The sequence below is a fragment of the Choloepus didactylus genome, chromosome 8 (genome assembly GCF_015220235.1).
Source record: "Choloepus didactylus isolate mChoDid1 chromosome 8, mChoDid1.pri, whole genome shotgun sequence".
NCBI lineage: Eukaryota > Metazoa > Chordata > Mammalia > Pilosa > Megalonychidae > Choloepus > Choloepus didactylus.
The window spans coordinates 57953377-58025465 of record NC_051314.1 but is presented as its reverse complement, the minus strand read 5'-3'; the positions used below and the strand labels follow the sequence as shown (position 1 = coordinate 58025465).

General features: G+C 36.6%; 1 pseudogene; it reads right to left on the bottom strand.

Annotated features, from left to right (window-relative positions):
- Window positions 1-40064: 40064 nt before the first annotated feature.
- Window positions 40065-40846, bottom strand: LOC119543081 (annotated as a pseudogene).
- Window positions 40847-72089: the final 31243 nt, after the last annotated feature.

Sequence of the window (72089 nt, the reverse complement as noted above, 5' to 3'; positions counted from 1 at the left end):
ATAATGAACAGATTTTTTAAAATCCTTCTATTCAAAATACACATTTCATTCCAATATCCTTCAAATGAAGCCACAAATGTGTATTCTCAGTTATGCAAAATTTTAAATGTTATAATTTAAAATATTTTCTATTGAGTTCAGAATTTACATCTTAAGAATGCTTATAAACAGAAAAAGAAAGCTATGATACTAGAAAAAATAATCTATGATAATCTATGCTGACTACTAGAATAGAGATATGGGTAAATTTTCCTCCAGATTATTCTCAAGTACAGCCCACTCAACACCTCTAAATCCTACACACAATTCAATTTGATAGGGAACTATTAAGATAAAGATAAATGTTTATAAAAGAATGAACAATGAGGAAGTACACAACCAAGTCAAGACTCTAGGCAGGGTCCCATTGGACCTGATGTCAATCTTAGCCTTCAGTTTCCCAGAAATGGTTAACATCACCATAAAACGTAGCAAATAAGTGAAAGATACCATTTGTCTGCTCAAACAGTGGGTGCTTTGAGTGAGAGGAGGCATAAGCATTAAGCATATCACATCCAGTTTGCCAAAGAACCAAAGGAAGAAAGACACCTTTATGCCATCAGTTGGCACCCTTGAGCCCTATGCCCATGAAACTAACAGAGAGAAAAGTTAGCATAGAGAGAAAAGTTCTGAAACTATGATTTTAGAGAGACAAACACTCTAAATATAACCAAATATTATTTAAATCCTTCAGAATGTGCAGCACATCAGCATGTGTTTGTAAAATGGTTGGCATACAGAGACTAAACCTGGCAAAAATGTTTGTAGCTCCTTTAAAGAAGACTGAGCTCTAGCTATAAAAACGGGAGTGAACTGACTGAGCCTGAACTGACGCTGATTTTACATAAATACTCATCCTTTTCAGAGAACTACATTTTCCTGTGCTGTGTCTGCTTAACTTTCAAATGACCATGGAAATCATTCTTTGTCTCAGTAACTAATCTATTTCTACACGGCTTGATCTACATTCTTCTGATTTCCTAACCTCATGATCTCGACCTTGGACTTTTTCCAGTCATGCCCCACTTAGTTCATCAATTTCTTCCCCCATCTGTCAGTTTAGCTAATCAATTCCCCATTTTATATGTGACTTATAATGAAATTATGACTTTTCCTTTATTCTACTTTTCTTTGATGAAGCCCTTTATTATTCCTTTAAATATTTAAGTCTAATTATTATTAAGTTTTTGAGCCAGAACAAGATACAGGTTCCAGTGTGCTATGAAGGAGGAAACTCTGAGGCACACAAAGGGCCTGATGTTATCAGCAGGAAAAGAAATTGCTGGCTTTTTAAAAGCTGCAATGAATGTCCCAGATGACTAGGAAGTTTTTCCTGCCTGGGAGTGATGATTTACTAAATGCTCCTGTAGTCCCTTGAGACAGATAATGTGTCTCCCAAAGATGATCAATTAGTACCTTTTGATGACCCTAGTATTTCTGGGGATGGGGTTCATTTGGGGGATGGGGGGGGCAGGAAAATTTTGGCTAACATTTTCCATTATAGCAGATTAAGAGGGATACATGATGAGTCTAAGCATAGAACCAGAAGCCAGCTGGTTTGGACGTGGTTGCTTTAGTTATCTACTGAGAGTTTTGTGTCAATTTGTAAATTGCCAGGAGGGAAAGAACAATTTATGGGCAAATGTTATTAGGAGGGCCTCAAATGGTTATGGAATTTCTCACATTATCCTAAAATTATAATCTGGGATTCAGCATGGTTCTCTTTTGACTATGTCTAATTAGGCCAATTTCCCCAAAGTCAATGAAGATTTTTGAGGATAAAATAGAACTTGAATAGAGTCAAGTAAAGGCCTGGTTTGTGACAGGCATATTCTAAACAGTGGGAATATAGAAGTGAACAAAAGGCAAAAACAGGCTGCCCTTTTGGAGGTTACAAACTTGTGGATTGAATAAATAGATATTGGTTAAATACATAAATTAATAATATGGTTGAAGTCCCCATACAATTCTGAATTGAGTGGAGATTGGCTACACTTGGGCTTCTCTATGTCTCTTGATTCCCTATGGAGTAAAGCAACTTCTAAATAATCTTGTAAAACTATGTTAGGTCATTTATTATATACCGTTCTAGCACATGGGATTTTTCCATTAAATTAAAAAAAATTAAAGCTGTGTAATACTCAATAAAATGTTATAGTACTAAGAGAGTACTATTATGTTCTCACTGAATTTATATGGTATCGGTGGAGTGATGGATTTACTAATCACAACCTAATAAGTAAATAAAGTTATATATATGTTTCCATAAGAGGATGAAGAAAAGGCATAGCAAAGTGGCAAGGGTAAAATAAGAGCTGAAGAGACAGATGTAAGGGAGTTTTCATAAGATATTAGAGAGCAAGTAAAGTGGCATAAAGTGGAAATCATGTGATACAGGAAAGAACAGTATGAGGCAGGAAAGTGGCAATTGAGAGATAACATCTTAGGAAGAAACCTAGGGATAATTAAAAGTACTTAGACATTACAGTTTAAACAATTGACAGTTCCAGTTGACAGTGACTTTTGAGTGCATGGAGAGAGAGGCAGAGGTCAGAAGAAGGTGAAGATGGAATAGAAGAATTGCATGCCATTGTGTTTTAATGGAACATTTTTAAAAATTAAAAATCAATTTAGTAAATGTGGAGCAATTGCCAGTACATGGGCTATAAAAGATCTTCCTGGGTTAGCAAAAACTATGTACATGAGCCTACTGAGCTAACAGATTAGTACACAATAGGTCCACAATGCAAAGAGTAAAGAAGTAAACAGTCACATGCCAAAATCAGGTTGTGTTTCATTGTAAAAGTAATCTAAATCATAATTCGGGGAGGAACATATATTTGAAGAAATGCATTATTATTATTTACTCAGTTTCTTTAGTGAAACAGTGAGAAGTTTCATTGTATGATAGATTAATAGTACCTACTACATCTTAGATTTTACAAGTCACTCTGCTAGTGCTCAGATGTACCTATGGCAGACAAATTAATAATACTTAGAATTAAAGAAAGAAAAGGAAAGAAAAAAAATTCTTTATTAAAGGTGAAATAAGACATAAGAAGTTTAATTCATCTTTTAAATAAGCAAATATTTGTTGTTTATTAAGCAAATATTTATAGATTATTTACTCTGTGCCAAACTTTGTGCTAGGAATAGAAAGACAAATGGTAAGTTCTCTGACTGACTGTCAGGAGCTCACAACCTGGTGGAAGAAACAGAGAAACAAATCTATAGTTAAATGTATAGGGTGAAAGTGCTAAGGTAGAGATATGCAAGAGGAAACTAGAGAAAGCAAGATAGTAGCAGAGAATCTAAGTGAGAGGGATTGGGGAAGGCTTTCAAGAAGGGGAGGACCAAAATGTAAAGGAAATGAAGAAAGCAGAAATGGCATTCTAGGAAAAGCAAAACAAAAAACAAAAACAAAAACAAAAACAAAACAAAGAAAGAAAAAAAGTGACTTCAAGGAGGCAAACGACATAATGTGATTAGGGAATTAGATCAAATTCACTATTAAAGTTAAGATTCCAAAGATTGGTGAAAGGCAGATTTTAAGAGTCTTGGGTGTGTAACTGAGTGTGGATTTATCCCTCAGCTCCTTCACTGAAACAATAACAAGACCATGTTTTGGGTTTGGAAACTCAGACAATACTACAGAAATTACTTTGGAGAAGAATCTGAACTAGGCAGACCAGTTAAGAAGGTACTGCTGTGATTCAGGTGGAGAATTATGAAGATTTGAATTAGGGAAGGGAGGAGAAAATAGATTAAAAAGATATTATGGAGGGGGGTGGGGCAAGATGGTGGATTGGTGAGGTGTATGTTTTAGTTACTCCCCCAGGGAAGTAGGTAGAAAGCCAGGAACTGCATGGATTGGACACTGCAGAGCAATCTGACTTTGGGCATACTTCATACAACACTCATGAAAATGTGGGACTGCTGAGATCAGCGAAATCTGTAAGTTTTTGCGGCCAGGGGACCCACACCCCTCCCTGCCAGGCTCAGTCCCGTGGGAGGAGGGGCCGTCAGCTCCGGGAAGGAGAAGGGAGAACTGCAGTGGCAGCTCTTATCGGAAACTCATTCTACTGATCCAAACTCCAACCGTAGATAGACTGAGACCAGACACCAGAGAATCTGAGAGCAGCCAGCCCAGCAGAGAGGAGATAGGCATAGCAAAAAACAGCAAGAAAAACTCCAAAATAAAAGCGGATGCTTTTAGGAGTTCTGGTGAACATAGAAAGGGGAAGGGCAGAGCTCAGACCCACAGGCTCATTTGCAAATCTCGAAGAAAAACTGATCTCTCTGCCCTCTGGATCTTTCCTTAATAGCCCTAATTGTTTTGTCTATTAGCATTTCAGTAACGCATTAGATCTGCCGGGGAGGGCCCTTTTATTTTTTCCTTTTTTTAAATCTTTTTTTCATTTTCTAAAACAATTACTCCAGGAAGCCCAATACAGAAAGCCTCAAAGACTTGCAATTTGGGCAGGTCAAGACAAGAGCAGAACTAAGACCTCTGAGACAAAAGGCAATAATCCAGTGGCTGAGAAAATTCACTAAACACCACAACTTCCCAAGAAAAGGGGGGCGTCCTCTCACAACCATCATCCTGGTGGACAGGAAACACTCCTGACCATCACCAGCCCCATAGCCCAGAGCTGCCCCAGACAACTGAATGTGATGGAAGTGCTTACAATAACATGCATACACCACAAAATTGGGCGTGGACATTAGCCTTCCCTGCACCCTCAGCTGATTGTCTCAGACTTGGGAAGGTGGAGCAGTGGGAATTAACAAGTCCCATTCAGACATCATTTCAGCAGACTGGGAGCCTTCCTACACAGATCGGCAGCCCGGAACCACCCTAGGGGGACGGCACTCATCTGAGACATAGCACAGTCATCCCTCAACAGAGGACCAGGGGGTGCAAGGCCTGGAAGAGGGACCCACTCACAAGTCTCAGGGGCCACACACCAATACCAAGGACTTGTGGGTCAGTGGCAGAGACAAACTGTGGCAGGACTGAACTGAAGGAGTAGACTATTGCAGCAGCTTTAAAACACCAGGAACACCGGGGAGATTTGGTTGTTAGAGCTGCCCCCCTCCCTGACCGCCCAGACACATGCCCCTTATACAGGGCGGGCAACACCAGCTACACACGCAAGCTTGGTACACCAACTGGACCCCACAAGACTTACTCCCCCACTCACCACAGAGGCAAAGCAGGGGAGAACTGGCTTGAGGGGAACAGGTGGCTCATGGACGCCACCTGCTGGTTAGTCACAGAAAGTGTACTCCATGAAGCTGTAGACCTGACAAATTAGAGATAAGGGTTTCAATTGGTCTGCAAATCCTAAAAGAACCCTACCAAGTTAAGCAAATGCCAAGAGGCCAAAAACAACAGAAAATTTTAAAACATATGAAAAAACCACACGATATGGATAACCCAAGCCCAAGCACCCAAATCAAAAGATCAGAAGAAATACAGTACTTAGAGCAACTAATTAAAGAACTAAAGATGAACGATGAGACCATGGTATGGGATACAAAGGACATCAAGAAGAGCATGGAACAGGATATAAAGGACATCAAGAAGACCCTAGAAGAGCATAAAGAAGACATTGCAAGACTAAATAAAAAAATAGATGATCTTATGGAAATTAAAGAAACTGTTGACCAAATTAAAAAGATTCTGGATACTCATAGTACAAGACTAGAGGAAGTTGAACAACGAATCAGTGACCTGGAAGATGACAGAACGGAAAATGAAAGCACAAAAGAAAGAATGGGGAAAAAAATTGAAAAAATTGGAATGGACCTCAGGGATATGATAGATAATATAAAACATCCAAATATAAGACTCATTGGTGTTCCAGAAGGAGAAGAAAAGGGTAAAGGTCTAGGAAGAGTATTCAAAGAAATTGTTGGGGAAGACTTCCCAAATCTTCTAAACACCATTAATACACAACTCATAAATGCCCAGCAACCTCCAAATAGAATAAATCCAAATAAACCCACTCTGAGACATATTCTGATCACACTGTCAAATAAGGAAGAGAAGGAGCAAGTTCTGAAAGCAGCAAGAGAAAACCAATTCACCACATACAAAGGAAACAGCATAAGACGGAGTAGTAACTACTCAGCAGCCACCATGGAGGCAAGAAGGCAGTGGCATGGCATATTTAAAATTCTCAGTGAGAAAAATTTCCAACCAAGAATACTTTATCCAGCAAAGCTCTCCTTCAAATTTGAGGGAGAGCTTAAATTTTTCACAGACAAACAAATGCTGAGAGAATTTGCTAACAAGAGACCTGCCCTACTGGAGATACTAGAGGGAGCCCTACATACAGAGAAACAAAGAAAGGAGAGAGAGACATGGAGAAAGGTTCAGTACTAAAGAGATTCAGTATGGGTACATTAAAGGATATTAATAGAGAGAGGGAAAAATATATACGACAAACATAAACCAAAGGATAAGATGGCTGATTCAAGAAATGCCTTCACAGTTATGATGTTGAATGTAAATGGATTAAACTCACCAATTAAAAGGTATAGATTTGCAGAATGGATCAAAAAAATGAACCATCAATATGCTGCATACAAGAGACTCATCTTAGACACCGGGACACAAAGAAATTGAAAGTGAAAGGATGGAAAAAAATATTTCATGCCAGCTACAGCCAAAAGAAAGCAAGTTTAGCAATATTAATCTCAGATAAAATAGATTTCAAATGCAGGGATGCTTTCAGAGACAAAGAATGCCACTACATACTAATAAAAGGGGTAATTCAACAAGAATAAATAATCATAAATGTTTATACACCCAATCAAGGTGCCATAAAATACATGAGAGAAACACTGGCAAAACTAAAGGAAGCAATTGATGTTTCCACAATAATTCTGGGAGACTACAACACATCACTTTCTCCTATAGATAGATCAACCAGACAGAAGACCAATGAGGAAATTGAAAACCTAAACAATCTGATAAATGAATTGGATTTAACAGACATATATAGAACATTACATCCCAAATCACCAGGATACACACACTTCTCTAGTGCTCACGGGACTTTCTGCAGAATAGATCATATGCTGGGACATAAAACAAGGCTCAATAAATTTAAAAAGATTGAAATTATTCAAAGCACATTCTCTGACCACAATGGAATACAATTAGAAGTCAATAACCCTAAGAGACTTAGAAAATTTACAAATACCTGGAGGTTAAACAACACACTCCTAAACAATCAGCGGGTTAAAGAAGAAAAAGCAAGAGAAATTGCTAAATATATAGAGACGAATGAAAATGAGAACACAACATACCAAAACCTATGGGATGCAGCAAAAGCGGTACTGAAGGGGAAATTTATAGCACTAAACACATATATTAAAAAGGAAGAAAGACCCAAAATCAGAGAACTAATGGATCAACTGAAAAAGCTAGAAAATTAACAGCAAACCAATCCTAAACCAAGTAGAAGAAAAGAAATAATAAGGATTAAAGCCAAAATAAATGACATAGAGAACAAAAAAAAAAAAAAAAAATAGAGAGGATAAATAACACCAAAAGTTGGTTCTTTGAGAAGATCAACAAGATTGACAAGCCCCTAGCTAGACTGACAAAATCAAAAAGAGAGAAGACCCATATAAACAAAATAATGAATGAGAAAGGTGACATTACTGCAGATCCTGAGGAAATTAAAAAAATTATAAGAGGGTACTATGAACAACTGTATGGCAACAAACTGGATAATGTAGAGGAAATGGACAATTTCCTGGAAATATATGAACAACCTAGACTGACCAGAGAAGAAACAGAAGACTTCAACCAACCAATCACAATCAAAGAGATCCAGTCATCAAAAATCTTCCCACAAATATATGCCCAGGGCCAGATGGCTTCACAGGAGAATTCTACCAAACTTTCCAGAAAGAACTGACACCAATCTTACTTAAACTCTTTCAAAACATTTAAGAAAATGGAACACTGCCTAACTCATTTTATGAAGCTATCATCAATCTCATACCAAAACCAGGCAAAGATGCTAAAAAAAGGAAAACTACTGGCCCATCTCCCTAATGAATATAGATGCAAAAATCCTCAACAAAATACTTGCAAATTGAATCCAAAGGCACATTAAAAAAATCATACACCATGACCAAGTGGGGTTCATTTCAGGCATGCAAGGATGGTTCAACATAAGAACATCAATCAATGTATTAAACACATTAACAAATCAAAAGGGAAAAATCAAATGATCAACTTAATAGATGCTGAAAAAGCATTCAACAAAATCCAACATCCCCTTTTGATAAAAACACTTCAAAAGGTAGGAATTGAAGGAAACTTCCTCAACATGATAAAGAGCATATATGAAAAACCCACAGCCAGCATAGTACTCAATGGTGAGAGACTGAAAGCCTTCCCCCTAAGATCAGGAACAAGACAAGGATGCCCGCTATCATCACTGTTATTCCACATTGTGCTAGAAGTGCTAGCCAGGGCAATCTGGCAAGACAAAGAAATAAAAGGCATCCAAATTGGAAAGGAAGAGGTAAAACTGTCATTGTTTGCAGATGATATGATCTTATATCTGGAAAACCCTGAGAAATCGATACAGCTGCTAGAGCTAATAACCAAATTTAGCAAAGTAGCAGGATACAAGATTAATGCACATAAGTCAGTAATGTTTCTATATGCTAGAAATGAACAAACTGAAGAGACACTCAAGAAAAAGATACCATTTTCAATAGCAACTAAAAATATCAAGTACCTAGGAATAAACTTAACCAAAGATGTAAAAGACCTATACAAAGAAAACTACATAAATCTATTAAAAGAAATTGAAGGGGACCTTAAAATATGGAAAAATATTCCATGTTCATGGATAGGAAGGGTAAATGTCATTAAGATGTCAATTCTACCCAAACTCATCTACAGATTCAATGCAATCCCAATCAACATTACATCAACCTACTTTGCAGACTTGGAAAAGCTATTTATCAAATTTATTTGGAAAGGGAAGATGCCTCAAATTGCTAAAGACACTCTAAAAAAGAAAAACGAAGTGGGAGGACTTACACTCCCTGACTTTGAAGCTTATTATAAAGCCACAGTTGTCAAAATAGCATGGCACTGGCACAAAGATAGACATATAGATCAATGGAATCAAATTGAGAATTCGGAGATAGACCCCCAGATCTATGGCCGACTGACCTTTGATAAGGCCCCCAAAGTCACTGAACTGAGTCATAATGGTCTTTTCAATAAATGGGGCTGGGAGAGTTGGATATCAATATCCAAAAGAATGAAAGAGGACCCCTACCTCACACCCTACACAAAAATTAACTCAAAATGGACCAGAGATCTCAATACAAAAGAAACTACCATAAAACTCCTAGAAGATAATGTAGGAAAACATCTTCAAGACCTTGTATTAGGCGGCCACTTCCTAGACTTTACACCCAAAGCACAAGCAACAAAAGAGAAAATAGATAAATGGGAACTCCTCAAGCTTAGAAGTTTCTGCACCTCAAAGGAATTTCTCAAAAAGGTAAAGAGGCAGCCAACTCAATGGGAAAAAATTTTTGGAAACCATGTATCTGACAAAAGACTGATATCTTGCATATATAAAGAAATCCTACAACTCAATGACGATAGTACAGACAGGCCAATTATAAAATGGGCAAAAGATATGAAAAGACAGTTCTCTGAAGAGGAAATACAAATGGCCAAGAAACACATGAAAAAATGTTCAGCTTCACTAGCTATTAGAGAGATGCAAATTAAGACTGCAAGGAGATACCATCTCACACCAATTAGAATGGCTGCCATTAAACAAACAGGAAACTACAAATGCTGGAGGGGATGTGGAGAAATTGGAACTCTTATTCATTGTTGGTGGGACTGTATAATGGTTCGGCCATTCTGGAAGTCAGTCTGGCAGTTCCTTAGAAAACTAGACATAGAGATACCCTTCGATCCAGCAATTGCTCTTCTCAGTATATGCCTGGAATATCAGAGAGCAGTGACACGAACAGATATCTGTACGCCAATGTTCATAGCAGCATTATTCACAATTGCCAAGAGATGGAAACAACCCAAATGTCCTTCAACAGATGAGTGGATAAATAAAATGTGGTATATACACACGATGGAATACTACACGGCAGTAAGAAGGAACGATGTTGTGAAACAAATGACAACATGGATGAACCTTGAAGACATAATGCTGAGCAAAATAAGCCAGGCACAAAAAGAGAAATATTATGTGCTACCACTAATGTGAACTTTGAAAAATGTAAAACAGATGGTTTATAATGTAGAATGTAGGGGAACTAGCGATAGAGAGCAATTAAGGAAGGGGGAACAATAATCCAAGAAGAACAGATAAGCTATCATGGGTAAATTTAATGTTCTGGGAATGCCCAGGAATGACTATGGTCTGTTAATTTCTGATGGGTATAGTAGGATCAAGTTCACAGAAATGTTGCTATATTAGGTTACTTTCTTGGGGTAGAGTAAGAAAACATTGGAAGTAAAGTAGTTAGCTTAGGTTAGTTGTCTTTTTCTTACTCCCTTGTTATGGTCTCTTTGAAATGTTCTTTTATTGTATGTTTTTTTTGTTTGTTTTGTTTTTAATTTTTTTTATTTTTCATACGGTTGATTTAGAAAAAAAAAAGTTAAAAAAAAAAACAAACAAGGAAAAAATTATGCAGAGCCCCCTTGAGGAACTGGTGGAGAATGCAGGGGTATAGGCCTGCCCTACCTCGATGGTTGCTAACGTGCCCACAGACATAGGGGACTGGTGGTTTGATGGATTGAGCCCTCTACCACGGAATTTGCCCTTGGGAAGACGGTTGCTGCAAAGGAGAGGCTAGACCTCCCTTCAGTTGTGCCTAAGAGCCTCCTCCTGAATGCCTCTTTGTTGCTCAGATGTGGCCCTCTCTCTCTACCTAAGCCAACTTGAAAGGTGAAATCACTGCCCTCCCCACTACGTGGGATCAGACACCCAGGGGAGTGAATCTCCTGGCAACGTGGAATATGTCTCCCGGGGAAGACTGTACACCCGGCATCATGGGATGGAGAACATCTTCTTGACCAAAAGGGGGATGTGAAAGGAAATGAAATAAGCTTCATTGGCAGAGAGATTCCAAAAGGAGCCGAGAGATCACTCTGGTGGGCACTCTCATGCACAATATAGACAACCCTTTTTAGGTTCTAATGAATTGGGGTAGCTGGTGGTGGATACCTGAAACTATCAAACTACAACCCAGAACCCATGAATCTTGAAGACAATTGTTTAAAAATGTGGCTTATGAGGGGGGACAGTGGGATTGGGGGGGCCATAGGGATCACACTCATGTTTGTCTAGTTTGTGGATGGATGAGTGGAAAGGTGGGGGAAGGAAAGAAACAAACAAACAGACAAGGGCACCCAGTGTTCTTTTTTACTTTAGTTGCTCCTTTTCACCTTAATTATTATTCTGGTTATTTGTGTGTGTGGTAATGAGGGTGACGGGGATTGATTTTGGCAATGAATGTACAACTATGTAATGGTACTGTGAACAATCAAATGTATGATTTGTTTTGTATGACTGCATGGTATGTGAATATATCTCAATAAAATGAATTAAAAAAAAAAGATATTATGGAGAATCTGCTGAATTTGGTGCCTGGTTTAACATGCCACCCTCTAAAGTTCTGTCTTGTGTGACTGGATTAATGTTAATATTTCACTGAGACTAGGGAATAAAGAAGCAAATGAAGGTTTGAAGAGAAATCAAATTGGTTCAGTTTTAGAATGACTGAATTTTATATGTTTGTGCACATTCAAGTACAGATGCCCAGCAATTATTGAAATACTGAAAATATTTTTAAAAGCATTAAAAACACAGATTTGGGAGTCATTGTGTACAGTGGCATGAAACTTAGAGTAAGAATGAAGTTATCCATGGATAACATATAACACAAAAAGAGCTAAGATCCAAAGAGAGAGCTGTGTGAAGCATTCATAATTAGGAGAATTGTGGAAGAAGTTTAACTAGTGATGGATAGTAAAGTAGGGTGGCCAGAGAAAAAAGAAAAAAGAGAATGCAAACCACAGACAACAATGTCATGGAAGTTGGAAAAGGAGTTTTAAAAGTGGATGTGGTCAGAATTGTTAAATGTTATAGAGAGTTTAAGAATATTTCCATGGTTTTTTGCAATATGGATGCTATTGGTAACATGAACAGTTTTATTGTGAGGGTGGGTGCAGAAGTTAAAATTCAGTTGGTTGGGACATAAATGAACAGCAAAGAAGTACAGACAGTGAATGTAGACTCCCTTTTTAAGCAGCTTGAGCATGATTGGGAGAAGTCAGTGAGATGTTAGCTGGACCTGGAAATAGAATTAAGGAAGTGTGTTTTTCGAATAGAATACATTGATATGCATATCTGTTAAGGAAAATGAAAGCAAGAGAAGAGGGATGATGGATGAGAGGCTGTGGATTCCAGAATGAATAGGATTCCAAACATAGATGGAAGGATGAGCATTTTGTAAATGATGGGCACCCTTACTTCTAAGACAAAAGAAAATGTAAACAAACAAAAAGGCAGATGAGTGAGGAAGGGTGTAACCTTAAAGATATATCAGTGGCAACTGTGGATAAAGCTCCTAAGAAGTGGCCTCTTTTATCTTAATGATAGGAAGCAAGTTTATCTGCTAAGAGTGAAGAGTTGGGTTGCAGGTCGTGAGATTTGAGGACAGAGGTAAAATTTGGGCATCAATGAGAGAATTAAAAGATGGCTAAAGGATAAGATAAAGGTTTGCTAACCAGCATTAGGGGGAGCAGTCCTGAGATTCAAAATATTTTAAGTCATAGTAGCTTTTTATATGAAATATTGAGAAGCTCCAATGTAAAAACAGAGAAATTGAACAAATTTATCAAAAAAAAAAACATATTTTGCAGGATAATGGAGAAGAAATTATTAAAAGTAATGGTTTATGCTCCCATTTTGTCAATTCAATTATCATTGTGACAATGTTAAGATTTACCTGAGTCTTGTGCTCCCAGAAGACAGTGACAGTTAAGAAATTTGCCCAGCATTTTGTTTTTCAAAATCCTCCCACCCTTTTGAGTTCCAGGAAATGACTTACTGCAAAGAACCACTTTCCCATATGACTTAGATAATACTCATCCACTTTCTCATGATTCCCATGACTTGTGGCTGATTCCATTGCTTATCTTTGACTAAGCTAAAAACAGACTTTTCCCCTTTTGCCTGAACTTGCTGAAAAGGCCAGATACAGAGCCTCCAACATCAAATGAGTTTTGCTTAGTGAAAGAAGCGAGATCCATTAGGCTACATACTGTGTGATTCCATTTGACAAAAATATAGGTATACAGAACATATCAGATCAATACAGAACAGATCAACCTCTGGTTGTCAGTTGGTATGGTAGGGGTAGAGGTACAAACATGAGGGAATTTTGGAAGATAGGGAACCATTCTGTAACTTAACTGCGGTGGTGAATAAATTCTGTTTATTTTTCAAATCTCACAGAATTGTATATCACAAAGAGTGAATTTTATTCTGTGTAAATTAAAAATTAAATATTAAAATGCATGTATCTATAAAGAGTAATGTATTTACATTATTTTCATGATAAAATATGTATAACTGATTCATTTCCAGTGAGTATAATGCACCAAACAATAAAATGTTTAGTAGTATCATTCAGTGTGGCAAATAAACATTGCAATATGATCCTTAGCTATCATTTCCATTATGCCTTAAAGATTTTCAGAGACTTTTCTTATACCATTAGTCTTTTGGGATTTTAATCAACTGCATACATAATATAGTAGGTTTTATAATTGGTTCTGAAAAGGCACAAATTTGTCAGCAATTTAAATTAATTAATATAAATTAAAAACAGCGAGTTCTGCTTTTATCTTAGTGGTAATTGCAAGAGATTTTATTACTAAACTGTGTGAATAATTAAATTATTTGAACTTATTCCATATCTTTCTCCAGTCAGAAATCTGTATTCCTCTAGAAATGGCTATCCTTAATGGCAACGGTGAGAACAGTTTTTTTTTTTTAATCAAATGATGCTGCTGTAGCTACATTTCCTACAGATAACATGTCTCCTATTCACCAAATCTTAATAAAATTTACATAACAAGTCACCATCTTTCTAGTGCACCTGCTTCTACAGAAAATTTCCATCCTAGGTATTATTCCTATGTCCTAGAACCACTATCATCCCTGCACCTCAGCCAGCAGTAACTAAAGGAATATGAAAATGAGCATGCCAAGGTCTAGATATCTGCTCAAGGTATGCAACTATACTAACAGTGTTGAGTACTCCAGGGAGAAGATATGCAACTGAATCCTCCTTCTAATGAACAGGCAATGAAGAGGCACAGAGGCCAAAAACTGAAGAAGTGCAACTTTGGGGCCTGCACTATAAATCTCCCCACACACCCAGCCCTAGTGTACACACCAAGCCCTTCAAATGAACCCAGCTCACCCACATCTGTAGGGGTGACTGAGAAAAGTTCAACCCTTCATGACTTCTAATTCAAAGTAGTATAATATGCTTGTAGAGTTTTGTTTCTTTTTGTCTTCTTTTGCTAGAAAAGAATTATTTCTAAGTTGCAACTTGTAAATAAAAACTCATAGTACTGCTATTTCCTCACATAACTCCTTAGACTCCAAACTAACTACAGTTCCCTAAAGGGTAATATTGTCCCAGGCATCCATGTTTTTTGCAAATGTTACTGCCTTTGTGTGGACTGGTCTGTATGTATAAATGATCACCATCCTCTCTTTTCTTTGCTAACTTACTCTTCAAGCTTAATGTAGGACATCGTAAAGATTCGAGCCCCAGGAAAAGCATGAGTATGTCTTATTTACTGTTAATCTCTAACGTCTAACAAATTATAGGGTCTCAGTATATATTGCTAAATGTACTATAAAGAAGTGTTAATCAGTTTTAATATGATCAAATGAAAAGCTGTATATTTCAGAAATATACTTGACACTTCTTTTTAAAATCAATAGATAGCTCTTTGTGGCATAAATCAGCAATGTGAAATTTCAGTAGGAATATGACTATTAGCTTACAAGTAATACTCCAGGGTGCATAACTAGATGCTTATAATTCTTTAGTTTTGTGCAACCTGAAGAGTTAATTTAGACTCAAGACTACAGATCTTCCTGCTGATAGGTGCCTTAAGAGAGTCAGAGTACTTAAAGTGAACTTTATCAAACTGAGTGGCAGATTGGTTTATCTAAATTGAAGGGTATTTTTTCCTCTACCTTTTAATTGTGGATCACTCTTAAGGTGTTTTGTTATAATTGTTCACAGCTTGTGTTGCTTTATTGATTAAACTGCTGTGAAGCACTTGGTGAAAGTACAGCATAAACCATGTGATATAAACCTTTAAGGTTATTGTTATGCTTGTAGTCAGATGACTGCAGTTGTGATGGCTGTGATTGAAAAACAAGTGAAATGTTTTTAGGAAACTGTAATCACCTTAGTCTTGACATTTTCGCTACCTCCTGGGTAACTAATAGATCCTTTCCATTTCTAAAAGGAAACTTCTAATTAAATATTATTTTCCTTCTACTTTTTAAAAGTAAGGATTCTGATTTCTCAGAGTTCCCATGAAGTTTTACCTCTTTATTCATATTTGAGTTCCTACTATGTGTGACACTCAGCATATATAGCTGTATCTGTATCATGCTTTTTTCCAGGATATTTAGGTATATTTATTTACTATGAGACAAAGAATATGTGCTTATAAATAACTAGATATTCTTAGAAAATACATAAAGAACTAAAAAATCTGATTCAGGTTGGATTTGTTTTTGGCGATATAAAATTACCAACTTCATTAAATATGCATAAATCAACAAAAGAGGTGGTCTGTGAGTTCCTTAGACTTTAGGACACTTTGTTCTATTGTACACCTGCTGTGTCGGTATAGCAAAGCCTTAAGCAAGTTCTAGTGTCAGATTGCTAGAGTTTGAATCTAAGCTTTACCACTTACAACCTCTGTGATCTTGGACAAATTAAACCTCCTATGTTTTACAGATCTTCGTTTATAAGAGGAGGATAATAATACCTAACCAATGATTGTTGTGAGGACCTAGTGAATTAAATCAAATAAAGAATTTAGAGCATTTTAATCATTGTTAATGTTAGCTTTTAGATTTATTTTGTTCATCCATATTTCTCCTCTTCTTTCAACTATACTCATCACTCATGAACTGAACACCTACAAGGAGCAAGGCACTATGAGGCATCAGAGAAAAAACAGAATTTCTGTCCATAGGGTATTCAGGTACCCATTGGATGCATGTCAATGTTCTGAATGCAAATTTGGAACAATTAAAAATATTGGCATTGTTTCTCTTGGGCAGAAAAAAAATGGCACTGAAAGAGTTACTAACTCAACGGATGGTAACTGTGTTGCATATAAATAGTGTTATTGTTTAAAAGAAACATTCATACTGAGTAACTAATGCTGAGGAATAAATTAAGGATGTAGCTGGTCAGTATTTCTTGAGAATTGGTGTTGCCATTTGCTTTGTATTCATGGATTATATGTAATTATCATTGCACTATACTCTGTAGCTCATTACATGTGCAAGTACATACACATAGTCAACTAAAAAAGAAATATATAATTTTCTCAGGTGAGGAAAGTCTCAAGACATAAGCATTATGGATGAATCTGACCAGCATTAATTATTTGGGCATTGTAACATCAATATCCAATTTGCCAATGTTAAGACCCTTCTCGGGAGTAAAATAGCCATGATTTATCTCTCTAAATTAAAAAGGTTGAATGGTATTAACTCATATACATAATTCATTTTAATTAAATGCATATTCTTGAATAGCTTCTTAATGGCTCACCAATGCCTCATTAATCTTAAATCTAACAACCTGAATTCCTTTGGGAGGTCATGTGATAACTCAAAATTCACAAGCATAATGTGTAATGCCCAAGTAGAGTGACTATTAAGCAATCTATATAGGTTGAGTATATGCCAGGCATGGTATTCTTTTCAGACGTTGGTCAATTAATAAGATAAATATAAAAGAGATAAGAGATGGATTCAAAGACCTGGTTTTGCTGTCATCACCATTTTCAAAATTATGTTACAAACAACTTTGGGATACCCATGATATTTTAATTTATTGTCTTTAAGGAGAGTTTATAGAATTTGGGGATATACTAGATTAACCCAAATCAAATTAGATTTCTTTTGTGCAATAGGAGTTTCTGAATCCATTAGGCTATAAGCTATCCCAAAGCAGAAATTTCTGTTTCATTTACTTCTGTGCCATGAAAATTTAGAAAATTATCTGACATATAGGCATTCAACAAAAATTCCATGAGTAAATGAATGAATTTTGAATATACTAAAGTACATTGTAGCTGTCCAAGTAGGGGATAGATCAGTTTTGACCTGTTAGAGCTTAGCATCCTTTATTACAACTTTTGAGAAAGTAGTGTTCCAAAGGAAGTAATTTGGGAAACATTGCACTGGTCCATAGTCATGTCTCTCCCCACAATTCCTGATATAATCTGTGCCAATTGTGCGACATTGAGCTAAAGAATCTGATGGATAATTCTGTACAAAACCACCACAATTAATAGGGAAGAATAGATTTGTCCCCCTCAAGACAAAGCAAAATAAAACAAAACAGAATTCCTATACATATAGCCTCTGAAATGGATGAATTAATCATTAGACATGTGAGAAAGATACTTTGCATGCTCCCTTACTTTAATTCTTTTTTTTTTTTTTTAAACAGTGCCATCAGGTATAAAAATCACAAAATACTCTCTCTCATTATCTTGGCATAGTTTATTTTTATTTTCAAGCTTCTTCATAAAGAAGCTACTCCTGAAAGAAGAAAAACAAGTCTCTGAAGTTTCTCTGATACAACAATTAATTTGAGGAAAAGAATGAGAGTAAAATAGAATGCGCATACGCACACATTTCCAGGAAAGGCTGCTGAGGCTCTGGAGACAGTGACAAAAATGCTGCTTTTTACTGACTATAAAACTGCCTTCTTGTGAAATTTGAGAAATGCATGAGGCACTCTGCTTTTTTAAGCACTTTTACTTCATTAACTAGGCAATACTCAAAAACAACTTAGCTGAATCAGAAGCATGATCCCCATTTTACAGATAATGAAATTGTGACACCGTGAAGTAGGAACAATTTGTTCAAGGTCATGTGTGTAGGAAATTGCAGAGACAAGATGAAAAATTTTGGTTTCTACATATGTACCTTGGAACAGGCTATGGATAAAACAAGGCATAGTTTATTTCATAGGAAATAAAACTGAGGTTGACAAGGGACAGAATCAGCCAGGGAAGTAGAGATTGATAAAGAAACATGGTGATATGTCAGTCATTGAAAATCTTGAGCATAGTTCCACAGAGAAATTTGTGTTGAAAGTAGACTCTTGTAGCTAATCATACACAAAGAATATAACAGTGAGATTCAGATATTATGTTTAAATGAAGTTACTGAAATGGCTATTCTTTTAATCAAATTGTCTTTCAGTTTATCCAAATATAATGAAAATAATATTTATATCGTCCTTACATTGTGGTAGGAACGATTCTTATCTCTTTGCATGTATTATCTCATTTAATCCTCTTAACAATCCCATGATATTCTTATCCCCATTTTGTAGATTAGAAGATTGAGGCAGAAAGAAATTTACTTACTTCTTCAGGGTCATGGTATTGAGACTTGAATCCAGGCAGTCTGACTCCAAAGACCATGCTTTTATTTCTGCACCACTCTTCCTCCAAACAACTGAGTTGAATCCCTCCTGGATTAAGAATTTAGTTGGACTGGGATAGTAGCACAGTGGTTAAGTACAAGAAGTTGGAAGGCAACTCTCCTGAGTTCCAGGGCTACCCTAAAACTTTTAATTGTGTGATTTGGGATAAGTTATTTAACCCCTCTAAAGCAGTTTTCTCCTCTAATAAATATTAATAGTATGTATAGGCTATTAGAAAGAATTAAATGAAAGGATTAATACAAAAATGTATAGCAAAGTGTGGAACATGTAGGAAAGACTCATTTAATGTTAAAATTATTATTATTGTAGACTGAATCAAGCAAATTGTTTTAAGATCACAGAATTGTAGAATAACTGATAGATTCCATTGAATCATCACCCCAGCCCATTACCAGCCCCACTGACAACCACTTTCTGGTTTCTGTCTTGGATTTCATGAAAACATGTTTTAGTCATGCTTCTATTATTGCATATAATACTCTTTGAGATTCATTTAATTTGTTGCATTATCATTGGTTTCTTACTTCTTATTGCTGAGTAGTATTGCACTGTATAAATACATCCAATTTGTATTTCTATTTGGTTGATGGGATTTGTTTTCTGGTTTCTGGCTATTATACATAAGGCTACTATGAACATACTTGAACAATTCTTGTGGATATGTATTTTTATTTCTCTTGAGTAAATACCCAGAACTGAAATTGATGATTCATAGAGTGAATGAATGTTTAAATTTATAAGAAATTGGCAGGCTTTCCAAAATAGTTGTATCATTTTATGTTCTTACCAGCAAAATAGGAGGGTTCCAGTTGCTCCACATCCAAATAATTAGTGTTTTTTGACACGAAATGGCATCTCACTCTGGTTGTAATTTGCTGTTCCCCAATAACTAATGATTTGAAGCACATTTTCATATTCTTATTGGATCTTTATATTCTTCTTTTGTAATATGTCTATTCAAGGTGTTTTTATCTCACCAGTTTTATTTGGATTGTAGTTTTTTGATCTTTCCACTTTCCTGTATACTGTTGATAATTGTGTTGTGCAAGGAATTTGTCTATTTCATCCAAATTGTCAAATTTCTTATAATTTATTTATTCAAAATAACCCCATTATTCTTTTTTTGAGGTCTATAGAATCTTTGGTAATAACCCCTCTTTCAATCTTGATAGTGAAAATTGGTATTTTTATCTCTCTCTCTCCCCCTCCTGCCCTCCCTCTTTTGCCCTATCTCTACCTCCTCTATCTCCTTCCTTTTTCAAAAAAAAATTGATCAGTCACTGTAACTGTTTATCAATTTTCTTAATTTTTTTCAAGAAACCAACTTTTGACATTGCTTACTTTCCATTTCTATTTAATAAATTTTTGCTTTTATTTTTATCATTTCCTTTTTTTAAAATTATTTTAATCTAATTGCCACTTTATTAATTTTTTAAGGTGAGAGAGTAGAACATTGATTTAGACCATTTTATTTTCTACACTAGCTATTTTAGCTATATACTTTCCTTTAAGTAGTTTTCTGATGACTTAAAGAGTGAGATTGACCTCTCCACTTGAAATTGCTTCAGATGTTGAGAATGATAACATTACACTCACCAAGAGACTGTGACAAGATTTGTCATTCACATAGTGGGATTTTCTGGGGCAAGCAAGACAGGCTCAAGCCAGTCAACATGGCTTGAGCAAAGCAGAGAGACTGGGTTTGATGTTCATGGTGGAGAAAAGGTGAGGTTAGGGAAGATTTTGGGTCCATGCAAGTGGGCTTATGTGATTTAAACTTTCTTGTCAGCACCAAGGAAGGGTACACAGGGGCTTTCTTACTGGCTTTCCAAGATGTGGGATAAAGAGAAAAGGTGAAGAGGGGCTTGAAAACTGTCAGTAGTCAACATCAAAAATGGTCTCTTTTGATTTACAGCAGTACATATCTGCAACCCACTAATTTTGCCATTTTTCATTATTCTAGTAAAAATATTTTCCAATTTCCTGTGTGATTTCTTCTTTGAGCTATGAGCTAATCAGAGATGACTTGCTTAATTTCCAAAAATTTAAGGATTTTCTTGATATCTGATTCTACAAAGCTTTGTATGTTTCAATCTTTTGAAATTTGTTCGATCTGTTTTATGGCCCAACATATGATATATTTGCCCTTGAAATGAATGTGATTTCTGATGTTGAAGGGTATGGTTTCCTAGAAATATTAATTAGGCCCATAATGTTGATAGTGTTGTCCAAATATTCCTTATCTGTAATAGCGTTTGTCTCATTTTTCCATCAGTTACTAAAAGGAGCAAGATGATTATGGATATGTCTATTATCTGTTTAGTTCTTTGACTTTTTGCTTAACGAATTTGAATCTCTGTTATTATGTGAATACACTATTAAGGTTCAGATGACTTTCTAATGGTTTGATCTTTTTGTCACTATGAAATCTTCCTCTTTATCTCTGACCTTCCTGGATCTGTGTTTTGGTGTCTGTCACTAATTTAGGAAAATCCTGAGTCATTATTACTTTAAATATTTCTTCTGCTCTGTTCCCTCTTCCTTCTCTTTCAAGCATTCCAATTATGTGTATATTATACTTTATGATATTGTCCCACAGTTCTTAGATGTTCTGTTTTGTTTCTCCTTGCATTTCAGTTTGGAATCTTTCTATTGTCTTATCTTTAAACTCACTGGTACTTTCTTTGGCCATGTCTAGTCTTCTGATGAGTGAGTCCATCAGTGGTGTTCTTAATTCCTGTTCCAGTGATTTTTATTTCTAGAATTTTCTTTTGATTCTTTCTTAGAGTTTCCATTTCTCTCCTTGTATTACCCATGTGTTTTTGTGTATTATCGTCTTGTGTCAGTAAGAGCCCTTAACACATTTATCATAGTAATTTAAACTCCCTGTTTGGTAATTCTGATATCTGTTTATCTGAATGTGGTTCTGATCATTGTTTTGTTTCTTCAGACTGTGTTTAGTCTTGCCTTTTGGTAGGCCCTGTAACTTTTTGTTGAAAGCTAGATTTGTTGCATCAGTTAATGGAATCTGAGGTACATAGGACTTTAGTATGAAGAACTGGCTAGGAATTAGGTTGTGTTTAATGTTTCTTGTAGCTATTAGTACCAGAGACTTTTAATTTCCCATGTGTTGTTTTTTTTTTTTTCCTATTGTCTTTGGGTTTCCCCAGCTGCTTCTCCCCAGAGAGAATCTTTGTCTTGCAATTCATTCAGCTGTAGTGCACTACTATACTGAGTCCTGTTAGTGGTAAGGTGTAGGGAGGAGGGAACAGTCTATAAACTTCCAATTAGATCTTGACTTTAGTGGGCCTGTGTCTCAGGACTATAACATTCACAGGTGTGTCTCAAGTGGTATAGCTTTTCTTCCCCTTATTTCCATCTTCCTTGGCTGCAGGGTTCCTAGTCTATTTCCGTGAAATGCTGGTCCCTGTTGACTATGTTTTGCTTGGTTAGTATCTTTTCCTCTTAGGTGAGGCAGGAATTCTAGGTACTGGACTAGAGGGAGTTCTCTTCCTCTGACTGGGATAAGGTTTCAGAATTGCACTTTGATGAAGTCTTTTCCCTGGAGAGAAGACTTTTTTTATGGCATCAGACTTGCGTGTATTTCACAAGGGTAACTTATACTCTCTCTTGCCAGCAACCAGGGGACTCTTCCTTGGACCACCCTGTGAGAATCTGGTGGGTTTCTTAGAGGACAAACCCAAGAACAGTTGAGCCACCCACAAGACTGTGGTCCCTAGGGCTTTCTCACTTTCTAGCTAGTCCACCTCAGCCTCTAGCAATTTGTCAAAATTGCCGTCTAAAGTTTCTTACCAATTTTTGGCTCCAATGGCTTCTGTTCCAGATTAGAACCTATCTCTCCAGATTTAGGAATGGTGGTTTGCTCTGCAATCTCAGTTCTTTCATGGGTCCAAGAAAAATCATTGATATTCAGTTGGACTAGTTTTTTATTGTTTTTAGGACAGGAGTGGACATTTTCAAGATTTTTACCTGTTGGAACCAAAACCTGAGTGCATGTAACGTAGTTGGATCTTTCCTTTCACCCAGTGTGATAATCTGTGCCATTAAAGTGTAGTCTATTTGCATTTAATGTCACAATTAATATGTTTCTAATTTTCTACTATACTCAAGAGCATTTATGAACCACCCCCCACCCCAGCTTACATCATCATCAGTGGTGAAAGAATTAAATATTTCCCCCTGAAATCAGGAATGAAACAAGGATGCCCACTTTTACAACTACTATTCAGTATTGTACTAGAAGTTCTGGCCAAAGCAATGAAGCAAAATAAATAGATAAATAAATAAATAACTAAATAATAATAAAAAGGAAATAAAGGTTTCCAAGTAGGAAAGGAAGAAGTAAAACTATCTTTATTTACAGATAGCATGATCTTGTATATAGAAAATCCAAAGGCACCTGCAAGAAAACTGTTAGAGCTAATAAATGAACTTAGCAAAGTGGCAGGGTACAAGATCAACACACAAAAACAATTGCAGTCTTATACACCAGGAATGAACAATCCAAAGGGGAAACTAAGAAAAATATTCCATTTATAACAGCATCTAAAAGAATAAAATACCTAGGAATAAGTTTAACTAAGTATACAAAAGCCTTATATTTTGAAAACTACAACACACTTCTGAAAGAAATTAAAGAAGACCTAAATAAATGGCAAGATATTACACGTTCATGGATTGGAAGAGTTAACATAATTAATATGTCAATATTACCTAAACTAATTTACAAATTCAATGCAATTTCTATTAAAATTGCAGAAGCCTTTTGTAGAAATGGGAAAACCAGTTCTTAAATATATATTGAACATAAATGGACCCCAGAGAGCCAAAACACTCTTGAAAAACAAGAACAAGGTTGGAGGACTTGCACTTCCCAATTTCAAATTGCATTATGAAGTAACAGTATTCAAAACAGTGTGGTACTGGCACAAAGATAGACAAATAAATCAGTGGAACAGAATTCAAAGTCCAGAGCAGACCCACAGTTCTATGGCAAACTGATTTTTGGCAAGGTGCTAAGTACATGCAGTAGGGAAAGAATAGTCTTGTCAGCACATGGTATTGGGAGAACTGGATATCCACATGCAGAAGTGTTACATTCCCTGCCTCACACCATATACAAAAATAAACTCAAAATGGACCAAGGACCTAAGTAAAACCTCAAAAATCTTAGAAGATAATATAGCAGAAAATAATTGTGAAGTGGGATTTAGCAATGAATCTCAGATAAGACACCCAAAACACAAGCAATAAAAGAAACAATAGACAAATTTGATTTCATTAAAATTCAAAACTTTTGTGTATCGAAGTAAATTATCAAGAAAGTGAAAAACAACCCACAGAATATAGTTTCAATTCTGAAAGAAAGTAGTTTCAAACCATGTATCAGATAAGAGTTTAATATTCAGGATATATAAAGAATTTATAAGGCAACAATAAAAAGACAACTCAATTTAAAAATGGGCAATGGACTTGAATAGACATTTCTCCAAAGAAGATATACAAATGGCCAATAAAGATGAAACTGTTCAACATCAGCCATTTAGGTAAATACCAATTAAAACCACAATGAATACCACTTCACACTCACAAGGATGGCTATTGTTCAAAAAAATGGGAAATAACAAGGTTTGGAAAAGATAGAGAGAAATTTGAACTCTAATGCATTTTTGTTGGGAAAATAAAATGGTGCAGCCTCTGTGGAAAGCAATATGGTGGTTCTTCAAAAAGTTAAATATAGAATTACCATTTTACCCAGAAATCCCACTTCTGGGTATATACCCAAAAAGAGTGAAAACAAGGACATAAATGGATACTCGTAGGCCAGTGTTTATAGAAGCTTTATTCACAATAGCCAAAAGCTGGAAACAATCTAAGAGTCCATCAACAAATGGATGGATAAACAAAACCTGGTATATACACACAAAATCAATATTCATCCATAAGACACAATGAGGTTGTGATACATGCTGCAACATGGAAATACCTTGAAACGTTATGCCTTGTGAAATAATCAAGAGACATAAGGACAAAAATTGTATGATAGCACATAAGTGATGACTAGAAATAGTAAATTCACAGAGATAGAAAGCAGATTAGGGTTTACAAATAGAGAAAGGAGGGAGGGGAGAAGGGGAGTGTTTTCATTTGTAAAAAACAAATTTTAAGTCTACTGTCTCCATATTTGTTTTTTATTTGTTCCATTCATTCTTTGGTTATCTGTTTGTCCTTTCCTGGTTTCTATTTTTTTTTTTAATTCAGTTTTATTGAGGTATATTCACATACCATACAATCATCCATGGCATACAGTCAACTGTTCACAGTACAATCATATAGTTGTGCATTCATCACCCCAATCTATCTTCTAACATCCTCCTTACACCAGAAAGAATCAGAATAAGGATAAAAATAAAAGTAAAAAGAACACCCCAATCACCCCCCATCCCACCCCATTTTTCATCTAGTTTTTGTCCCCATTTTTCTACTCATCCATCCATACACTGGATAAAGGGAGTGCAATCCACAAGGTTTTCACAATCACACTGTTACCCCTTGTTATCTACATTGCTATACAATCATCTTCAAGAGTCAAGGCCACTGGGTTGGAGTTTGGTAGCTCCAGGCATCCACTCCTAGCTATTCCAATACATTAAAGCCTAAAAAGTGTTATCTCTATATAGTGCACAGGAACATCTACCAAAGTGACCTCTCAACTCCACCTGAAACCTCTCAGCCACTGAAGCTCTACTTTGGTTCATTTTGCATCCCCCTTTTGGTCAAGAAGATGCTCTCAATCCCATTATGCAGGTCCAGATTCATCCCTGGGAGTCACATCCTGTGTTGCCAGGGAGATTTACACCCCTGGGAGTCATGTCCGTCCCATGTAGAGGGGAGGGCATTGAGATCACCTGCCAAGGTGGCTTAGTTAGAAAGAGAGGGCCACATCTGAGCAACAAAGAGGTACTCAGCGGGAGACTCTTAGGCACAATTATAAGCAGGTTTAGCCTCTCCTTTGCAGTAATGAGCTTCATGTAGCAAGCCCCATGACAGAGGGCTCAGCATGTCAAGTCATCAGTCCCCAAGGTTTGTGAAAATATCAGCAACAGTCCAGGTGAGGAAGTCTAACACCTCTGCATCCTCCCCCAGCTCCTCGGGGGACCCCGAATATATATTTTTATTCTCCACCCAAATTACTTTGGGATGTGTTTCTATTTCACTCTAATCTATACAGACCTACGATGTCTCACTTCCTATTCAAACTTCCATGTAATTTTGGTGTTTGAACAACTGTCTGTAGAAGTTATATTGTTTAGAAAATATAGATCCTGCACCAAATAAACATCTCTTCCCTTGGTGTCACATGGAAGTTGAAGTTTTAACACACAGTCAGTTTCAACCTTTACCCTTTGGCCTGATTTGCCCTAGTCTTAACCAGATCTTCTTCATTTATATCTCTAATTGAAGTCTGGGCTCTTTTTCAGCTTTTTTTTTTTTTTTTAAACAGTTGTTGTATGTGTTGATACTGACATTCATATCTGCTGAGCTCTAGCTCTGAGTTTCAGGTGTTGCACAGATACCCAATGTTCCAGAGACCAATCAGGTTATACACAAAGGGATCAACAGCTCAGAGTTTGGAGACAGCCATTACAATTCAGGAACAGATTTGACTGCTGTAAGAGCTTACTATCTAGGGACCATTACAATAATTGTATCCCTGTTAGGCTGTGTTGTGAGATTCAATTCTGAGTTGACACATTGTAATTAGTTCATATTGGTGAGGCATTACAGTGTTTACCTTTGTTTCTGACATACTTCACTCAAAATGCTGTTTACAGGATCCATTCACCTCGTTGTGCCTGGTTTCTTTTTTAGTGAGTTGAGAATTGTTTAGTATTTCATTTTCTCTCCTCTTGCATTATTAGCTATATTTTGTTTTATTGTTTAGTGGTCATATTAAGGTTTACAATATATATCTATAACTCATTACAATCTACCTTTAAATAACATTATGCTAATTCATGGCAAATGTTTAAATTTTACAATAATCTAATTTCATTTATCCTTCCCTCTCTTTTAGTTCCTCTCATATATTTTACTCTATATGCTAAAAACTTCACAAAGCATTATCATTTTGCTTTAAATGGTCAATAGTCTTTTAAAGTGTGTGCTGAATAGCCTTCTCGAGCTGTTACCTTACCCTTGGTTAAGACTCAGAGTGCCTCTTAGGAATTCCTCTCGGCTCTCTTGCCCTGACTCCGTTCTTCAGTCAGGTTGCTTTGTTTTAGAGGAAGGCCTCAGGGAGGATCTCTCATTTCTTTTATCCTCAAATCAGTCTTTAGCCTACTACCCCTGAACTTGCTTTAGGCCTATGGAAAGAGTTGGCAGGTGAATAAAACTTGCTCTGTGATTTGGGTTCTCTAGGATTCTAATCCATCAGCCCATTCCACATGTGGCCATTAAAAATTTGTTGTATATTTGTCTGGTGTCTTCTTTTCCCAATCTGTGGCAGATACTTCTTTCACCTCCTGCCAGTGATAGAAGCAACCCTGGCATCTTCTATTATAGGAAGGACTTGGCAGTAGCTAGAGTTGAGTTCATTTACGTTTCTTTAAATTCTTAGCTGTCCAATGGGTTGTTTAATGTATATATGCTTTGGTGGCCTGTTCAGTTTATTTTCACTTTTTTGAAGGGAATATCATTATTACATTCTGTATCCTAACTGGAAGTAAAATCTTCTCATTGTTTAAAACATTGCTTTCCTCTCTGACAGGCACCATTAGCCAATTTGTAGATAACCTGTTCCCCATGCAAAGAAGCACATTTCTACATCTAATCTTTTTGTATAGATATTCATGCAGAATAACTGTGTTCAGAGAATGCATGAAGAATCCAAGACTATAGAAAAATCTTACCAATCTAGCTCAGAGCTGCTGCTATAGTAACATCAGGAGTTCATCGCAGATCATGCAAGTTGTTCAACTTGACTAGCCAATTATACTATGTGTTTTTGTTTATTTGTTTGTTTTTTACTGGATCATGTATAGGTCCTAAGGCTTCTAATGTCATCAGTCTCAAGGAGAACCAGGTGGACGCTGGACTGTGAGCAGCAAGGAGAAGTGGAGGCAGTAATTTTTGCAGAGATGTGAACAGGAATAAAGGTCAGACCAATATCTATTTAGCTATCTGTTTAGAATTTCTAAATGTCCATCTGTGGTGTTTACCACCCAGGGTAAGGTGGTAGAAGATGAGGACCTCTAATAACAAGAAGTCCCTAGTCTTAAAAATGCACAGCATGACCATGGTCATTCAACCCAGTTATGGAACTACTCATTGGATAATTACCTTTTGAACAGCCTGCTTTTTTCTCCTTTCCCCTTAACTGTCTCTATGTTTCAGTGCTTGGGAGCCCCTCCCCCAGCAAACAAACAAAAAAGTTTGTGTCTTTGTGTCTGTGAGAGAGTATATGTGTTTATTGAGGGGGAGGGGTTGATTACTTTTTTAAAAAATAAACTTTTTAATATGCTTTTAGATTTACAGAAAAATTGCAGAAATGGTGCATAATGCTCCCATGTACCCCAGACTTAGTTTCCCCTATTGTTAACACCTTACATAATAACTAAATGTATGACACATTTGTTACAATTAATTAATTAATCAGTATTGACTCATTATTAACTAAAGTCCATACATTATTTGTATCCTTAGTTGTTACCTGGAGTCCTTTACCTGTTCCAAGATTCTATGAAGGATACCATGTTACACTTAGTACTTATGTCACCTTAGCCTCCTCTTGGCTTTGAGTTTCTTAATTTCTTTGTTTTTGATAACCTTGACAGTTTTGAAGAGTCCTGGGCAGGTATGTTGTAGAATGTCATGCCATGGGAATTTATACAATGTTTTTTTCATAAACTGAGATTATGGGTTTTGTTGAATAACACCACAGTAGAATGCCCTTCTCATCTCAAATCAAGGTTACATTCTATCAACATGCTTATCACTAATGATGTTGACTGTGATCACCTGACTTAAATAGTTTTTGCCAGATTTCTCCACTACAAACTTACTCTCTCCTACCCATCCTTTTTTTTCCCATGCTGTACTATTTGGAAAGAAGTCACTATGTGCATCTCACACTTGAGTGCAGAGTTATCTTACCACTCTTTGCGAGCCATCTAAATAAATTACTTAGAATTCTTCTTCACTGGCAATTGGTCTCTTCTCTCCCATATGTTTACTCAATCGTTTGTCTATATCAGTATGGATTCCTGGATAATTATTTTATTCTTTGGATTTTAAGGCAATGCTATTTTATTTATTGTATTGCTCAAATTGTTCCAACTTTGGCCATTTTTCCAACTTTCATTTGGCTCCTGTACCACTTAGACATCCCCCCATCATTGGGCATGTATTGTTTTTTTTTTTTTCCCCCAATTTTATGCTTTCTGGCACTCTGAGTTGCTCCAGGTTCATCTTATATATTTGCTTTTCCACTCATAGAATCAGATGGTTTTCCAAAGAACCATGGTTTGTGTTATTGGTGGATGGGATTAGGAGCCAAGATCTGGGTTCTACATGTCCTCATTGCTATTGGGATGTCTTTCTTTTGGCCATTTCAGCTGACACAGTAAAGAAATATGTGTGCATACTATATGCTTGTGTTCATACATATATTTGTCTACATGTAAATGTATTTATCTTTTTAAGGTAAACATGAATTCATATTGATATCTCCAACTTTAATGTCTTACCATATAGATCATTCCAGCCTCCTACCATTTCTTAACCATAAATTCCCACTCCAACAGTGAGAAAGCTGGCTTTTACCATCCACTGTCCTTAAATGTAAATGTTCAATTCCAATATAAAGGCATAACAGAATCATAATTGCTAACCCATATCATTATGGAAAACAACTTTACCAGCTAGTATATAGTCATATACAGTTTGTTTTGCCTTTAATTTTACAAGCTGTACTCATTTCCAAATTTACTTATGTCAGCACCTTTGTCCCCCCACACCCTTCACTGAGGTTGTTTCATACACTTGTAATACAGTTAGATTGTTTTGCCACACTTTACATTCCAATCTGGGATCCTCTTGACTTCCAAAATGTGTGTCATTTTCTGTTTTAGTTGTCATACATTGAAGTTCACTCTTTGTACTCTAAAGCTCAATGGAGTTTGACAAATGCATAGTGTCATGTATCAACAATTACAGCATAATACAGAATAGATTTCCTTCTCTAAAATCTCACCTGAGGTATAGCTATTCAACCCTTCTTCCTCTACTCCCAAATCCCTAACAACCACTGATCGTTTTACTGTCTACAGTTTTGCCTTTCTCAGAATATCATGTAATTGGAATTATACAACTTGTAGCCTTTGCAAACTAGCTGCTTTTACTTAGCAATATGCATTTAAGATTCATCCATTCTTTTTACAACTGGATAGCACACTTTTGTTTATACATAAAAAATACTTCATTATATGGATTTACTACAGTTTATCATTCAACTTTTGAAGACATCTTAGTTGCTTCCAATTGTTTGGTGATTGTGAGTAAAGTTGATATAAACACTCATGCGCAAGATTTTACAGGGACATAAGTTTTCAGTTAGGTAAATGCCTAGGAGTACAATTGCTGGATTGTATGGTAAGACTATGTTTAGTTTCATGCAAAACCATCAAACTACCTTCCAAGATGGCTGAACTCACCAATGATGAATGAGAATTCTTGTTGTACTGCATCTTTGTCAGCATTTGTTGCTGTTTTTTTTACATTTTAGCCATCTAATAAGTGTGCAGTGATATCTCATTTAATTTTTTTTTTGCTTTTATTTATTTTTTATTTTTTTTGAAATAAATTCAAAGTTATAGGAACAGTTGCAAAAACAATACTAACCCCATACAAAGAATTCCATAATACCCTGACCCCCCTCCCCCGATAGCTCAATCCACCAACTTTAACATACTGTCATATTGCTATTTCTTTCCGTCCATCCCTCCCTCCCTATCATCCATCATCTATTGCTCTGTCTTCTGAACATATGAGAGCTAGCTGCACACATCCTTGAACATACACTATAATCCACGTATACATTTCCCATGAACAAGAACATTCTTTTATGCAATCCCATTAAGTGTCACTACGAAGTACAAGAGATTCAACAATGATACAAAGCTTACATTCTATATTTCCTTTACCTTATGTCTCAACTGTGTCTCTTTGAGCCACCTGTCCTCTATCCTCCAATCCCATCCAAGTTCATCCTTGGCATTCAATCGTCATCCATTTAGACTTTTTTTTTTTTTTTCAGTTGTGGAAACATATATACAGCCTAAATCTTCCCATTCCACCCCCTCCCTAGCCTTCCATTAGTGGGATTAATCACATTTAGAATGATGTAATGCTCTTTCCCACCATCCATTACTAGAAATTTCCCTTCACCTCAAATAGCAACTCCACACTCGTTTCTTAACTCCCCATTGCCCCTTCCCCCATTTCTCTTAACCCAAACTCTACTTTTCATCTCTATGGTTATATTCTCTGATAATTTCTTTGTGTTTGCTGTGGGGGTTAAAATTAACCTCTTAAATCCATATCAATCTTGTTTTTTTTTGATACCACCTTCACTTCAGTAGGACACATAAACTATGTTCCTATACTCCTCCATTCCCCCACCTTTATATAGTTGTCTAAAATTACATATTTTACACTGAGTTCAAAACCACTGATTTGTCATTAGAGTTCGTGTAATTTATATCATGTAGGAAGTAAATAGTGGAGTTACAGTTCAAAAATTATTGACTTCTATTTGTATTCCATTGTGGTTGGGGAATGTTCTTTGAATATATTTAATTTTTTTTTTTTTTTTTTTTTTTTTTTTTTAATTTCTTGAGGCTTGTTTTATGTCCCAGCTTATGGTCCCTTCTGGAGAAAAATCCATGATCACTAGAGAAAAATGGGTGTCCTGGTGATTTGGGATGTAAGGTACTTATATGTCTGTTAAAATTATCTGTATCTCTTTCTCCTTTCTTTGTTTCTGTTGGTAGGGCTCCCTTTAGAATCTGAAGTAGGGTAGGTCTTTTATTGGCAAAGTCTCTCAGCATTTGTTTGTTTGTGAAAAATTTAAGCTCTCCCTCGAATTTGAAGGAGAGTTTTGCTGGATAAAGTATTCTTGGTTGGAAGTTTTTCTCTCTCAGAATTTTAAATATGTCATGCAACTGCCTTCTCGCCTCCATGGTGGCCACTGAGTAGTCACTACTTAGTCTTATGTTGTTTCCTTTGTATGTGGTGAATTGCTTTCCTCTTGCTGCTTTCAGAACTTGCTCCTTCTCTTCAGTATTTGACAGTCTGATCAGAATATGTCTTGGAGTGGGTTTATTTGGATTTATTCTATTTGGAGTTCACTGGGCATTTATGCTTTGTGTATTTATATTGTGTAGAAGGTTTGGGAAGTTTTCCCCAACAATTTCTTTGAATACTCTTTCTAGACCTTTACCCTTCTCTTCCCCTTCTGGGACACCAATGAGTCTTAAGTTTGGACATTTTATTTTATCTATCATATCCCGAGATCCATTTCAATTTTTTTTATTTTTTTTCTCCATTCTCTCTTTTGTTCTTTCATTTTCTGTTCTGTGGGCTTCTAGGACACTGAGATGTTCTTCGGCTTCCTCTAGTCTTGTATTGTGAATATCCAGAGTCTTTTTAATTTGGCCTACAGTTTCTTTTATTTCCATAAGACCTTCTATTTTTTTATTTACTCTTGCAATGTCTTCTTTATGCTCTTCAAGGGTCTTCTTTATGTCACTTATATCCTGGGCCATGGTCTTCTTGATGTCCTTTAAATCCTTTGCCATGTTTTCGTTCCTCAATTGTAGTTCTTTGATTAATTTTGCTAAGTACTGTGCTTCTTCTGATATTTTTATTTGGGAGTTTGGAGTTGGATTCTCCATATCGTCTGGTTTTATCATATGCATTAAGATTTTCTGTTGTTTTTGGCCTCTTGGCATTTGCTTTGCTTGATAGGGTTCTTTCAAGTTGTAAAAAAAAAGATACCAATCTAATTTTTAGAAACACAGTTTCTTGGCGTACACTTTCTCTAACTAACCAGCAGAAGGCGTCTGCAAGTCACCTATACACCTCCAATCAGTTCTCCCCAACTCTGTCTCTGTGGTGTGTGGGGAAATGATTCTTGTGTGGTTCAGTTGGAGAACTCAGTTTGGGTGTGCTGCTGGAGCCATCCGCCCAGAATGCGGGGCGTGTGTACGGGTGGCCAGAGAGGAAAGGCAGCTTTAATATTCAAATCCCCCAGGTTCCGGGAGAGTCAAGGCCGCCGCAAGAGTCTAAGCCTTCATTTCAGTTTTGCCCCAGATTTTCTGTCACTGACCCACACACCACTGGCATTGACATAGTGTCCCTGGGTTTTCCAAGTGGGACCCCCTTCTCAGCTGTGATCTTCCAGAACCTCTGCTGAGGGAAGGCTGTGCACATCATCCCTCAAGGTAAGCCCTGGGCTGCCGGGCCGTGCAGGGAGACTATCTGCCTGATGCAAAGATTAGCCTATAATTCTTGACTGGTATAAGTTCTGAATTAAAGGCAGGTAGTAGAGCTGGGCCCCACCCCTTTCCTCTTTAGAGAAGATGGATGCCTTAGGGGGAGGTCATTAGCATTTCAATGGTCTCTCTCTGCCTGTGCCACACCCTTGTCTGGGTCACAGAACTGGGGACTCAAAATGGCCAAGGCTTTCTCCACTGAGTTGAAAAAGGAACAGAGAGTCCGAGGAGACCCTCTGGCTTTCCAAGGTTAGTCGTCATCCAAAGCCTCTGTCTACTTGTTGGGGATTCGCACCTCTTAGTGAGCAGTTCACACTCGCTAATTAAAACCCCAGTTGGAGCTCAGCTGAGCTATATTCACTCGCTGGGAGAAAGCTTCTCTCTGGCACCACGAGGCTTTGTAGCTCGGGCTATGGGAGAGGGGTCTCCCAATTTGGATCTGCAGTTCTTACTTACAGATTTTGTGCTGTGATCTCGGGCATTCCTCCCAAATTAGGTTGTATGATGATTGGACGTTCACATCTGTCCTCCTGCAGTTGTTCTGGATTGTATATGAGTTGTTTCTGATTTTTTTTTTAGTTGTTCCAGGGGAACTACTTAGCTTCCACTCCTCTCTATGCCGCCATCTTAGATCCCTCATTTAATTTTAAATTCCTTAATGACAAACAATGTTGAGCATCTCTTCATATACATATGTACCATTTGTATCTCTTCTTTGGTGAGGTGTCTGTTCATATGTTTGACCCAGTTTTTAATTGGGTTGTTTTCTTTTTGTTGAACCTTAAGAGTTCTTGGTATATTTTGAATACATACTTTGGATACATATTATTTATTTGTTATGAAAATATATTCCCTCAGTTTATCTTTTCATTTTCTTATCAGTAACTTTCTCAGAGCAGAAATTTTTAATTTTATTATAGTCCAACTTATCAATTTTCTTTCATTGATTGTGCTTTTGGTGATATAATTTAAAAATTCATTGCCAAAGCTAAGATTACCTAGATTTTCTCCTATGTTTTCTTATAAAAGTTGTATAGTTTTTCATTTAGCATTTAGATTTTGATACATTTGAGTTAACTTTTTTGAAAGGGTCAAGGTCTGTGCTTAGGTTCATATTATCATATATGGATATTTAATTGTTCCTGCACCATTTGTTGAAAAACTTTTCTTTCTTCATTAAATTGCCTTTGATCCTTTATCTAAAGTCAGTTGCCTTTCACCAATACCACAGTCTCCTGATTACTGTAGCTTTATAGTAAGTCTTGAAATCCAGTAAAGGGGGTCCTCCAACTTTGTTCTTATTATTATGCTGACTCTTATAGGTCTTTTGTCTCTACAAATAAATTTTAGAATCAGTTTGTCAAAATCTAAAAATAACTTGTTGGAAGATTGATTGGGATGTGCTGAATTTATAGATAAAATTGGAAAGAATTGACATCTTAACAAGATTGTATTTTCCAACTTTTGAGCATGAAATATCTCCCAATTTACTTAAGTCTTTGAGTTGTGTTCTGTAATATTTTTGTTTATAGAGCCTGTACATATTTTATTAGATTCATACCTAAGTATTTGATTTTTGATGCTATTTTAAATGGCATTTTTTGTTTGTTTTTTAATCACATATTCCAGTTGTTCATTGCTGATATAAAGGAAAGCAACTGAATTTGTATGTCGTATCCTGAGACCTTGCCAATCTTGCTTATAACATCCAGGAGATGATTGCTGATTCTTGAGGAGTTTCTTCATAGACAATCATGTCACATGAAACAAAACAGTTCTATTTTTACTTCCCATTCTGTATATTTTTATTTCCTATTCTTGTCTTATTACACTAGCTAGGACATCCAGTACAATGCTGACTATGAGTGCTGAGAGAGGACATATTTGCTTGCACCTGATCTTAGAGGAAAAGTGTCCAGTTTCTCAACATTAGTATGTTATTAGCTGTAGATTTTTTGTAAATATTCTTCATCAAGTTGAGGAAGTTCCCTTTTACTCTTAGTTTGTGGACAGTTTTTATCATAAATGAATTTTGAATTTTGTCAAATATGTTTTCTGCATCAATTGATATAATCTTAATATTTTTCTTATTTAGCCTGTTGATGTGTTAGATTACACTAATTTTTTTAATTTTAGCTAGCTACTCATCCCTGGAGGAATATCTCCCTTGATCATAGTGTATAATTATTTTTAAAGATTGTTGGATAGTATTTTCTCATATTTAATTGAGAGTTTTTGTATATATATTATAAGAGATGTTTGACTATATTTTCCTTTCTTTAATTTCTTATCTGGTTTTGTAATAGGGTGATGTTGGCCTTACAGATTGAATTAGGAATTGCTTACTCTGCTTCTATTTTCTGAAAGAGATTGTATAGAATTGGTATCACTTATCCCTTAGAGAATAATTCACTGTTGGATTTCACCATTGAAATTATCTGGATCTGATGCTTTATTTTGGGGGAGAATATTCATATTGGTTTAATTTATTTGACAGATAAAGTCCAATTCATGTTATCTATTCTCCTTATGTAAATTTTGGCAGCTTGTATCTTTCAAATAATTGGTCCACTTAATCTAAATTAGAAAATCTGTGGGTATAGATTTCCTTATGGTGTTCTTTTTATCTTTCTATTTTTTTAGAAAAATGAAAGATGATTTTAATTTTATCAACAGCCCTTCTTTAAACATGAACATGCATATATAATATTCGACACACACATCACAGTTTTTAATGTTAGTTAATAAAGGTTAAACACACAACATATGTCCTTACAAAAAAAGGTCAAATTGCAAACTTAAAACTTTAAACAAAAGTCTTACTAATTTAAAAACAGTTTGTGTTAAGTACCATTTTATACAACACAGTTAATTTAAACATTTTCATTTTGGCTGCACATGAAAAAAGTGGCAGTAGAAAATAAAGTCAGTGAGAGTTTTTAAATAGCAGAAAAGGCAGTTTTTCCACTCAGGAGAAGCAATATTAAATATTAGTTTTCAAAAAACATCCATGTTTAAAAATATTTAGTTCAAGTCACAGAATTTCTCTCAGTAGAGACCCCAATGCAATGCATAATTACTTGCCTTAGATGGACTGTTTGAAAGGACAATATCCCTTCAGGGTATAACTTTATGATTTGGTATGGAAAAGAAGTCTTAAGAACAAGAAGAACATGATTAAACAGAGGGGAGAGGAGGATCTAAGATGGCAGCATAGAGAGGAGTGGAAGCTAGTTAGCCCCCCTGGAACAACTAATAAAAAACCAGGAACAACTAGTAAGTAATCTGGAATAACTGAGGGGGGACAAACATGACCATCCACTCAACATACACCACCCTGAATTGGGAGGAATGCCCAAGATCACAGCATAAAATCTGTAAGTAAAAACTACAGAGCCAAGACAGGAGACCCCTCTGCCCACAGCCTGAGCTGCAAAGCCTCATGGTGCTAGAGAAAAGATCTCTCTCAGCAAGTGAATATAGCTCAGCTGAGCTCCAACTGGGGTTTTAATTGGCATGTGTGAACTGCTCACTATGAGCTATGAATCCCCAGCATGCAGACAGAGGCTTTGGGTGACGACTGACCTTGGAGAGCTGGAGGGTCACTGTGGGCTGGCCCTGAAGGGGACTTTCTATCCCTGTTTCAGCTTAGTGGAGAAAGCCTCAGCCCTTTTCAGGTCCCAGTGCTCTGACCCAGACAAGGGTGGAGACAGCACAGGCAGAGAGAGACCATTGAAATGCTAATGACCTTTCCCTAGGGGAAGTTATCTTCTCTAAGAGGAAAGGGGTGTGGCCCAGCTCTACTACCTGCCTTCCATTCAGAGCCAAACCCCAGAACCTGAGGGAAAACAGCTGTGGGCCACACCACCTTACACCAGTTTAGAATTACAGGCTGAAAGGCACCACCTGCTTGGCAGAAAAGTACAGTGACCTGAGGACTCACAGGGTGTGCCAATTTTCTAAGACACACCCTCAGGGAAACCAGATACTGAATATTTCTTCCTTCTGGGACCTCCCATTCTGGCCTGGGAAAACCTGATAGGGGTAACCAAGGAAACAATGTCTAGACAACAGAGAACTACAATGTAAACTAAGAAAAACAAAGTTATGGCCCAGTCAAAGGAACAAACTTACACTTCAACTGAGATACAGGAATTGAAACAACTAATAATAAGTCAATTCAAAAAGTTTAGGGAAGATATGGCGAAAGAGCTGAACCATAAAATGAAAACACTGTACGTACATAAGGTAGAAATTGAAAGTTCAAAAAACCAACTGGCAGAATCTATGGAAATGAATGGCACAACACAAGAGATGAAAGACACAATGGAAACATATAGCAGCAGATCTCAAAAGGCAGAAGACAACACTCAGGAACTAGAGAACAAGGTAACTGAAAGCCTACACACAAAAGATGAAAAATATGAGCAATGTCTCTGGGAACTTAAGGACAAAATGAAAATCAAGAGAGAAGAGGAGAAGAGAAGGGAAAAGGGGCAGAAGCAATAGAGGAAATAATCAATGAAAATTTCCTGTCTCTTATGAAAGACATAATATTACAGATCCAAGAAGCGCATCCTACTCCAAACAGAATAGATCTGAATAGGCCTATGTCAATACACTTAATAATCAGATTATCAGAAGTCAAAGATAAAAAGAAAATCCTGAAAGCAGCAAGAGAAAAGCAATCCATCACATACAAAGGAAGCTTGATAAGGCTATGTGTGGATTTCTCAATAGACACCATGGAGGTAAGAAGGAAGTGAGGTGATATATTTAAGATACTGAAAGAGAAAAACCACCAACCAAGAATCCTATATCTGGCAAAACTATCCTTCAAATATGAGGGAGAGCTTAAAATATTCTCTGACAAACAGACAATGACAGAGTTTGTGAACAAGATACCTGCTCTACCGGAAACACTAGAGGAAGCACTGTAGACAGAAAGGAAAAGACAGGAGTGAGAGGTTTGAAAAACAATTTTGGGAGATAGTGGCACAGCAATGTAAGTATACTGAACAAAGATGACTGTGAATATGGTTGAAAGAAGAAGGCTGGGACCATGTGGGACACCAGAAAAAAAGATGAAGGATGAAGACTGGGACTGTGTAACTCAGGGAAGCCTAGGGTTCTCAACGATTGTAATAAAAGGTACAAATATGTTTTTACATGAGGTAGAACAAATGAATGTCAACATTGCAAGGTGTTAAAAATAGGGTGGGATGAGGGGGAAATACAATCAATGCAAACTAGAGACTATAATTAACAGAAACATTGTATTATGCTTCTTTTCATATAACAAAGGCAATATACCAAAGCTAAATGCATATGGGGGGTGTGAGGAATAGGGGAAGAGTATGGGACTCCTGGCATTGGTGATGTTGTCTGACTCTTTATTCTACTTTAGGTTAGTGCTCTCTTTCCTTTTGTCACTTTCTAGCTATCAAGTTTTGTGTTTCTTTGTTTGTTTGTTTTTTCTCTCTCTCTTTTCTTTTTCTTTTGCTTCTCTGCCTTCTTTGACTCTTCCTCTGTCTTTGTGGAAGAAATGGAGATGTCCGTATATAGAGAGTGGAGATGGTGCTGAATACATAAATACATGATATACAGGGAACCAACGATTGTTTACTTAAGATGGAATGTATGGTGTGAACGAAACCATCTTAAAAGAAATGGCTTGATGAAGAAACCTTGAGGGCACTATATTGAGTGAAATAAGACAGACACATAAAGGCAAATATTGCAGTATCTCACTGATAAGAACTAATTATAATATGTAAACTCATAACATGAAATATAAGTTACCAGGATATAGAACAAGGCTAAAGAATGGGGAGCGGTTGCTTAGTATGAGCAGAATGTTCAAATAAGGTGAACTTAAACGTTTGGAAATGGACAGGGGTGATGTAGCATGTTGTGACAATAACTAACAGTGCTGAAAGTTGTGTGAAGGTGATGGAAAGGGCAACTCAGAGTCATGCATGTCACCTGAAGGAAAGTTGGAGGTTAAAAGATTGGAACATAGAAAACAGTTAATCTTGTGGTGGACAATGTCTGATTAACTATACAAGTATTGGAAATCTCTCTCACGAACTAGAACAGATGTATGACACTATAGCTAGAAGTTAATAAGAGAGAGGCATATAGAGAAAAAATATATACCTATTGCAAATGATATACTACAGTTAGTAGTATTTTAACATTCTTTCATCAACAGTAACAAATGTAGTATACCAAAACTATGAATTAATAATGGAGGGGGGCATGGTTAGGGGTATGGGAGGACCTGAGTTTCCTTTTTTTTTGTCTTTATTTCTTTTCTGGAGTAGTGAAAATGTTCTAAAAATTGAAAACAAAATTAATTGTGTTGATGCATGCACAGCTGTATGATGGTACCATGAGCAACTGATTGTATACTTTGGATCTTTGGATAGTTGTATTGTATGTGAACAATCTCTATCTATCTATCTATCTATCTATCTATCTATCTATGAGGGGAGAGGAACAGAGGAAAGAAATAAAAAACAAGAATAAATGACATAGTAATTGCAATCACTAAAAATCTGTGCATTCTCAGTTATTGCAGAGTACTGTCTTCTTTCCATAGCAGGTGCTTATTCCAGAACTGTTATTGCAGCATGGATTTAATTTGTGTGGAGGTACTCTCATCATTTAAATGTTTTGTTGTGTACCTGAGAGCATGTAGAAGACCTTCTACACTATTAGGAGGTTGGTCCTTAAGAACTTTGATACCACCTTTCATATCAATTTTTGATGTGTTGGCAAATGCTCCCACTGGATGTATGTGCTCATAGAATACTATGATGCCCACCATTAACTGCAAGCAGAAGGACATCATCTCTCCATTTGTAAATCTGCTTCTGTATTCCAGTGTCTCAAGCATGACTCTGCACACACTAGCCATGGTGCTTCAACATTTTGTGATATTTTCTATTGGTAAGTTTTTATTCTCCCATACAAATTTTGTTTTGGCATCCCTTAACGTTTTTAGCATTGGAGTTGCCTCAGCATAAAACAAAGACATCCAATTTGCCAATTCATTATTTACTTCATTTTCTCCTTCTGCTGGAACATTAATCTTCATATGACTCAATGTTCTTCTATAATAGCTGAAATCATTCTGGATGGCAGGATTCGTCATCTTGAGTTCATAAACCGGAGTGTGAAGTGAAGAATTTCTGCAAACTGTTTAGCAAGAGCCTGCTCTCGCTCTAGATGCTGGGTGGGGGAATGTGGGGTACTTGTTAAGGCTCCCAGAAGACCTCTTAATACTGCTTCTAACCTCTGAGAAAATTCATAAAATTTCTATAATTTGCCTGCTAGTGGAACAACTGCACCCCATGCCTTCTCTTGCAACTTCTCATCTGCCGGATGCGGGATTGCCTCTCGTATTTCATGGCCAGCTTCTCTGTATGACTGCAGGCCCTCCAAGATGTTTTCTGCATCTTTTAATACTATGTCCACCTCATTATCAATTTCCTTCTCAGATTCCGTAGGCTGTGCATCTTCAGCCAGTGCTGGTGTTTATGTCCTTGTCCCTCTATCCTCCGCTCGAGCTTCCGGACTCAGCCCCGCTGCTCCGCCCTGTTCAAGCAGCGCCGGTGGCTCCTTAGAGGCACTAGGGCGTCTTTGGACCCGGAGTGGGAATCCCTCCGCACCTGCCCATGTGCCGGAGCCGCTATGAAGTAGGCGGCGGAGACCGCGATAGCAGCAGCAGCAGCACCTACGGGTCTCTTTATCTTTTTTTAATGTCCATTGGCAGTCATGACTCCTCTTATTTCTGGTGCTAGTAATTTGTCTCTTCTCTCTTTTTTTGTTGATTCATCTACCTGGCTAGAGGTTTGTCAGTTTTATTGCTTTCAAAGAGCTAGCTTTGGTTTCATTGATATTCTCTAATGTTTTCCTTTTTTTCAATTTTATTGACTTCTGCTCTAATTATTATTATTTCTTTTCTTCTTGCTTTAGGCTTAAATTTCTCTTCTTTCATTAGTTTCTAAGGTGTAGGACTAGGTCATTTATTTTAAAACCTTATTCATTTTTTTTTCCTTTTTAATTTTTACTGGGATTGTTCAATTATCCAAAGATCGAAAGTGCACAATCAGTTGCCCCTGGTACCCTCATACAGCTGTGCATCCATCACCACACTTAATTTTTGTTCAATTTTTAGAACCTTTCATTACTCCAGGCAAGAAATAAAGTGAAAGATGAAAAAAGAAAAAAAGAAAAGGAAACTCAAATCCTCCCATATCCCTATCCAACCCCCCCTCAATTGTTGACTCATAGTGTTGGTATAGTACATTTGTTACTGTTTATGAAAAAATGTTGAAATACTACTAACTGTAGTATATAGTTTGCAATAGGTATATTTTTCTTCCGTATGTGCTCCTCTATTATTAACTTCTAATTGTATTGTCATCGTTCTGGTTCATGGAAGAGATTTCTAATATTTGTACAGTTAATCACTGACAATGCCCACCATAGGATTCAGTTTTATACATTCCCATCTTTTGATCTCCAACTTTCCTTATGGTGACATATATGACTCTGAGCTTCCCCTTTCCACCACATTCATGCACCATTCAGCACTTGTTAGTTATTCTCACATCTTGCTACCGACACCTCTGTTCATTTCCAAACATTTAAGTTCATCCTAGTTGAACATTCTGCTCATACTAAGCAACCGCTCCCCATTCTTAAACCTCATCCTATATCTTGATACCTTATATTTCATGTCTATGAGTTTACATATTATAATAAGTTCCTATCAGTGAGACCCTGCAATATTTGTCCTTATGTGTCTGGCTTATTTCACTCAGTGTATTGCCCTCAAGGTTTTGTCATCAACCAATTTTTTTTTTTTTTTAATAATATGGTTTTGTTCACACACCATACATTCCATCCTAAGTAAACAATCGATGGTTCTCTGTATGGTCATATATTTATGTGTTCACCACCTTCACCACTATCTATATAAGGGCATCTACATTTATTCCACGAGGCAGGAGGGAGAGTCAAAGAAGGTAGAGAGGCAAAAGAAAGAGGGAAAAAAAAAATGACAGGAAGCAGCAAAAGAAAAAATAACCTTAAGTCAAAGTAGAGTAAAGAGTCAGAAAACACCACCAATGTCAAGTGTCTAACATGCCTCCCCAATCCCCTCCTCTTATCTGCATTTACCTTGGTATATTGCCTTTGTTACATTAAAGGAAGCATAATACACTGATTCTGTTAGTTACAGTCTCTAGTTTACATTGACTGTATCCCTCCGCCAATTCCTCCCCATTTTTAACACCTTGCAAGGTTGACGTTTGCTTGTTCTCCCTCATAAAAGAACAAATTTGTACATTTTATCACAATTGTTGAACACTCTAGATTTCACCAAGCTACACAGTCCCAGTCTTTATCTTTCCTCCTTTCTTCTGGTGTCTCACATGCGCCCAACCTTCATCTCTCAACCATATTCATAGTTATCTTTGTTCAGTGTACTTACATTGCTATGCTACCATCTCCCAAAATTGTGTTCCAAACCATGCACTCCTGTCTTCTCCTATCACTCTGTAGTGCTCCCTTTAGTATTTCTTATAGGGCAGGTATCTTGTTCACAAAGTCTCTCATTGTCTGTTTGTCAGAAAACATTTTGAGCTGTCCCTCATATTTGAAGGACAGGTTTGCTGGATATAGGATTCTTGGTTGGTGGTTTTTCTCTTTCAATATCTTAAATCTATCACACCACTTCCTTCTTGCCTCCATGGCTTTTGCTGAGAGATCCACACATAGTCTTATTAAGCTTCCTTTGTATGTGATGGATTGCTTTTCTCTTGCTGCTTTCAGGCTTCTCTCTTTGTCTTTGACATTTGATAATCTGATTATTAAGTGTCTTGGTGTAGGCCTATTCAGATCAATTCTGTTTGGAGTACGCTGCCCTTCTTCGATCTGTAATTTTGTAAGAGTTGGGAAATTTTCATTAATTATTTCCTCTATTATTGCTTCTGCCCCTTTTCCCTTCTCTTCTCCTTCTGGGACACCAATGATATGTACATTCTTGTACTTTGTTTCATCCTTAAGTTCCCGGAGACATTGCTCATATTTTTTCATTCTTTTCTCCATCTTCTTTGCGTGTAGGCTTTCAGGTACTTTGTTCTCCAGTTCCTGAGTGTTTTCTTCTGCGTCTTGAGATCTGCTGTTGTATGTTTCCATTGTGTCTTTCATCTCTTGTGTTGTGCCTTTCATTTCCATAGATTCTACTAGTTGTTTTTTTTTGAACTTTCGATTTCTGCCTTATGTATGCCCAGTGTTTTTTTTACAGCCTCTATCTCTTTTGCGAAATCTTCTCCAAACTTTTTGAATTGATTTAGCATTACTTGTTTAAATTCCTGTATCTCAGTTGAAGTGTACGTTTGTTCCTTTGACTGGGCCATAACTTTGTTTTTCTTAGCGTAGGTTGTAATCCTCTGTTGTCTAGACATGGTTTCCTTGGTTACCCCAGTCAGGTTTTCCCAGAACAGAACAGGCTCAGGTCCCAGAGGGAAGAAATATTCAGTATCTGGTTTCCCTGAGGATGTGTCTTAGAAAATTGGTACCCCCTCTGATGTCTCCAGTCACTGTGCTTTTCTGCCCAGCAGGTGGCATCTCTTAGCCTATAATTCTTGAGTGGTGTGAGGAGGTATGGCCATGTTCCCAAGGCTTTGGGGTCTGATTCTGAATGGGAAGGGCCCCACCCCTTCCTCTTAGAGAAGATAGACCCTCTAGGGGGAGGTCATTAGCATTTCATTGGTTTCTCTCTCTGCTTGTGCTATCTCCACCCTTCTCTGAGTCACAGCATTGGGAACTGAAAATGGCTGGGACTTTCTCCACTGAGCCTAAAAACAAACAGACAGTCCCCTTCAGACCTAGTCCAAGGTGACCCTCCAGCTCTCCAAGGTCAGTCGTCACCCAAAGCCTCTGTCTGTTTTTTGGGGATTCGTACCTGTAGTGAGCAGTTCACACTCGCTACTTAAAACCCCAGTTGGAGCTCAGCTGAGCTATATTCGCTTGCTGGGAGAGAGCTTCTCTCTGGCACCACGAGGCTTTGCAGCTCGGGCTATGGGGGAGGGGGTCTCACAACCTGGATCCGCAGGTTTTACTTACAGATTTTATGCTGTGATCTCGGGCATTCCTCCCAATTCAGGTTACTGTGTGATGAGTGGACTCAATTGTTTGTTCCCCCACAGTTATTCTGGATTATTTGCTAGTTGTTTCTGTTTTTTTTTAGTTGTTTCAGGGGGACTACTTCACTTCTACTCCTCTCTACACTGCCATCTTCCCTCTCTCCTTCAACCTTATTCATTTTTAATATATTCACTTATTGCTACAAATATCCCTCTAAGCACTGCTTTTGCTGTGTCTCACAAATTTATATAAGTTGTACTTTGATTTTCATTTAGTTCAAAATACTTTTTAATTTCTCTTGAGACTTTTACTTTCAACTATGCATTAGTTAGAGGAATATTGCTTAATTTCCAAATAATTTGAAATTTTCCAGAATCACTCTGTTACTGATTTCTAATATAATTCTTTGTGGTCTCAAAACATACTTTTATGACTTCTATTCTTTTAAACTTACTGAGGTGTGTTTCATGTCCCAGAATGTTCTATATGAGCTTGAGAAGAATGTGTATACTGCTTTGGGATGGAGTATTCTTTAAATGTCAGTTAGATCAAGTTGCTTGATGGTGCTGGTCAGTAAAGTAAACAATAACTTTACTGATTTCTGCCTGCTTGATCTATCAATTACTGACAGAGGGATTTTTCAATATCCAATTAAAAAGGGGACTAGTTTATTGCCCTTTCAGTTCTACCAGTTTTTGTCTCATGTATTTTGATGCTGTATTGTTAGGTGCATAAATGATAAGAATTGCTGTTTCTTCTTGGAGAATTGATCCTTTTATTGTTAATTACTTGACCTCTTCATACTTAGTAATTCCCCTTGTTCTGAAATCTTCTTTGTCTGAAATTAAAATACATCCTCCAACTTTTTTTGCATAGTGTTATCATAGTATATTTTTTCTATCCATTTATAATTTTAATCTGAGACTTTATATTTAAAGTGAATTTATTGCCAATTTTATGAGGTTGGAATTTTATTTTTATCTACTCTGATGATTTCTGAGTTTTACTTGGCATGTTTAGATAATTCTCATTTAAGAGACTACTGAGATAATTGGATTAATATCTGCAGTGGTTTGAATTATGTACCACATTTAGGCATATTAATTCACATTCCTATGGATGTGAATCCATTGTAAATAGTAATTCTTGAGGATGTAATTTTTAGGTAAATTTCAGTGTAACTGCATGGGGTAGGTCTTAATCCATTTTACTGGAGGTCATGTAAAGACAAGAACCTGGAGTGAGACATTGGAAAGGCCACAGGGGGAAGCTGGAAGTCAGTGGAAACCAGATGAGAAAATGAAAGGAGAAGACACCACCACCATGTGATGGGAGGCAGAGAGACAAGCCAAGGAACCCCAAGAATCATCAGCAGCCGGTACATTAGAAGACTAAAGTCCTTGAGGAAAAAGTAAAACTTGCCAATATCTTAATTTTGAACTTCTTCTGGCCTGAAAACCATGAGTCAGTACGTTCCTGTCATTAAGCCAAAACCAGTTTGTAGTATTTGTGATAGCAGCTCTAACAAATTAAGACACTGTCATATTTGACACTGCTTTCTATATATCACACTTGCTCTTTGTTTCCTTTTCCCCTTCTTTTCCTACCTTCTCTGGTTTTAACTGAGCTTTCCTTTTTCTCTTCTAACATAGTATATTAATTATGTTTCCTTAAAAAAATTTTTAGTAGTTGCTCTAGAGTTTTGCATATACATTTTCAATTAATTTTGAATATATGCATTTATTACTACAAATATCCCTCTAAGCACTGCTTTTGCTGCATCTCACAAATTTTATAAATTGTACTTTCATTTTCTTTCAGTTCAAAATACTTTTTAATTTCTCTTGAGATGTCTACTTTCAACTATGCATTATTTAGAAGAATATTTGAATTATTGAATAGGAATACACTATGCTGTCTCATGTGTAGTGCAGGCACCTTCTAACAGAGTATTCCTAATTCCTCCCTCCAATTCTTTGTGTCTTTGCTGACATTAGGTTCACTCATCCATATATAATCTCCCAAAATATTGTTATTATTCCTCTGAACAGGTTTTACTTAGATCAATTAAGAATAATAAAAGTAAAAGATTTTCTTTTATCCTCATTTATTGCTTTTCTGAGGCTCTTCTTTTTGTTTTCTTTTGTTGATCTCCATTCCTGGACTATAAAATTATTCTTATTTTTCAAGAACTATTAACATTCTTATATAATAGGTCTGCTGGTGATGAATTTCCTGTTTTGTTTCCTAAGAAAGTCTTTATTTCTTCTTCACTTTCAAAGACAATTTCACTGCATATAGAATTCTAGATTGATGGGGGTTTTTTCTTTCAACATTTTAAATAGTTTACTCCACTCTTTCTTTTCTTGCCTGGTTTCTGATGAGAACTGTACTGTAATATTTATCCTTGTTCCTCCATAAGTAAGGATGTTTTCTTTTTATTTCTCCTGCTTGTTTCAAGACTTCCTCTTTGTCTTTGGTTTTCTGTAGTTTGAATATGATATGCATAGATGTAGATATTTTGGTATTAATCCTGTTTGGTATTCTCTGAGCTTACTGTATCCATGGTGTAGGATCTGTCATTGATTTTGGAAAATTCTTGGGCCAATATTACTTCAAATATTTTTATTTTTACTGCTCTATTCTCTGTTTCTTCTCTCACTGGTATTACAATAATGTGCATGTCACAACTTTTGTCATTGTCCCACATTTCTTAGATATTCTTTTCCACCTTTGTTCATCCTCTTTACTCTATTTTCTCTATCAAATATTTTCTCTCTCCAAGTTTCTATTGACCTTTCTTTATACTCACCAATTCTTTCTTGGGCCATGTCCAGTTCTATGATGAGCCCAGCAAAAGCATCTTTGTGTTGAAATGTTTTATTAACTCTTGTACTTCCTTTTTTATTTTTTTCTTAGAGTTTCCATCTATGTAAGTATATTACTCATCTATTCTTGCATATTTTCTATTTTTGTGTGAAATCCTGTAATATATTAATCATAGTTATTTAAAATCACTGTCAGATTATTCCAAAATCTGTATAACTGCGTTTGGTTCTGATGTGGTTTTGGCTCTAGGGTTTAGCATGCCTTGTAATGTTTTTTGAAAACTGGAAGAGATTTATTGAATAATAAGAAGTCAATATGACTTCAATGTGAGGTTTTATGTTAATCTGGCTAGTACTTGGTCATAGGACATGGACTGTTTTTAATATTTGCTATAGCTGTGGGAGCCAGAGGCTTCAAATTCCCCTAGTGTTTACATTTTTTTTCCTCCCCTGTTATCTTTGGGTTTCACTGAGAACTTTTCCTTACATAGAGTATCTTGTAGCTCTTTCAGTTGTAATCCACTGGAGCCCAGTTGTAATACTGGAGCCCTATGGTGTGGTGAGAAGAGATAGGGGAGGGCGAGCTACTACAATCTTCCAATTAAATCTCAGTCTTTAGTGGACTCATGTCCCGGGCTGTTTCTTAATTTCATTTTCCCCATTACATAAGACAGGAAGGCTGTAAAAGCCCTTCGATCCAGTGGGGTAAGACTCTGATAAAATCTTTTCCTCTCGAGAGTTGGTCTTTGTTATAAAGAAGGCTCTGGCCACATTTCACAATGATTATTTTTTCCTTCCTCATGCCAGAGCCAGGCAGGGATCTCTCTTGACTCTGCAGCATGCGAACATGATGAGGTTACTAGAGGTAAAACACAGGAACCAGCATGGGTCTTCCTAAGACTGTGATCCCTAGGAATCCTCATTCTCAAGCTAGTCCCAGCAAAACAAAGCACCCTAGCAGACAAAGACACGTCTATCAGGAGGGACATTTCAGGGGCTAGACATCACCTCCTGATAGCCTAGGGCAATGGCTATACCTTTCTTTAGGTTAGGTTAATTCTTCACCATAAGTGCCTGAGCTGAAACCAAAAGTCAGAAGTAAATGTGCTTTTGAGATGGAAGAACAGGGCCTGCTCTTTGTAGTTTTCTTTGCTATGGAATGAAGTTTTAAACAGTTGAAATCAGGGAGAAAGTAAAAGGAGTAGAAGTAATCGTTTACATGACAAAGAAATTCTGGGGTCTGGAGCAAGTCTTTTTGTGTTACTTTAATAGAGAATCTTAACTACTATACTGCTTCCCTTTCCTTTAAACAGTTTTGTGTGTATATTGGATTCATAATTATTCTAAATGCATTACTGCAAAAAAGTTCTCTAAGTATCATACACCCAGAATGAAGTTAACAATAATCATGAAGTATACTCTTTTAGTTAATTTTCTTGGTTTAAATGCATAACTTAGATTCCTATATCATCTACCTTACAAAGATAAAAAAGCCTGTGATATCCTTTCCTTAGTCTTTTTAATTTCATGAATTTGAGCTCCAGAATACAGACTAAAGATTTTATTACTGAAAGTGGTATATCAATGAACATATAGTGAAATGAATATCCTGGTTGGATCTAAACTGGGCCTAATTTTCCTTTGCCCTAAGCAGTCCCTGCTCCAATAACATCAGCTACTATAAAGGAACCCATAAGAGTAAAAGGCTTGTACTTTCCCCATAGTGCATTATATAGTGATGGAGTTCTTCATCTGCAGAGAAGCAAAACAGTTTGGGGATTTCCATAGCAGCATCGTAAAGCTATTCAAAATCTTAATAAGCAGTTAAAATGCTACGTGGGTCGCTCCAGGGCAGCACTGTGGTGAAACTTTGCCTTAATTCAAATCTCTCACAGTGGTAATGGGTGTGTGTGCACATCTGTGTGTGTGTTGTGTGTGTGCACTTCTGATATCAAGTTCCTCAAGAAAGAAACATACATGTGGAAAACTGAGTAAATCAAGATATAAGCAGATAGGTATTCAAGGAGTTGCTTAATGAATTTGCATTTAATTTAAAGATCTAGGTTGAAGACACAAATTTATCTGTATGCTCAATGTGAAGACTGACATGGATCAAATCTAAAAATATATTTACATTGATTTTTAGTTTAGTTTTTTGGGAAAAAACCCTGTAGCTCTCTATAAGTTATTTTTAAAGGAGAAAAGAAAATATATTAAACACTCATTAATAGTGTAACAATAATTCTGTTGATTATTTTGCATGTGATTTATTTAACAACTGTTGAGTAATTGGAATTTCCATTCTTATTTTGCTGGGTCCAATTACAAAAATAAGCCTAAATATTCCTAGTCCAAAGTACTTATGTCAAGCAAATATTCAGGGCTACAACCAAGGGAGAAGGCCCACCACATGGAGATTGATAAAGACGTGCTTGCCACCGAGGATGGGAGTCCAGATACTTCTGCTCCATGGTACTGTAGTATCATCGTTGCCAAGGAATATACAACACACAGCACAGCTCGGAAAATACTTTTCCTCATGTAGAGAAGAGACAGAATAGTCAGCTTCAGTAGTAGACATAGGTCCCCCTTGGCCAGCAGGTCCCTCCCAGCAGCTGACATAGGGAAATAGACTGCATGCACCCTGTCATGCTGCACGTATACTATTGGGGTTAGCCAAGTTTCATATGAGGCTCATGCATAAGTAAGACAGAGATGTTCACTCTGTACCCAGAACAGGAGAGGATCACCTGAATGGAAGAAAAATCTAGGTTGAGCATCCGATCACTGTGTAGTTTCTGCATAAAGGAAAGTTCCAGACCTAGGGCTCTGACTGGCAAGATCTTGGGGTGGGGGTGGGGGTAGCAGGTCACACGATGGCTCCTTCCCCAACAGTCCACAACCCCCAACACTCATAAGGCTGCCAGAAAAGAAGATACAATAGCCTGTCACACTAGGTAGGACCAACAGCCTCCTCAAATTTGAAGGTAGACTTGAGTTTAATGTGGTCTCTGATAATTCAGATGGCAGTGACTCATTCACAGAGTCTCCCCACCAGGTTAACACAACATTTAACCATGACCATTAGGAGATCCTCCTCCAGGAGTATAATCAGGCATCCCCAGAGGAGAGTTCTCAATGAAGAGCCCCAGGTGCCAGGGTTAAGCCAGCTAAAGAAATCAATTGTGATTGTACAGATGACAGGCATCCCACTTGAGCATGTATTTTTTAAACCTTGCCTGAATTGTTTATGTACACACAGCATGATGTATTGGGGATAACAGACATGTTCTTGGTCTGCCAGCAGATAGTCAAGGCTATCTGGTTATCCATCACTACCTTGGGTAGAGAATTTAATTAGTCCATTTGGTCTTGAATTGCTAGGGCACTAGCATTAGATATTTCTACCATGGTCAGAGACAAGTTACTTATGTAAAAGTTCCAGGCCACCAGCAGGGGAGAATGAATTGTACACACCCCTCTTGTGCTGCAGATATACTAAATGGGGATGGTTAGGTGTCATATGCACACATGCTTAAACATGACAAGAGGTTCATTGTGTACCTGGAACAGGGGAGATCACCCTAATGGAAGGAGAATCTGGGCTGACTATAAGCTTACTACCCAGCCTCAGAATAAGGGAATGTTCCAGGCCTAGGGCAAGCCCAAGGAGAGGCAGCAGGTCATGCAATGCCTGCTTCCCCAACAATTTCTAATATTCAAATGGTGGGAAGAAATATGAGTCAGAAGTAAATGAATTTTGTTTAGATGGGCAATTATTGCAGTAATAGTGGAAATGTCTGCATTATAGAAGAGACTTAGCAAATTATCTCTTTGAATTAGTTCAACTGGTCTATAATAACTGGTCAAAATAAAAACAAGCATTTTAAATATTAAAGTGAGAAGAAATGGGTTAAGTTCTATAGGATACATAACTAAAGAGTTAGATGCATCTAAAAAGAGTCAAATTAATCTCAGTGTGAAGGCTGAGGTGACAGTTTTTTAAAAGTACGGATAGCTAAAGCATGCATGGAAAAAAAATAAGCAAAGATAAGTTTAACAATAATTACTTTTTAATATTCTAAATACATGAAAGAAATCTAGAAGAGAGGAGAGGATTTTGACTATTAAATGCATGTTCTTGAGAATTTTAAACAAGAGGACTTAAGTTGTCAGATAATTTTGCTCAGAGAATTGATTTTCCTTCCTGCCTTTGATTGTTAATGCTAGATCACTTTAACATATTTTTGTGGAAGGAATATATTTTAAACAAAGGTTCATCTACATGCTCTCTTTAATATTTCAGCCAGTTAAAAAATAGCATAGTAAGCGTGGCCTCAATTATTTTCTTCACACTTGCACTTTTATAAATTTATTTGAGTCTGATCTTAGCAGGAGGTTAAAATAAGCATGCTTTAATGCAATATACCTAATACATCTCTTTTGAAACACAAAGGTGTTTTTTGAAAAGCCACAGAAATCAAAACAGCATGGTGTCAGCACGAAGACAGACATATAAATCAATGGAATCGAATAGAGAGCTCAGAAGTCAATGCTCACATTTATGGGTGCCTTTAACAAGGCAGCAAAGACCATCCAATTGGGAAAGAATAATCTCTTCAAGAAGTGCTGGGTAAATTGGCTCTCTGTTTGCAAAAGAATGAAAGTAAACCCCTATCTCACATCATATGCAAACATCAACTCAAAATGGAACAACGACCTAAATACAAGAGCCAGAGCTCTCAAATTCCTAGAAAAAAACATAGGGATGCATCTTCAGGACCTTGTGTTAGGCAATGGTTCCTTAGACTTTATAGTCAAAGCATAAGCAACCAAAGAAAAAATAGGTAATTGTTACTTCATCAAAATTAAAAACTTTTGTGCCACAAAGGAATTTATCATGAAAGTAAAATGACAACCGATGTAATTGGAGAAAATATTTGGAAACCACATATTCAATGAGTTTAATATCCAGAATATACAAAGCAACCCTTCAACTCAACAAGAACAAAAAAGACAATTGATTTTAAAAATGGACAAAAGAATAGACATTTCTCCAAAGGAAAAATACAAATGGCCAAAAAGCACATGAAAAGATGCTCAACATCATTAGCTATTAGGGGAATGCAAATTAAATCTACAATGGGATACCACTTCACACCCTCTAGAATGGCTACTATTAAAAAAAAAAAAAAGAAAATTACAAGTGTTGGAGAAGATGTGGAGAAATAGGCACTCATTGCTGATGAAAATGTAAAATGAAGCAGCCACTGTGGAAGACAGTTTGGTAGTTCCTCAAAAGGTTGAGTATTGCCATTTGATCTGGCAATTCCACTGTATCAGTTAGGTTTCTCTAGGGAAACTGAACCAACAGGATGTATCTATAAATATGAGATTTTATAAAAGTGTCTCATGAAAATGTGGGGATGCACAAGTCCAAATTCCATAGGGCAGGCAGGGAGCTGGCAACTCCGATAAAGGTCTTTGATTAACTCCCCAGAAGAGGCTGGCTGGCCGAAGAAGAAATGAAGATTCTCTCTCTTCTCTCTTAAAAGTCTACAACTAATTGTATTAAATTGAGCTGATTGAATTCTCTCATTGAGGAAGACACTCTCTTCATTGATGTTATGAGCCACAGATGCAACTGACTGATGATTTAATAAACCAGTCTTCTGATTATTAACCAGCCACAAATGTCCATGCAGTAATGATTAGGTCAGTACTTGCTTGATCAACTGGTCACCATCACCTGGCCAAGTTGACACATGAACCTAACCATCACACTCACTTTTACGTATATTCCCAAAAGAATTGAAAGCAGAGACTCAAACAGATATTTGCACACCAATGTTCATAGTGGCATTATTCACATTTGCCAAAACATGAAAGCAACCCAATTGCCTATCAACTGATGAATGGATAAACAAAATGTAGCATATATGCACAAAGTTATTCAGTCAAAAAAAGGAATGAAGTTCTGATACATAAGACAACATGGATGAACTTTGTAGTTACCAGGTTGAGTCAAACAACCCAGGCACAAAAGGACAAATATTGTGTGACCTCTGATGTGAAATAATTAGAACAAGCAAACTCATAGAGTCAGAATCTAGAATACAGTTTACCAGGTGATAGGGTAGGGGTAGGGAACAGGGAGTTAAGGCTTAAAAGGTACAGAGTTTCTATCTGGGATGATGGAAAAGTTTTGGTAATTGATGTAGTGTTGTTAGCACAACATTGTGATTGTAATTAACACCACTAAATTATATATTTGAATGCAGTAAAAGATGGAAATTTTAGGTTGTATAAATTTTACTAGAGTAAATATTTTTAAAAATAATCCATGGTACTGCACAACACAAACAGTGAATCCTAAGTTAAACCATCAATTGTACAGTTATAAAATAGTACAATTATAAATAGTATAATTATAACAAATGTACCACACCAAAGCACTGTGTTAATAATAGGGTGGAGTATGGGAATCCAGTATTTTATACATGATTGTTCTAGAAATCCACAACTTCTCTAAAGAATAAAAAGTAACAATAGCTTGTGCTAACCAAAACTAAATAGCAAAAGGATCTATGTTGAAAGAGTCAATGTTATTTCTCCATTTTACACAAGAAGATATCTTCCAGTTTTTCTTTGTTAATGAAGACTGTGACTTCTTTTTAATTCAATATTTATTTGCTGGCTGGAATGATAAATGTGGGTGGCATTGCAGGAGTGGTGTTGAGGGGAGATGAGATACTCTAAAGAGATTGACAATGAATCCTGTGGAATTGGCAAAAAAAAAAATCTTTGATTCTACACAGATGGTCACAGTATATTTTATGTCTTTATTTTTCTACTATGCATGAATGGAACACTCTGATTAATTCCACATTACTTTGCATGTTGTAACATCAAAGGAAGAATCATAGAAAAATTATCTATTGAAAGCACAAGAATAAAAATTTTTTATCTTGATTATTTTTTACAAGCTTAAAAGTAGTTGAAGACAGGCATGATAGGTACTGAAACCAATGCTACTGATCGGTTCCAACTTGCACCCAGTCTTCCCACAAAATGCAGGGTTCTTCGATAGAGAGACTAGAGAGGATTCTTTACAAAGTCTACAAAATTGACTTGTCTAAATAGCCCTTTCAAAGCAACAAAAGAGAAAAATTACAAATTGATGATACCTAATCTCTCAAGCTCTTTAAAATCCTTAGAAGTTTATTTACTGACAACAGAGACTTGGCGTTACCCATTTTTGTGGATTTTTGTATCCACTATAAGATGAGATTTTTCATATTAATGGTGCTAAAATAATGAATTAAATATAAGAAGAGTATTTGAATTTTGACTGTATTGATGTATTTCCTATGGTATTAATTTCTAAATCTAGGATTTGCTCATAGTTGTTTGTTGAACAGTGATTTCAACAGTAGCTTGGTCATGACTAGTATAATGGTTCATCCTGTTTTTTATTTCTCAGGCTGTGATGATTACTTTATCTCTAATCTGGGCCCTTTACTGTTCTATCTGATCCAAGTTACAGGAACTAGAACTTCAGAAAATGTATCGAGTTAATCCTCTTTCCAACATCGAGTCCAAATGGTTTTCTTTAGCAGCTTCTGTACTTTAAGCATTTTTATAGTTTTTGTGTCAAATATTTACTGACTCTTGGTTTTGACAATCATTTTTCTAGAGCTCAGCAGTTTTATAAGGGTGAATATAACTTGTTTCCTGCCCACAGGAATTTTGGAATTTTTTTGCATGATTGAATCAAATATCATTAGACAGTGAATATTATCAACATTTGTGTGCAGATCAGATATCTAAACAAAGACAATAGCATGAGCTTATTAACTATGTGTTAATATTTATACTTTGGTTATAGTCATAATTTAGCACATTTTCTAAACCTCAAACAAATTGCAAATATTGTATTACTAACCACTGTATGTTACCTAGATGAACCAAATGTAAAACTTCACCCTATTTGCTTGCTTATTTTTCCCCTCTCAGTTTGCCCACCCCCACTTCTGAAGTATTTAAGAATAGGTTGCAGAAAGACACAATAATTCACGTAAATAAGTCAGCATTTAGCTCTTGAAGACATGATATCCTCATAACCACAGTACAATTATCACACTTAGGAAATTTAATAATAATATAATATTGTTACCTAATATTCAGTCTGCATTCAAATTTTTCCAGTTGTCCAAATACTGTCCTTTTTAGCTATTTTTAAATCCAAGGTCTAATCAGTGATTACACATTCCATTCCATTGTCAGCTCTCTTTAATCCCCTTCATTCTAGAACGGTACACTGGCCTTCCTTTTGTCATTACGGTATTGGCAGTTTTGTGGTGTTCAGGCTAGTCATTTTGCTGAATGTCAATTTAGGTTTGTCTGACTGTTTCCCCATGGTTAGACTCAGATTAAACATTTTGAAAAGGAATATTTCGTGGGTGATGTTATCTTCTCAGTGTGTCACATTGGGAGGATGTGTCACATTAGGAGAATGATGCATTATTTAAATGCCATGCCAGGTGTGAAGTGCTCTTTGGAAGTAAAGCCCTGAGCACTGGGAAGCTGGAGAGGAGGTAGATTGAAGTGATCATGTTTAATTCAAGACACAGTAGTATGATCCACATTACTGAGCTATTTGAGCATATGAGATTTGGGCATATGAAGTGTGGATTGATGGAACAACAACATTTAAACCAACATCGAAATTGCTATATAGTGGGAATTGACACAAACCCAAGTGACAGGGGTGCGATGAAACCCGTATAGCCTTCTAAGCTCCCCTTCGGTTCTTCTAACTGAACCCATTAAGATGGGCTCGACTCTGGCCAACTTTGACATTTTAATTCTAGTGTTTTCGTAATTACAGATAGAAGAGTATGTCAAGATAGTTAACGAAAATCCTTGCCTCCCCTTTCTGCAAATTCTAGAAATCATAGAAAATGATTTATATTTTTAAAAGGTTCAAATTCATGACAAACCTGAAAAACAAAAAACAGGGCGAGTGGAAGATGTGGTTATGTGTATTTGCTGATCAGGAATGACAGATAATTTTGGGGAATGGAAGCCAGATATTCCAGTATTTCCTATATTAAAAACAATATTATCAACACAACCAAAATCAAAACTTTTTGAACCTACAACCTTCTCCAGTTGTTCCTGATAAACTTTACAGCAAAACTTCTTAGAATAGCTGTATATACTGGCTGACTTCATATATTTATCTCTCTTTCTCTCCTCTTCCTATTCGGGCTTTTGTCTATAACATTCTTCTAAAATGCTATAAGGTTCTCAGTGAAGCTTGACTAATAAAAGACTTCATCTTCAGGCCAAATCCAATGGTCACTTCTTTGTTCTCATTTTACCCAACTCTCAACAATATTTGACAGTGTTGAATACACCCTCCTTTGAATCACAGTCTTCTTTTTACTGTGGTGACACCAAATTTACAAATTTCTTCCTTCCTCACTCACAACTCCTTATCCTCTGTTTTTTAGGCACCTTCTTTTCTGCTCTGGGATCTGTCCACTTTCCTCCACCTCTATAGCTATCACTCTAGCCCAAACCACCATCATTTCATAAGCCTGTATGCCAATCATATCACTCTCCGAATTAAAACCCTCTGAAGCCTACCAATCAATCTTAACATAAATCCAATCTATATTAAGGGACTTACAAGATCCTTCTCCTCAACTTGTTCACCATGTTTGAGACACCTGGTCTTCTTTTTCTTCAAACAACTTAAACCCAGTTTCTAAATCACAGCCTTTGCGTGCATTGTTTCTTCTGCTCTAAATGTTCTGGTCAGATCCCTTAAAACCATATCCTTTCTGTCATCCAGGTCTGTGATGATTAATTTCATGTGTCAACTTGGCTAGGTAATGGTGTTCAGTTGTTTGGTCAAACAATAGCCTACTTGTTACTGTGAAAGTATTTTGTAGATGGAATTTGTATCTATAATCAGTTGATTGCAACTACCATCAACAAAGGAGAGTGCTCTGAGAAGTACTGGGTAATCTCTTCATCCAATCAGTTGGAGGTCTTAAAGCTAAAACTAAGGATTTCAGAGGTCAGAAGAAGAATTTCCGTATCAACTTTAACATTGACTGTTGCCAGAAATTCCAGCCAGCCAGGTTTCCCTGGGAAAGTCAGAATAAGGACTTCAATATCATCTGCATTGGAGTTTCCACCCTGCCCTACAGAGTTCAGACTTGCTAGCCCCCAAGGTCTTGTGAGCCAATTCCTTATAATGAATCTCTTTATAAACATAAACATATACACACATAAATATATCTGGTTGGTTTTGTTTCTCTGGAGAACCTTGACTAATAAAAGATATCACCTTAACTATTACTTTGCCAAAGAAGCCCACCCTGACTACTTAATCTAAAATGTGTGCCAGGCTTTGTTCTAAAGCCTTTATGAGTAATATTTCATTTAATCTTGTCAATAGCCCTTTGAAATAGTTATCATTCTTAACCCTATGCTATAGGTGGGAAACTGAAGGTCTGAGTGGTTAAATCAATCCAACAAAGTCATAAGGGAAGCCAGCAATGAAAGTGGATTTGTTATGTGGCAGATTCCTGAATACTGGTTCCCAGCCATTGTTTAGCTGCCAAACATAATCATTATTAGGTCACCTTGATGTTGTTTTTTTTTCCACTGTAATATGTAGACTAACAGATATATCCTTGTTATTTATTGTTTGCTGCTTTTTATTTCTGGAATATAATTTCCATGAAAGTTTTCAGTCATGTTCACTGTCCTACCTTATCCCCTGAAATAAAAGCCTGGCATGAAGAAATTGCCCATAAAATAATTGTTTAGTAGATCAATGGATCCAATTGATAGGAGTATATCCCAACCCAAACCTAAAGCAGAGTACTACTATGAAATCAGAAAGAATTGCAGGCATGTTGATTGGAAAACAAGAAAAGGAATCTTGGGAAACTGCTAGGTGGTATATTAAGGAAAGGAGTATAATTGGAGTGTTAAGCTAAGCTGTCATCCCCTTACTTCTCGGTTTCCTTTTGGCACAAAAATTGGCCAGCCAAGCCATCTGCCTTCCATTGCAATGACTGTGAGCTCTTGGGTGGGCAACACTAAGTAGTGCCCCGGTAGGCTGAGGTTAACCTGGAGGAAGTAGGACCTGCTTGTCAAGTCTTAGCACAATGTCTGCTGACATTTGCCCACCTTTCATCCACAGTCCCTGGAATCAAATTGCAATATAAAGAATCAGGTTAACTGACCAGGCATCCAAACATCGACTATTTCAACAAAATGTTTGAAAAGAAGCACAATACCCAACAAATATACATATTGCCACCCATGGCAACGTCTATAGAACAAATTTTTAGAAGGGAATTTAAAGATTCATGCGGTACTTATGCTTATTTTTCTCTCTCCAGACATTTTTTTGACAGGCAAAGATTATCTGCATCTTTTAGAAATATTCAGGTAAAGTCAGTTTAATCTGAAATAGAAATGTAACTTCTAATAACTATATCTTTTATTTATATAGCACTCTGTAGCCTGGAATTTTTATGTATAATTTTATTTAATACTCCTAATAGCTATAGGAGATATAAATTATTATCTCATTTTATAGATAGGAAAATGAAGAATTACAGAAATTAAGTGTCTTAGTTTGTCAAGGCTGCTATAATAAATAACACAGCTGGGTTGGCTTGAATAACAGGAATTTATTTTCTCACAGGCTAGAAGTCGAAAATCAAGATGTCAGCAGGATTATGTTTTCTCCAAAGTTTGTAGCATTCAGGTGCTTGCCAGCAACCCATAACTCAATCTCTGCCCTCATCACGTGGCCATCTGTTTCTCCTTCTGTCTCCTCCTCATTCCTACTCACTCTGTCCAAATTTCCTCTGCTTATGAGGACTCCCATCATTTTGGATTAAGGGCCACCCTGATTCAGTTTCACCTCCTCTTAGCTAATAGGATCTTGGAACATCCTATTTACGAATGGGTTCACAACCGTGAGATCAGGGGTTAGGTTTTGAACATGTCTTTGTTGGTGACATGATTTGATCCATGGCATTAAGCCACTTTCCAAGCTTGTTAGTAAGTGCATATCTTGGACTTGCACATATTTCTTCTGCTTTCTTTCTTTTAGATGTCTCTCTTGTGACAGCTCATGAAATTTTTACTTAACTGTTTTCATCTAGGATGTCATTACCTGGTACCATTGGTGACAGTAAGTAGCCAGCTTTCGAATTGTTTCTCCGTTTCCCTAATTTTCCTTTGTTCCTAATAAATTTTGGTTCACTTTTGGGTCATAATGTCTTAATACATAGATTTGATCATATAATGTATTAAATGTAGCTGATTTACATTATTGAAGCACTATTTGTGTTTGGAAAAATAATCTACTTCTTGAATAATCTACTGAAGTATAATATAGGGACATAAAAAAGTGAAAAACAAATCTTTAAGAAATCCACAATGTAGTAGGATGGTTGGCAATGCGTTGCCCTGTAATATGTATAATTGGGGAATAAAATAACGACTCTTGAAAGTGGAACACTTTGCACAGTAGGTATGTGATTTTATCTTTTGATACAAAAGCTGTAATTAAAAAAATTCTGTGCCAAAGCTAAGGCATAAGACAATGACTTTTAGAGCAGCGTCATACTTATTAGAATTTTATGATACAAAATATTAGGTGATTTTAATCCACCAGTTTAAATGGAAGATTCCCTTTGCTTGAACCGTGTACATTGCTGCAGTAAATGGAGTCTGTGCGTCTTTTTGCACATTATACCTAAGGTGACAATGTCTCTACTATGTATGACTTAATACTATGTTATTAACAGCATGGAGGAGGGGAAAAGTATGAATTTTTGAGTCAGTCAGACCTGACTTAACTTGAAAACCACTTTTGTCTTTCAAGTTTTCTGACTCTCAGCTAGTTTCTTAACTTCACTGAGCCTATTTCTCTTTATAAACTTGCGATCATAATACCATCTCAGATGATTCCTAGGGGGATGAATTAAACAATGAAATAATGCACTGTGGTTGGAGTAGTAAGTGTTCTACCAAAGTAAATTATTTCTGGCCTCCTTCCCCACCAAGTACAAAGCATCACCATAACCTGAGATATGTTTCGCAGTATTAGAAAGAGAAGTTAAGGAAAGCATTTAATTTAAGATTAAAATAAATATATTTTAATATTATTTATATCTATATTTATCTAATTATCATATATATATTTGGTAAAGGAAATTTCTTTCAATTAAATTTTAATTGGAGTGCTAGTATGAGAAACAGTATAAATATTCTGATGACAATAGTTTTCCCAAAAACAGATTCACAACACTGCATGATCCTATGGGGCACAATTTGAAAATCATGGGGGCCCTAAACAAAATGTTCATGAGCCAGTCTGGGGATTTTTTATTCATATTTGAGCAATTCAGTTTTCTTCCCTCTCTTTCATGTACACGTAATGTTGATTTTAAACTGTTGTCTATGAAATTATTATCTGTTGATCACAAAGAAATAGGAAAAAGTGTGGGGAAAGTTATCAACGTATCACTGCTGTGTGAAAAATTACTCAGGATGTGCCTCTGTTGGAAGAGCAAGAAAACAAAACATGCATTTTCCTAGGCCATTAGAGACCATTAAATTTTGTGAATTTGGTCATGAAATTTTCTCAAAGAAGCATACTATTCTCCTAAAAAAGGGAACTGTTCTGGTTTGCTGATGCTGCCATTATGCAAAATACCAGAAATGGACAGGCTTTTATAAAGGAGATTTATTTGTTTACAAATTTACAGTTCTGTGGCCATAAATGTGTCCAAACTAAGGCATCAACAAGAGGATACCTTCACTGAAGAAAGGCTGATGGCATCTGGAGCACTTCTGTCCACTGGGAAGGCACATAGCTGGCATCTCCTCGTCCCAGGTTGTGTTTCAGCTCATCTCTTTCAGCTCCTATGCATTCTTGCTTATTTCTCCCAGGGTATTTCTCTCTAGGCATCTGGGAGTCCTCTCCCAACTTCTCTGGGACAAACTCTGGGCTTCATATCTTAGCTTAACACCTCCAAATGTTCTTCTGTCTGCAACTGCAAGCATCTCCAGTTATCAGCAAGCATCTGGATCTGCTCCTAGAATCTCTATCAGCTCCCAAGCATTCTTAAAGGACTCCAGTGATCTAATTAAGACCCACTCTGAATGGGCGGGGCCACACCTCCATGGAAATATCTATTCATAATGTTTCATCTAGAGTTGGGTGAGTCACATCTCCATGGAAACAACCTAATCCAAATATCCCATAAGATTGAATCAAAGCATGGCTTTTGGGTGGGACATAATATATCCAAACCAGCATAGGAACAAAACCCTTCATATCCATCAACAAAGTTTTTAAACCAATTAACAATAACTAGTGTTATTTTGAGTATATTGAGTGACTTTTTTTTAATGATTCAATTTAAATATAAGAAGTTATATAAATAATTAGGAAAATATTTTAAAAACTCTGTGTGGTTGTATTTTACTCATTTGGTCATTGACATATGACATTTCTCATTCCAGAAGAAAGGATTATCAGACATGGTAGTGGATATTTTCTGCTTTCACACTCTTACCATGGTTTCTTAATAGTGATTTAAAGTTTGCTACTCAGAAAGTAGATTGTAGACCAGCTGCATGGACATCACTTGAGACCTTATTAGAAATACAGAATCTCAGGCCCCACCCCAGACCAGATCTATTGAATCATAATTTTCATTTAGAAAAGAAGATATTCAGCTGATTTCTGTACAACTTACAGTGTGGGAAGCACTGATTTAGATGATCCCTATAGCTTCCCATTACCTTTCTCCCCAGGTATGGTTGTTAATTTTGGAAGCTTTTCATCAATGGAGAGCCATGTTAAACTTTGTGAGTAATCATTATACAAAGTTAATTATTTGACAATTGTTAGTAATCTGACAAGTAACATGAAGATCAAATTAGAGGTGGGGCACTGGATGTTATATTTTAGCTGGTCCTTTATGTCTGCTCTTGGCAATTCAATAAATATTAAATACTTTTCAAACTAAAACTTTTTCAGTGCTTCACACATTCATACATATTGACTTATTAATCTTCACAACATCTTGTGATATATTTTTCCCATTTTATGGGTGAAGAAATTGAGGCATATAGGTTGAGTGATGTCCCCAAATTCACATAGCTGGTCAGCGGCAAATATTTATGGGTCCTGCATCCAGCCCAGTATAGCGAAGTTTTGCAACCTTAATTTCTCAGCCCTCACCTGTTTGTAAGAATAACTGACTCCAAATTATTATTAATGGCTTAAATTTTATTGGTTCAGTCATCCAACTTTTTAATGAAGGTACTCTCAAAAGTGCTACATCCCCAAATGAATTGTGATGAATCTTCAGGATAAATCACATTCGTTAATGGAATGGCTATTACATTTTGAAAAATGACAAATCAGTAGTTTCATTCCAGTTAACACCCTGATGTTTCTTAGCTGCCTTGCACTCTATACCTGTTTAAGAAGAGGCATTTTGGCTTCAGGGGTCAGGAAGATAATGCCTAGAACAAAGATGCGATGCTCTGGCAAAACCCAGGTTTTTAAGTTCCAAGGAGGAAATGTTAGCCTTTGTCAAGAAAGAAAAGGTTTTCCTCAGAAATCTCAAAGTTGAGTTTTGGTGTCAATCACCAATCCTAAATATTTGTTAGCATAGAGTTATTATAATAAGCCATGGAGTAGGATGAACAGGCTATAATATAGGGGAAGTTCCTCATATGAATGATCAGGAAAGAGCAAAAGTTCAGATAAAAATGTAAAAATCTTAGGTTAGGTCCAGTGACCCATATCCTAGACTATAACCTTGAGAAACTGCAAACCTTCTAGAGAAATCTTGCATTTGTCATGACTCCATGTCCCTTGTGTGGTACAAGCATCAGAGGACCATTTGCTCTGGTCCTAGCTTGCACAGGGTCCTGAACTCCTCAGTACGGTGCAGTAAAGACATTCCAGAGACCTGGTGTCCTCGTGGTGTTTTGGAAGTATGGGGGAAGGCTAGTCAACCAGAAATTTTGACTTAGGGCCAGAGGCCATAGAGTGTAGGTTGGTCCAACTGGAGAAAATGGTAAGGGCCGTGGTTATGAAAACAAGTACCAGTATATGCATGGATACCAGCTGAGTCAAGCTACACTCCAGAAGAAGTAGGTTAGACAGACAGTGGAGTCCTAAGGCCTAGTGGGATGAAGCACCTCTCTTGGAGGTCATCATGGAATCCGCATCCCTTTTCTGAAGCAGGAAGCAAGAAGGACGAAAAGTCCTCAGAGGACTAAATGCTTTAGTCCAGGTTCCTGAACTTTGAAGTAGATGGTGACTTGAATTTTTCTGACAAATCACATGACCATATTGAATGTCTTGGACTAGGACAGCTAGTCTAGAGGCAGCTTGAGGGCCCACAAGCAAAGTTGTACCCCATTTTAGAAAGTATAGAAAGTTACATTTTTAAAAAACAACTGAGACAGAATACATAAATTTTGTTTCCACTATATTCATGAATAAGCCTCCTTATCCTAGGAGGCCCATTGCTTTCCTAACACCATGGTCTCCTACTGGACATCATTGCTGCCCAACTAGACACCATGGTCTCCCACCAGTCACCATTGTGAAGCCCACAGGAACCACAGTCACTCATTAAGAAAGAGTCATCATGAAGAGAAAGCTGATAAGGGGCTCTTTGGTCCTGTGAGGAGTGGGGGAATGCCTATATCTCTTTTAGGTTACATTTGGATAAAGGGGTTTTATTTCAAGGTTGCTTGTGCGTAACATTTACAGAATTTATTGAAACTGTTCTTTTCAATTTTCTTCCTCACTGTCCTCTCATTGTCTCCCTTGGACCTAGTCGTGAATCCATGCATCTGTAAGACTGAGCATGGGATGGATTTAAGTGACTGCCTGAGAAATCCTATTCCTCAGAATTACTATTTCCCTCTAATGACTGAAAGTTTCTTACTGGGTAAAATCTATATGCCTTCCTCTTCCCCCCAAGATGAGTTGTCCTTTTTTTCCTCTTCTTTTCTTTTCTTTTCCTTTTTCTTTCTTTCTTTTCTTTTCTTTTCTTTTTTTTTTTTTTTTTTTTTGCAAATAAACTACTTCTAAAACCATCTTGCAAGTTTGCCAGACATGGAATCTGGTTAGATTTTAAGTAATTATTCCAGGTGCATCTCCATTCCTCTTTGGGATTTGGAGTTACATAATAGCATCATTATTCAATTCCTATGTGAAAAAGGAATCATGGTATATAGAAAAGAGCCCTGGGCACGAAATCAGAGGACCTACATTTCTTCCATAGTCTTCTCCGTGCTAGCAGTGTTACACTGAACATGTAATCCATTTCTGAGCTTCCGTGCTTTCATGCAAAATATGGTAATTACAGTGCCCTATATTCCTCATAGATTTGATGCAAATAACACGATCACCAATTATGTGAACACACTTTGCAAAGTGTTATATACCCATGTGTTGTTTTTTTTTTTAGTGCCCTTAACTCATAGCATCCCTCATATGTGGTCTGAAGTTATGTGCCTGTGCAAACAGATAGTCTTCCAAAGGACAGGAGTCTGCCACATTTGATTAGGACAGGAAAAGTGTGTACCTTTAATGTAACTCATGTATAATTAACTTTCATAGCATAGGTGATATTTTTCTTCTTTCTAAAATTTGGTACTTCCACTTAAACCTCTGTACACATTTCCACAGAAAGCAGGAACAAAAGAAAATATCTTTGTTGTGGCTTAAAACAGATAATTATTCCAAATATGTTTTCCCTGCAATTTGAACATTCATGAGCAACAAGACTACTGAAATCCAGCTATGCATTATGATAGCTTTTTAGAAGTAATATTACTAGGCAGTATTATAGAGAGTTTTAGTTCTGCTTGGAATACCACATTTGCATGGGGTTTTTCTATTGAAATGGAATGTGTGCACATTACAATTTTCCCCGCATTAAAGAACAGAACAATCTGCCTCATTTTCATCTCCTTTAAATCCCATCTATGCCCAGAGATCCTACTGACTTAAAGAAAAATAATAATCCATAGGGTGCTGCATTAGATGAGCCTCACCAAGATAGGCCTAAATTTTAAAGACACTATTCAAATATTTTTTTGCTGTTGTGCCTTCCCTATATTGCTTATTATTAAAGAAAGGGTTTTAGCATAATTCATTAAATTCTTTACTCATTCTATAAAAGAGCCATCTCCCATATTATACTTGTGAATTGGTTAGTTTAATCAACATCATACTGAGTTGCCAATTACTGGACAGGATAAATCTATTCTGATCACATGTTGACAACATAGTTCTTGCAGGAGGCACATATTTCTTACATTCAGAGTGTCAAAGTGTCATTATTGGAGATGTGATAGATTGCAAAATGGACCACAGTCATTCACTCTTTCCTTTCTTTGTTTTTTACTGTATGACTTTGCAGCTCCTCTCATCACCAAATGGACTCTCTCTCCCCTCCTGTTGAATGTGGATTGGCCTTGTGATTTGCTTTGGCCCATGGAATGCAGCAGACATTCCAAACTAGTTCCAAGCCTGGGCTCAAGACACCATGGGCACTTTTGTTCACTCTTTTGGAACATTATCCAACTGCCATGAGAATAAACTGGGTTGACATACTGGAGAATGAGAGGCCATGTGGAGTAGAGCTGAGTTGTCTTAGCTTAGAACATGCTGGACTGGGTAATTCCCAGATGACCTGGGATGTGATGGCAGATGCAGGAGTGTGCCAAGCCATGACCAGTAGAACTGTCAAGCCAACCCATAGACTCATAAGCCACATGAATAGTTATTTTTATAAACCACTGAGTTTTTGAGTGTTTTATTATGCAATAGATACAGAAGGACTGGTACTTTAGGGAAAAAAAGAAAAACATTGTTCACTGTCCTCACATAGTGACAGAAATTTCATTTTCTACAAGAAAGAGGCAAAAGTTGAGAAAGTACTTAAGAACTTGGCAATTTTAAGTATGGAAACAGTGATTAAAATGGTACTTTATATAGTCATTTTGAAACTAGTCATTATCAAAGTGGTGATTGAACTGATCTCTTTCATTTCATGAAATGATCATTAAAACGAAAGAGGAAAAAATCCTTTTGAAAAAGTTAACCTTGCTGTTCTTTGCATAATAAACTGGCAAGAAGTAAGTATGCTTTTAGCAGGAACGTTCTACCTATAATGTAAAATGTCCACTTGGAATTTTGGGCTTTCTGTTTCAGATGAGAATGTGAAATACCACATCTTACCTATGACACATGAACCTGCTTTCTATAGTCAAAACTTCTTGTCATCTAAGTGGCTGAGATGACCAATGGAAAATTACAAACGCTCTGTTCTATAAGTACTTCCTCCCACGGTTTTCTGAAAATGAAGTTTCTGTTCACAAGCTTGGGAGTTTATTTAAAAAGGCCTGTGAATTACAATAAATACTAGAGAAAATTATTTAATTCTCCATAGAATCCAAACTTATTTGTGTCACTCATCTTTCTGTGACCATACATTCACAGATGATGGTGTGGTTTTTTAACTATAATAGTGGTAATTGTTTGTAATAATGATGTGATACATCCTTATACAAGAAGGAATGAAAATTTGGTTGCAAGTGTGACACTAACAATACCACAGCAGTGATGGTTCTCAAACCCTGAAGATTCGAAGGGAAAAAATGTTACTAACAATCTTTTACATTGCCTTGGAAATTTCTTAGCATAATTCATCCCCTGCATAAAACTGACTATCTGAAGAGCTGATAGAAGACCAATTGCATTTAGTTATACTCTCATGTGTCAGTACCAGGAACTCATTTTTTTAAAAGTCATTACCTGAAAGCTGTTCCTTGAGAGCTTGCACATAATGGCTCATTTGCAATAGCTTGGGGAGAGGGGAGTTTCTTGAGACATCTTTTCTCATCAGTTATTTTAGACCATTGTGGTCTTTTTTTTTTTTTTTTTCCGGTTGATGGATATCGTGAAAATTGAGTGAAGAAACTGACAGAAAACTTCTAAACACAGCTGAAAAGACATCTTGATGTGAAAACAAGATAGTACCCAGAATATAATGTGCTTAATTTAGGCTATATCTTGATGAAGATTGTGTATTTTGAGGGTGCATCAAATGACTAACGGGAATTTAAATATGGTTCATTGTTTTTTAAATTTAGAGCAGTGGTTCTCAGCAGAGAGTGATTTCTTTCCTCAGAGCATATTTGGCCACATCTGAAGACATTTTTGATTGTACTACTGGAATCCAGCAGGGATGCTGCTAAACACTCTACAATACACATACCTTCCCCACTACAATGAGGGTTATACAGTTCAAAACATCAACAGTACCACTGTTGAGAAACCCTGATACACAGCATAAATTCTTGTTCAATGCAAATTCTACACCTTTGTTCTAGTACCTGGTAAGCTTTCACATGTCAGGAGGGGATATTACATAGAGTTTGAGTGGACCAAGAAATCAAATTTCTTACTTTAAAATTTTGTTCTACTATTTATGAGGTATAGGACTTTGGACAAATTATTTACCCTGTTTGTCCCTTAGTTTCCTAATCTGCAAAATGTGTATTATAGTAATGACTACCATATATAGAGAGAGATTATGATAAAATAAATTTAAGTCAAATGCACAAAAAGTGCCTGGCACCTAAGCACCCAGTAAATGATATTATAATTATGGTATCAGAGAATAACAAAAGTTGGTGAATAGTGTAGATAACTGTTTAGTAAATGTGTGTATCATACATTGTGATGGACCCCAGAAGATCATGTTCTTAAGGCTAATCCATTCCTGTGTGTGTAAATCTATTGTGGTGGGAACTTTAGATTAGGTTATTTCAGTTGAGGTATGCCCCAGATGGGTCTTACTCTGCTTGCTAGAGTCCTTTATACGGGAAAAACAGAGAGAAAGACATAGAAGCTGAGATAGGACTTAGAAACTGAGAGAGAAAGTAACAGAAACAGAGAGGAAGCCAATGAAGCCAGAAGCTGAAAGTAGCGAAGCCCAGGAGAGAATGGAGAGAGCAACAGATGCCTCCATGTCTTTGCCGTCTGACAAGAGGAGTCCAGGTATCATTTCAATGATGCCTCAATTTGGACATTTTCACAGCCTCAGAGCTGTAAGCTTGTAAACCAACAAATCCCCGTTGTTAAAAGCCAGCCCATTTCTGGTATGGTACATTTTGGCAGCATTAGCAACCTAAAACATACTTGAACTTGTGTCTCGATGGAGGTTCAAAAGTGAACATCAGAAGTTACAATGATAATAAACAACTGTCAACTGATTTCAAATATTTAGAGATACATGTCATATGAGTTCACTTTTTAAGATAGTAAAAGTCAAATATTTCATTGTTGAACAGAGGTATGATGGCAAACACATAAAAGTTGGGAAGATCAGAGTAAATGTGTTCTTTTTGGAGTTAAGAGTATAATGAAGGAATATGTAATAATGAGTATATGGGTTTGTTCAGCAAGAATTTATTGAACACTTTCTATGTATAAGGCTGGATGCTTCAGAGGAAAAAAGGAAAGTTTGTTCAGAAACTGTTCTCTTGTCATGCTTTGGAGAGCTCTGTCACAAGACAGGCTAAGATTCTCAGTAGCTATGATGGAGAAATCAAATGGAGAGACGCTGAGCACTCTGGACTGGACCAGGCCTGGGGACATTGCTTCTGCTGTATGGCCTGCCTCTGTGCAGAAACTGATACCAGAACTGAGTGTTCCCTAACACCAAAAATATAATATCTGGCATTGGCTTTGAGTCCTAGTAGTGAGAGTCAGGAAAACTTAGAAGAGTCTGGAAAAATATTGACCCATGTTAGACAGTAGCAAACATTTGATAAAACTCTCTTTGTAGAAGGCGATTAATGTAGCTAATGAACTTGTGACTTTAGGTGGAAAGGTTGGGAGACAAGTGAAACTAACTATAATGCCTTGGTTGTAGTTTGCTTCGTTTAAAAAGAATCTCAATAAATGCCTGTTGAACAAATGCGTGAATCTCTACCATTATCTTTAGTTCAAATTCCTTATCTTATTTACATGGATTATTGTTATAACCTCTTAGCTATTAATCTTATTTCCATTATCCAATTTCCTTTTTACACCCCAGGAAAATAATCTATCGAAAATATCTATTAGTGTCTTGCCTCAAATCCTTCAAGATGTATTTATATGTAGTACCCCTTAACAAGTTGTATAATTCCTGTTGTGATCAGGCCTCCATTTATCTTTCTTCCTTTTTTCCTCATTTTTTATTGTTTTCCCACACAAAACCCACCATTTAGACACACTGAACTCCTTGCATTTCCACTGCTCCCTGTCTATAAATGAGAAATTTCTGTTATCCAGGGCATCTTCTTCAGTTTTGCCTGGAACTAGTAGTCACTTAATATAATACTTGAAGACTAAAGAAATGATGAATTAGTATATGGATATGAAGATTAAAAAAAGAAACTATTACATTCATTGAGATGTTAGGCAGGTGTCATAGAAAAATTATCACTTAAGATGGCTCAAACTTGAACCTGCATGTATATAACCTGGAAACCTTAAAATGCAAATTCTGATTTAGCACCTTAGGAGAGGGCATGAGATATTACATTTCTAACTGCTCTCAGGTGATGCCAAAGCTGCCAGTCCACACTTAGCTTAGCAAAGCCTTAATGGTAGAATTTCCCATAAAAGTAGGAAGAGAATATTGATAAAAAGAAATAGCATTAATAAAGCCATCAAGATGGAAAATTTTTGGTTGCTTTTAGCCACAATGAATTATTTCAATTTCATGGTCACATGGGATTTCTAGGAGGGAAATTTAGGCAATAATGCTGGAAAAATAGATTAACGCCGTATTTTAGAACATCTTGAAAGCTACAGTGAGAAGTGTGTCCTTAATAAAGCTGGCAATGACAAGCAATTAACATGTTGTTGAATAATGGACCTGGATGTGCGTGTGTGTGTGTGTGTGTGTGTGTGTGTGTGTGTGTGTGTGAGAATTCCTACTGGTTGTCTAAATTGTGAATGAAAAACTTAAATGAAAAGAATTTTGGTGAAATATCAAAGGAAGTCAGACTTAACAGTATCTGAGGGACAAGTTGCTGAAATTCATTATCACTATTTAATATTACGAGAGTATTTTCAAGTTGCTACAATGCAATTAGGGAAACTAAAGTTGTACTCTTCCCTGCTTCTTCTACTCTTGTATTTGGACTCAATTAAATATCAGTTTGATTTAGAAAAATATTTCATATCGTGTTTCTACCTGTTTAGCACAGAAATATGTAGATTTAGTTCCTGCTTGATCTAGCTGGCTGAATTAAAATCAAACAAGCATATAAACAAAAAAACCAGCACAAAACCTAATTCAGTAAATAGCCCAGTAAATGGCTTTACATTTGCTTTGGTTTAGAAGTAAAGAGCTCAACAAATATTGAGTTTATTTCAGTTGTTAATTTACATTTTGGTTGAATCATTGAACAAAAATGCTGGCTGTGACATCAAGAATGGATTTGGAGGCATTTGAGTACACCATGTTAAACTCCAAAATCTCTGAACTGAGGCTCGTTAACTTGTAGGGGCTTATCTAGTGGCTGTAGTTCAGCAGGAAAATAGCAGTGCTGTCTGTGATTCGATATGTGTATTCCCATAAGGAAACATTCTCAGTAGAATTTGCCTAAGCCATTTAGGTTGGTGAATGAAAGGACTCCCCACCTCGTGCTGTGTCTCTGCAAAATAAATCAAATCACTGGGGTTTTTTGTTTTGTTTTGTTTTGTTTTGTGTTTATATACAGCTCATCTATTCGATGATTCTCTGAAAACTTCTTCAGTAGGTAAACCAAACTGTGGAAATCACCAGAGCCAGCTTGTGTGATACAATATAGGAAGAGAAAGGTGAACATATTTTTCTTCTAAGTATTCTTTGTATCTGATAATGAAACAATCAGGATGCATATATTTACAGATAGATCAAAATGAAGTTAGAATTAACAGTTAGATGAAACACCTTTGCTTAGTTTCTAGACTATAAGCACCTTGAATTCATAATTTTACCAATTTTTTGAATACTCCATAGAATCTGCATAATGAAGTGCTCACAAAATAGCCATTTAAGAAATATTTGTGAAACTGCATTAAAAGTGAATTATCCATCATTACTGTCTTTCCTGGAATTAAAGCCTAAATGATTCCCATCATCACTCTCTAGGTTTCCAGGAAGTCAATGTGGGAGGAAAAGAGCACAAGCTGATTTCAAATCCCAGCTTTCCATTCACTATTTGTGTGGCCTTGGAAAAATTACTTAGATTCGCTGCACCCTGATTTCTTCATCTGTAAAGTAGGAATAACAAAATGCTTTTCAATGAGAAAAACAAAACCAGAAGTAGTAAATATATTACTTAAAGCATACTTTCAACTTCAGCAGAATGATATTTAAAAGCTTCTGCTCACCACTGAGAAATTTTTATGACCAAAAATCAAGATTATGACTCAGATATCCATATAAACCACCCTAATACACTGGGATCACCCCACTCTCCTATACACTCTTCTAAATTCTAAGAAATTAAAACAGTC